At 39.0% G+C, this 72,089-nt stretch overlaps 1 protein-coding gene and 1 pseudogene across 1 annotated transcript; both read right to left on the bottom strand.

The window, feature by feature from the left end:
• Positions 1-27,026: 27,026 nt before the first annotated feature.
• On the bottom strand, positions 27,027-50,099 carry LOC115902800 (annotated as a pseudogene).
• Positions 50,100-60,391: 10,292 nt separating this feature from the next.
• On the bottom strand, positions 60,392-61,833 carry LOC115902801 (laforin-like). The gene has a single exon (XM_030946616.1). It carries the CDS (start codon positions 61,828-61,830, stop codon positions 61,348-61,350), a length of 483 nt encoding a protein of 160 aa, XP_030802476.1. The 5' UTR covers positions 61,831-61,833; the 3' UTR covers positions 60,392-61,347.
• Between the last annotated feature and the right edge of the window lie 10,256 nt (positions 61,834-72,089).

Raw genomic sequence — 72,089 nt, 5'->3', positions numbered from 1 at the left:
ATTCCGGACATGAAGTGTTTTTGTGGTGCAACAGGACTTTTAAATAAGTAATGCAATGTTTAAAAACATACTTAGCTACACTGTCAAAAATATTTATTACACATTTGTCATTATTTTTAACAGATGTTAAGGTGACTTTGTATTAATATCTGGGGAGTTTAGAATTATGAGGATAGCACATTTAAATGATAAATATTTGTGTCAGCTTATCTAGTACCTACATTTGCAATCTAAGCTTTCTTCCTGAGGGAATGAGAGGAATACAAATATTTTTAATATGAACTTCCTCTATAATTTTTCTTTTACTTCTAGACCTTCCTGTTGCTATCATCACCCTCCACATATAAATAGATGCAGCAGTTAATATATCCAGAAATAAGCAATTAACCTTAGGTGTTTTTTCTTAATTAGAGTTGTAAATATAATATGTTTTAAAGGTTGATGCTAGTCATCCATGTGACCTTAGAAAAGCAGATAACACTCTAATTCTTCATTTCTGTGAAGTCTCCCAGGAAAATGAATTTCATGACTGAGTGCCAAGACCAAAGCTTATCTGAAAGCATCTGAGTTACAAAGATGCCAAGTTCATCCACATCTTCCCTAAATCAGTTTCCACCAAATATCTCCCCTTTCTTGAAAGTATAGCCAAATGTTTAATTCCTGGAGTGAAAAATATTTCTATAGATTCAAGCAGTATCAAGAGACATGACCATCTTGCAGCGCTACTGCTTGTCAGAGGCTGGTGTTGACTTTGGATGGATAGATAATCTTGGTCTGCAAAGGAAAGCACAAGATATCTTGCTTGGCATACAGAAGAAACATGTTGAACTTGGAGAGACACCAAGGCTTCCATGGGGGTGTCAAACACATCCCAAGGAAGTTAAGGGAGGTAAGTCACCTGGAAATACTCAGGGATGCAGTATCATTATAAACTACTAAACACTATAAAGCTCAGCAACACCCCTGCTTTATGTTGTCTTCAGGCCTTGATAAAAAAGCTTTTCTTCTGCTCACATCCCTCTTTTTACTTCCTTGTGCCAATCACTTTCTCCAAAGAGGTAGATTCTCTTTTCTGAATTTCATGTTGAGCTGTTTACCTACCTACATTTGTTTTTAGAAAAGGAGAATCACTATGTTTGAATGGAGTGCAAATTCCCAGACTGTGTGTATATGCTGTATGTAATCCCACTGACTACATAGAGTGCTCTTTACATAGGCAGTAAAACATGAAAACAGTAGGATTTTTTGGAGTTGTAAGCATGGGAAGAATGTGTTAGAATACCTGAGAAGAATTCTCAAAATGCAGTCAAACCACATTTTTATAGGGCTACCTGATGGGAAAGCAACATCACCAAAGCATTTTCAGCTGGTGTTGATATCCAAGTGACTGGCACTAAACATTTCAGAAGGACAGGTTTTCCTTTTCTGTACTGGAGAACATCACAATAGACAGATATCCAATACTGAAGTTTGCCTTGGTCACTGTGGTCATTAACCAAAGTTGTTTATGAAAAATATGTGTTCAGGGGACAGGTACTTCCTATTAAATTTGAACTCAGTCATGCAAGACTGAGGGGGAGCAAAATCCCTTTTGGTGATCAAGGACATTGCGGCCTACAGTTCTGCCCCCACCTTGGTAGTGCCTTTTCACACTTCCTATGAGAAGTCGAGGCTCTAACATCGGAATTTAACGGGTTTGGTAAATTATTTAAAAACTTATATTAACTAAGGGATATGTTAAAGGGTAAGGCTATTAACTAAGGGATATGGAAAATTTTGCTTTAATATTTTTAATGTAACTATCAAAAGGTTGAAGTAGCTTTTGAGTTTATGTTGGACTAAAAAGTAACCATTGACTCCCCCTTTAAACACCGTATAAATGCAGAGTTCACTTAGTGCGCTGTCCCAGCTCCTGCAGTAAAAGGGCAACTGAGGCAAGAACCTTCCCCTTGCACCTCTTCCAAACCTCTCTTGCAAAGTTTGTATCCAGGCCTTCATTTGGGATATAGCTGGTCAAGCAAGACACAAAAGTTTTGCTGCTCTTGATATGTCACATCCACAGAGCAGCACAGCCCAGTTTGGAAGGCTCCTCTTTGTAACTCAGCGCTGTTCATTATTCCCTTATTGTCTGCCCATACACAAACTGCAAGTAAATAATGAGACAAAAATATGTATTCTGGGACAAAAAAAGTATTTATTTTCGCAGAACTTATGGATTTAATCCTACAGCAAGCTCTGAGGCTGCATGATCATTGTTCCCTTGAAACAGCAACACATAGTTCTTCACTTTCTGTCTGATTTATTGCCCACAAATATGAGCCTGTGTGCAGGTCTTGTCATCTGATACACTTGTTTTAGTAGTCCATATAATATGAATTGACTACCAGAAAATGCATATTTGTTTCACAGCCAGGATGAAATACAAAATATATTTCCAACTCCACCATTTTTCCCCCTGTTTATTGATATATAAAGCCAAATGCTATTACTCTTACTGAAGTCAGTGGCATTTGCTGGGCTAAGGAATGCTTTCATTTACATGAGGTTACCATTGTGCACTTTTGTGACCAGACTAAATGTAGGAGAGAGATTTGAGCAGCAGACAGAGCAAAGCAAGAGGTGAAAGACAAGAGGAGAAAGTAGTGCTGCTGGGTGGCACAGCAGCAGGAGGGGCAGAAAGCATAAGAGAGCTAGAGACCCTTGGAAACTACCCTTCAGGTGTCTCCTTAGGCCCCCCATCACTCAGCTTTAATGATCACCAGCTATTCTGGTCACTTCAGCTACATTTTGCTTCAGTATCCCAGCTGTAAATCAAACATGACAACAGCAGTCCATTTTACCTGGTTGTCATGACATCAAATGAAAGATGCATTCAAATAATAAGATGAGCAACCCAAGAAGTCCATGAGGAAAACAACACTTCGGCCTTTAGCCCAGCACTTAAGTGGGGTGAAGGAAAAACCAGAAAAATACTTACACCTTTCCTTTGGAAAATGGAGTCAGAGACAGGAATGCAGGAGAATGTTGTGTATGCCTCAGGGAAACTGATCTTCACAGTATCCATCACACCATGGCTGTCAGAAAACACTTAAAAATGTCAGGTGAGGACTGCTCAGAGCTTGGGAACTAGGCTAGTCTAAAAGTAAGCTGGTCAGAGAACTGAACCCCACTCAACCACACCAAGAGAGATCACAGTTCAGAGTTACAATTTACTGAAGAGATTACAACAAATACAACAACACAGAAAAAACTGATTTTAATCCCCAGCGTCAGACTACAACCTGGCACCTGTTGGCCAGAGTCATGGTACAGCCCTGGGGAAATTCTGATCCTCCTCTGGATCTGTCAAATGCTGCTGTCCCCAGTGCCCAAGGCAAAGATTTATCCATGCTAAGGTTCAGGTGAGAATGCTCACTACCTCACCCTGGGCAGGAAGTTGCACAAAGGACTATGTAAGCTGTGAATCATGAAATATTTTGGGAGTCCTTGATGTTCTAAGTCATTGCAGCTGCCTGTTCTGCTGGTGCCACCAAGTCCACCACAGTCCATCAGCAGAGATGACCACTCAGGCTGGGTGTACCTTTGCTGGTGCTTTCCCAGTGGGGAGTTATCACAGCTGAGTTATTTGTGAGGAAAAAGAAACGTTAGCCTGCCTTGGAGGGCTTGCCTCTTTCTGTTTATCTCATTTAACATCCAGCTTGTAGCCTGAGGTGTCGGGCGTGCACTGGGCAGCTCCTGCAAAGGACCCATCATTTCCAGTTCCTCAGAAATGGTGTACAGAGGAGTTGAATGCACAGTTTGGTTACACCCACAGAGTGCTAGACCAGCACCCTACCCCTGTAACCAGGACAGGAACAAACTGTCTCCCTTTGCACAGACTGGCTCCCAGGTTGTCAGCATAGTCCCCTGAGTCAACAGTGCCAAGTGCACATTTCAAATATGCAGAAATCAGAGAGATGATGAGGGCAAGATGGCTTTACCATGGGATACTGATGGTGCTGACACTTGATGGTGCTTGGATTAGACATGAGTTCTCCATGGTGGTGAGCCAGCAGCTAGGGAGAGACAAACTGACTGCCATCATAGTTCTTGAGTGTATTAATGCTAAAGAGATCTTTGTTTCAAAAACTTCAGCATGCACAAAAGCAAGAGGAGATAAAAACAACACCAAATCACTTGCTGCTCATTTCCTCTGAAGTTAAAAGCCAGAAGCTAAAATTTTTAAATCCTTTGCATCAACATGTCATTAGCAAATGTCTCCGAGCCATTGATATGAATAATAATTTTAATTTCAAATACCAAACTATTCTATGGTTTGATTTTAATTTCTGTATGATATAAAAGCCTGACAGAGAGAGAGCACCAGGTAACATGGGTGAGCCAAGGTGCTGCTACAGCCCTGAAAACCTGAGGCTGAGATTAAGAAAAAAAAAGAATAAGCACATATGAAAGTGAGAACACATAGGAAAACAAGAAATGTAGCTTTCAGTTTTAAAGAACACAAGCTTTGTTTCTGGCCCCAGCATTTTTACTTTCGTTCCTGGGACACCCAGAGGTAACTCTGACACAGGCAAATTCCTCTTAATTCTAGGAGTTGCCTTGTACAAGATTAAAATTTATAAGAGGTCTAAAACTTTAAAAACTATTTGTGCAAAATTTGTTCTCTCTTGGGATCTCACTGGGGAAAAGAACTGCCTCAGCAATCAGGAAGGATCTGTTCCAAGATATGTTTAAAGATATTGCTGCGTTGATTTTTTTGTGTTGTGTTTGTTTGTTTATGCCAGATATCATTGACAAAATAGCAAATAACAGTAGGAATCTCCTCCTTGATTTTTGTCTTCTCAGGTTTCCCTGTTTTAGGAGACCGGAGGAACCTTTTATCTCCAGGAACCCTGTGCCCTGGCACTTATGCTTCTAGTGAGTGTAGTTTGGTAACCTAGTGATGCCGGGCAAGTAATTGTGCTGGTTTGAACAAATGGATAGAGAAAAACTTAAAGTAGCTGCAAGGTACTTTTACTAAGAGAATTATTGCACAGAGTAAGGAATTACATCACCCACTAGCAACAAGTAAAAGTTGGATTTAAATATATAGAAAATATGAGTTTGAATATATATACATATTTATATTTAACAACGAAAGTGCTATAAATGTAGCAGGGAAATTACACTACTATTTTTCCAATAAGAGAATAAAGCTCAGAGTCTACAAGTTTATTTTGTGTAGAGTTTCCATACTGTTAAATATACTGTGAAAATAGAAGAACAATCACATTTCACAGGAGGGGACCAAGCCAGCAGGTTGGTTGTGTGTTTACACCACTTAAGTCTCTGTAGTTGGGGCATGCAAATGCTATAAAAATTTGCCAAAGTTTTAAATGCCTTTCTGAATGAAAACGAAAAAAGCTACAGAAAATCAAGCTCAAACTGCAAATGTTTCCCTTAAACTTGTTGATAAAAGCCATTTTCTGGCAAAGCTGAAGAAAAATGTTTCTGCCTGGTTTAAGCAATCCATGGAGAATTCAACAAGCAAAACTGAACTTGTATTTACTTGGGGTCCTAAATTAGCACAGAAGCAGCAAGAGAAAATATTTGAATTTCAAATTGTATTTGAAGCACCTAAAATGTTGTCTTAATACCTGGATGATGGGCATAAGTGTCACTCTGACGTCACTCTGGTGAGCTGGGAGAGATGAAGGACCACGTCCTTCTCTGTCATTGCATTGGCAAAAGGCAGGGTGATCATTTGTAGGACAAGTACTGCGAGCCAGGGAGCTTGGACAATTAGTTGTCCTTCTCATGGATCCTGGCATAATCCCTCAATGCACCCACAAAGCAATCTGACTGCAAGGATGCCCAAACTATTAACATTCAGGTAGTCTTTAAAATCTCAGGTTCACCATCAATCCCTCCTGCATTTTATTTCTATTGAATTTAAGGGATTTTTTTCTGTCTTAGCCTTTTCCTTTTGTGTTTTTCTTTTTCCTATTTCAAACTTAACAAAGACAGGCCAATTACTCATGATACCTGATTAATCCAAGCATTCACTTGGAAAGATCCTGCTGCAGCCTGATAGAAAAGGTGTGATGAATTAAGAGCCTATCTTTTGAAAAACTTCACAGAATGTGAAACTAGAGAGAAATTTTTTTCCAAAGAAATCTTCCTTTTTTAATTTGTCTGTTTAATTTTCACCAGTATTTGTATAGGTCTCTGGCAACAGAGGAGGGTGGAAGGTGGTTGATGTCCCTGTGACAGGATGCCCAGATCAACAAAAACCTTTGGATCTGATCCTGCATTGATCAGATTGGCCTCCTCTTGAGGTAAGGGGACAGGATTTTATTTTGTGTCCTATTTTCTTTTTTTTCACTTTCTTAATTTTCTGGTGCAAAGAATATAATCTAATCTTTTCACATTCCTGAGAAGTTTCCTTCTTTCTAGGTGTTCCCATCTGCTCTAGCGTTATGTACTCACCTAGGTGAACTTGCAATGCCATTTTTAATTGTGGTTCCAGTTCAGTGAAACACTCAAGAGTTGAAATGCTTTCCAACACAGCAATACCTTAATGTGCTAATGGCCAACCACTTGTGTTAGAACTTCCTTCACTGAACACTAGTAGCCAAACCAACCAACCCAGAAAAGCAATTTTTGCTAAGGCAATAAATTGCTTTTCACCTTGCTATTAAAATACAGCTAAAAAGCAGTGGTGAAGAATGGCAATAAAATTACATTTTCCATAGTATTTCAGGAGATTTATGCTGATAAGTTTTAACTCTGAAATTTCAAGTTGCCTGAAATTTTTCATTAAAAGTTAGAAGACTGACAGTACCGTCTTTTCACTTGGAATGGCCAAAATCAGAAAATGTTTTTGAAAGGTGCTATTTAATTTATTTTCTTCTCTTCTAAAATTCCAGGTATTCTCATTTCTATGGAAAGGACTTCAATTAAAAGTCTATCTTCTTTCCTAATAATAAAAATAAAACTATCAAGAGCACAGAAAAATGCAGCCCTGAACCCTCTTGCTCAGTGGTGAGATGTCTTTTATTTGCCTAACTTTCTCAGCATGAATGGCTGAAGTCATTTAAAGATGATGATCAATGAAATACTGCTATCCACTTGGTGTTGGAAGGAATTAGGATGTAGAAATTAGAATTTACCATTGGATAGAATTTACCAGAAATTTAGAACAAGAACAAAAACAAAGCCAGACAAATGCCAAGTTTTGTATCTCAAACTCACAAGCCCAGACAGAAAGAAAAGCTTTCACAAGGAAATAACCATGCAAAGTCCCATTGTCTTGGTTTTACTCTGTGAGACTGAGAAAATCAATTGCCCTCTGTTTCCAGCATACTTCCTCTCTTTCTACATTGCCCCTTCTTCAGTCAGTATCTCCTAACAGCTGCCACCCAAATAACATCCTCCATCTTCTTTGGCAACTTCCTTCAGGAAATAGAAGTGGCTCACGATAAAATACTAAGTCAATTAGTGCTTAAAGGATTTTGAACCACAAAGGACACAAAACAACTCTCATCTCACTTGTGTGAGTGATGCTTAAGAAATCAGTAGCACTCCACCAGAACAAAATAGGTACCACTGAAGAAGACACTTAGTGATCTCCCCTTTATCCTGCTCTGGCTGTTCATCAGTTAGTGATACAACCCCTGGCCCTCACTCCTCTGCACTCTTTTCAAGACGGACACAAATCTAAAGACACTTTTGAGAGGCATTATTAGCTGTGCTTCAAAAGAAATGCAGGAAATTAATGTTTTGGGAAGTTCTTGTTTGATTTATTAAATAGTTTGATTTTTTCCTTATGCTGAATTTTTTGAAGGGTGCAAAAGCATATGCTTTGGTTTGCTCCCTTTTTCAAGCAGAGAAACTGAATTCATTCACAGTCCACTCACTTGAAGCAAAAAGCCTGGTTCTTTTCACAGCTCTTTGTCTTGTTTTACAGCCAATTGTTTGCTTCTGCCAACTTTTAATTGCACAGAAAACTTGACGTCTGTGAGTGTGAAAGGAGGTTTTCCATCATTATGTCTGATGGCTGTTCTGCTCCGTTGGTGATTATTCATTTACCTCCCATGTTTGCAGTTCTTGGCGGCCTCTGCTACAAAACTTGCAGCAGTTTGGTGTTATTTCCTATTTGTCATTCACAGAATCATTTGTTTTCTGTTCTAGGAAAACATCAACATCTTAATGCAATTTATTCTTCTGATTAACGAGAGAAGTAAACCCATACGTTTTTCTAGTTTACACCCATTTCATTCAATAAGCTACAGTTGTAAGTATTCAAGAATATTTGAATTGAAATCACACCATGAAATTGTAATCCTCATGTGGAAAAGAAAGCATTTTAGCTGATTAGTCTCACTTTTTCCTATCATCTGCTACAGGAAACAGAGCTATTAGGGAAACGAATTTTGCAATAATCAAGTAAGCTTGGCAAAGCAGTATTTTGTTTCCATGTGCTCACTGTGACCCACAAGGAGGCAGCTGGTTTTTATCTGCTATAAGCAGTAGGTCTGTCATTGGGGAATATAAATCCTGATGTCCTCTTTGTGAATCCCAAGACTATGCCCCAAACAGAGACTAAAATTCCCATTTCCTAACTAGTCCATTTAAAAAGTCCATTTAGACAAATAGTTATTTTCTGTAAAGGCTTTGGAATGAAATTGTTTCTTAGTTAAGGGTGAAATAGGTCAGAACCAGTCCTGGTATTCACTGAGGCAAAGCCATGAACATCAGTGGACAGATATGTATTTACAGAATATACATTTGATCCAATCAGTACTGGTGAAAGGTATGAGACTGGGATCCCAACTCTCTATGAACTTGGATGATGGTTTGAAGCTGTAAGAGGCACCCATCACCCCACCCTTGGTTTTAGCAGACAGCTTTTCACTTAAAAGGAAGATAATTTCTTTAAGCCTTAAAGACAATGCTTTTTGCTTGAATTTTTAGCAGGAAGAACTTAACTGCCTCTTACTGAATAAGTAATGATTCAATACATCTTAATCAGAGTACATGTCCCTCAGAGACTGAAGTTCTTGGGAAATTTCACCTGCAGCCCACTTATAACACCAGTTTGACAAAGCTCAGAACTTGTTTGGTATTATAAAAAAATGCAGATGCATTTCATCATCATCTCCCTTGTGCTTTCTCTGAAGGACATAAAGTTACCAGCCCAGACCTTTCTGTTAAAAATAGGTATCAGATGTATAATTTCTCACAGCAGTTGTTATTTACCACCTCCCTTCTTGCATGGTCTGATATGGTAGGGAATGGGTTTATAATGTCTTTCTACACAACTTACATAGACCTTGGTGTCTTTGACCCCATTTTTCCATGACAATAGAAATACATATTCAAGTGCAAACTCTACTGAAAAGTTTTTAGAATTAGTGGTAGAAAGATAACTAAGTTTTCAATTTTTTGTTTGTTTTGCTGTGAGTGGCAGAAGATGTCAGGGTACCATGGATATGGTCACCATCAACTTCTGAGTCCAAAGGGCTGCAAGAGAATCTCAGAGCTCAGCAGCCCAAAACTTCCTCAGAAAAATAACCAGTTCTGTATAGTGAACAAAAAGCCTTGAGCTTCAGCTGGGGAGAGTAATAGATTTGCTTCTGGGTGAAAAAGTTCATCCTGCAAAATGTCCCCCAGGACTAATTCTGTGGGTATCAATAAGAGGCTTAAAAATACAAATTTTACCATGCAAGTGAATAATCTGTCACTGGCCTTCCATCAGCTTTACTGCTGTTAGTGGGCCTCATATGGGTCTCGCTGATATGCAGGGTAAGGTTCCAGTAAATCTGAGTATAGATTCCTAAAAGACTAAATAATTTTATGCAATCATTAACCACCTCTTGCTGCTTGGCATGCTGAAATAATAAGGGTAATTGAATATCACTCTTCTGGGTGTATGCTAATTGCCTGCAGGGCTCTGGAAGGATGTTTCATCCCTGTGCACCACACAGCATTATTGGATAGGTAATTGGCATTATGGGAGCTTTCCACCTTACTCAAGAGTATCAGTGCAGAAGGCAAAATGTCAAGTTAGATGAGCAAAAGATTTAACACAGTCTGGCAAGCCCTCTGCTCCTATGGTGCCATGGTGAGCAGCTGATTGCAGGGTATGCACCTGCCATTGTGTAATGAGGTCCTGAGCATCTCAGGTCACTATTTTTAACCTGAAACACCAGCAAAAGCCCCAAACTTCTCAACATGCTAATTTCTATGGCAAACTCCATTAAAAGTAATGTTCAGTTGTGAATTAAAATGCATTTATGCTTAAATAAGAATCAGGAGTGACTATTCCTGGTTTTATAAACACACCATCCCCTGAATCCCTTTAATCTTCTCTGTGTGCTGCTGAATGTCAGGTAATGGAGGCACAGTGTGAGTTCAATTAGTTTAAAATCTTATCATTGTAATTGGGCAGGATGAGCTGTAATATCTTGCCAAATAGGACTCAACACTTTGAGGTTATTTACTAATTTTTTATATTCTTCCAAATGCAATTAATTCCATAGCTGTTAGAAGTTAATATTAATTAATTAACAGGGTTCCTACATAATTGTATGTGAGAGACATGCCCAAATGAGTCCTTTGAGATTGCTGGAAGGTGGGGAGGGGGATTGCTACCATGAATACCAAATCTCCTTGGCAGACTGACTCACCTATAAATGATGCTCAGGGACGATCAGGAAAATGGCCCATGCTAAAGATAACTCTAGAGCATGCACTGCCTCAGCTTAGAGATGCAGCAGATCGTTAAATCAGAAAAACCTTGGTGAAATCAGGGCTCTTGAAAAGCTGTGTACCTCACTGCTTTCATCTGCCTTAAACAGCATTTCACTGACTTCAACAAATTTCTGTCTTCCAACTCTTTTTCACTAGCTTAATATCCTTCCCTACAATTTCAGCTAACTGGGGCTGAAAACTTTCCATGTAACAAGGTATTATTACCTCTGGGACTGTTCCCCAAGGACCCCTGCCCATGCTTGCCAGCATGCTGCTGCTCTGCTTTCTTCCTTTCACCACCAAAATGGCCTCCTCCCAACAAAAGTAGGGACATTGAAGCAATGCTTCTGGGCTGCTGTGCTGGTTGCTCTGTTTTCTTGCAGACAACAATGTGGAAGCCACATAAAATTATATCCCTGACCATCCAGTTGCTGAATTAAAGCTCTGTTGCTATTCTGCCATTAGAGGTGCCACTGTTTATAGCAACTGTAAACCCTGAATGCCTGTGCTTATCTCAGGTGCTGAACTGCCTTTTTTAGCTAGAAGAGACTGTTGTGATCCTGACCAATTTTCTGACTTTGTATTCATTGTGCATGAGCAGGGTACTGCTGTTATGATCAAACTTTCTTGGAGCAGGAATTCATTCGATGCTCCTGACATGGGCTGTCTAGGGAGCCTGTGCTTCGGCAGGATGAGTATGTGAATGGGGCTCCATCAATAGCCACTGATTTTTTTGCAAGGACATTGAGCACCTCTGAGAGTCAGAAAGCATGTACTACCTAAATAAATTCAGAATAAACTAGAAATTTGTGGGTTTTGATCAAAATACTAGCTATAGGATATGACAGGCAAATCAGATACCTTCCACATGATAACTGTAATACAAACAGGTTTGAACCAGGTAAGCAAAGAGATGAAGTGAAATTTCTTGTCAGAAAATTATTTCAGTTGAATATTCATTTTTTAGCTACAATTTTATGTGAAGGTCCCCTGCTGTTTCTGCTGGATTCTGCTTTGCTTCTGTCCTTCACTCCGGGACAGGATTGTTATAGACAATTAAACACATATCCAATCTGTGCTCCAGAGGCTGTGGCAGCTGTACCTCAACAGAGGGCGAAGGCAGAGCAGATGGATAGAAGGTGAGTGCTGTCAGTCCATTGGGATTGAAGATGCCACAAAAATGCAAACAGGACCTATAGTTTATAAAATAAAATAAATGTCTTGACAGCCTGATGAAAGACTAACTCAGAAACCCTCATTCCCCCAAAAGTTAAGATCAGCTAAGATTGATATGGCTGCACTGTCAAGTGCTTCATCTTTTTATCCTTTTTTATCTTTTTTTTTTTTTTTTTTAATGAGGAACCAGACCAATCTAATCCGAATGAAGAAAGTCACCTTCCCTGGTGCTCCATTTAATTTTCCTCAAGCAATAGAAATGAAAATGAAAATTCCATTTCAAAAACATGAAAAGAGGAATATTCTCATGAAGGTAGAAAAATACTTCAACAGCCCCACAAGAGAAACTTTAAAACTGTCACTCACATCCGTAAAAAATGAAGCCCTACAAAACAGAATGTTCAAACTCATGTGTGGGTGCTGCAGTTTTCAGTTTTTCCTCCTTCAAAGACCAATAGATACTGCAGTGGCTTAAAAATTCAATAAATGCATAGCAAGGGAACACTTGAGAAAGGAAGGAGAGGGAAGACAGAGCTGAATTCAAGTTAATTTGGAAGACACTTTCAGAAAAGAATATGAACACTGTCCTGGAACTCGCAGTTCCTCACAGCAGTCAGCAACAAAAGGAGGTGCTGATGCATGGATCTGTGGCATTCACATTCTCCACAAAAATTCCTTCACCCAGGCTTTTTCTCCTGGGAAGCTGAAAGGCAGCAAGAGAGGCCTCAGAGAAAAGGAAAACCATTATCTCATTTGCTTCTCCTGTGTTGTGCTCATGTGGAATGTGTTTGGAGATTGTTTCATTGGATTCTGGTGTGAGTTGTTTTCACTCCTTGGCCAGTCGGGGCCAAGCTGTGTCGGGACTCTGGAAAGAGTCATGAGTTTTCATTATTATCTTTTTAGCATTGTGTAAGTATCTTTTATGTATTCTATAGGATAGTATAGTACTCTTTAATACAATATAGTATAATAAAGTAATAAATTAGCCTTCTGAGAACATGGAGTCAGATGCATCATTCCTGCCTTTAACAGGGCACCCTGCATTTACAATATGGATCAACATTTAAACCCATAACACTTTAAACAAAGTGCTGTTTTTAGCTTTATTCTGTACTTATTGTTTTTCACACAGTATCTGTTTCACATGCACTTGTCCCAATTTCTTATAAACCGGATGATGCATATCTGAAGCAGTGCCGAGTCCCATGAGATCAATGAAACTTTTCACCTTAACCAGAAAGCAGGATATCAGTTTGTTTTCATGTGTTAATCTTTGTGATCACAAGCAAAGCAATCATCTGTGGCAGGGTATGAATTTCCCGATCCCAGTGGAAGTAACTCTTCACCTCACCCATTCTAGCCCAGTCAAAAGCAATGAATTTGGTATCTGCTCCCCTGTCGTTTACTGATCTGCCCTTTGTGTTTATACTACAGCAAAGATTTCCAGTCAGCCAGCTTGACATTTTTCTATGAAATGACTATGAAATGATACAGCTAAAGGGTAGTATGCCAAGGAATGACCAATTCAAGCATGGCAAATATTGACTGAAACAGAATATTTCAGAGTATAAGGGGTCACTTGGATTTTTCCATAAGCACTTCAAACACACTCAGCATTTACATTCTCAGAATTTCCACCTGCTTTACAGCCATGCCTCCACAGCCAGCAGCAAGAGAAGCTCATCACACTGTCTGCTCTGTAGCTAGAGAATTGAAAAAATGGAACCTGCCCAAAATAATTTTTAAAAAAATTGTTTCTACAGGTACATGTTTTTACCCAATTACAGAGAAGTAAAAGAAACAATGGAAATAAATCCTGTGTTGCTGAGGTCAGTGACCTGAAATCACCCAGGAGAGAGGATGAGCAAGGATGGAGGGAGCTGGTTCTCACACCACGATGTGCCCTGAGGACACGGAGCACTGGCACAGTGAGATCAAGACAAAGGCACTTCTAGGGGGCTCTCTCAGGATCCTGCATTCTCCACAGCCAAGGGTTTTCCCTGCAAAGTGTTATTGGAGCTGCCTGAGGTCTCTTGTCAGGATGTCCCCATTAGAGGGTTAATCACAGAAATTATGGGATATATGAGGTAAACTGTAGGGGAGGTTTGTCCTTCCTTCATTTCACAGAAACTTACAGGTATTATCATGTGAAATACTAGGATAAGAGAATGTGCTTTTCCCTTGGAGTATATTGTGGGGAAGAAGAAGAAAATACAGTTTAAGAAAATTTCCTGTTACAATATGGCTACATGCAGGGTAAATATCTGCTTTTTACCAAGTGCAAAAATATTACGATACAGGATAGAAGGCCAGGCCAATGGCAAAGGCAAATTAATCACTAGAGAAGGTAGTATTAAAGGATCTTCTGTGGATTCTAATATTTCGATACATATTTCATGTATATCTTTCAGTCCGCAAGACATAGAACAAAATAAAACCCCAAGAAACAGCAATCTCTATTTGAGCCCATGTGTAGACAGGAGATTTTGATGAGTATGTGAGGGACTTTTTATTAGGATTCTACAAACATCATGGGCTGTAAATCTAAACCCTTTTTCTTCCTTCTACTTTTTTGAGGATTATGAGAATATCTTGACAGAGCTGCTAAATCACACACATTTGGGTGTTCTCTCATAGTTTCTGAAATGAATAGGGCAGGAGATCTTTTTCCTTTTTAACGCCATTATTAAAAATCAGCTTGGGTGGGAAGAACTGACAGGTCACACTCACACCACCACTGCTTCCAGGAGTGGCACAGAGGAGGAGGAAGAGTGCAGCTTTGTCCACTTGTCTGCAGGCAGAGCTGGGGCTTCTGTCCTTAGGAGAGCACGAGGACATTCCCACTTTTTTGGTTTGACATTTGGGGTCCTCTTTCTAGGCGACATCTTTGAGGTTAGGGTGAGGGGCAAAAAGGGTCTTAGTGGACACTGGATTCTGCTTCTCACGTCTAGACATCACTTTGATCTCTCAATTCCATGTTGGCTCGTTGTTTTTAGGGGTTTTTGCTAGGTTTGGTGAGGGGCTTCTTCATTTGCATGCCAACCCCGATATCCCCTCCTCTTCACCATCCCGGGTGACATCCTCCAGAAAGCAGCAGGGTGTTACTCGACAAACAGGGGAATTCCCAAACATCAACAACAGGTAGTTAATGAAAAACTATTAACAGGTGATTACGACAAGAAACAGTTAGAACTCCACCCTGGCAGCAACTGGCCCAACCTGTGAACTCTGCAACATTTTAAAAAAATGGGCAACTTTTCTACTCATAACAGTTTCTTCTCCTGTTGTATTTTGTCTCACTTTCCAGGTCTCTCATTTCCTTTCCAACCTGGTTTCTCCAGCTACCCTGTTTTTATACAACTAAACAGCAGTTTATCTTTGTGTTCTGCCCTGCCTGCCTGCCCAGATAGGTGGTGGGGCTGGCAGGCAGGAGGCCTGGGCTCTCCTCTGCTCTCTGAAACATGCTGCCAGGTGGCTGAGCAGGATTTCAGCACAATGCCCCAAACACATTTTGTGATGACTCTCAAAACCCCGCCCATATAGAAGCTATTGTGTGGCTTTTTTCAAGCATAAGTCTGTCTCTGGTTTTGTGCCCAGCTGCAGGAGCTGGCATTGCTACAAGCTCTGCTGAAGGCTAGTCCCCACATGCCATGCTGCCATGCTGAGCCAGGGGCTCCCTACTGTGGATTTGCTCTGTTTTCCTCCCTTCCATTCCCCCTGAGGTGGCCCTGGCCAGGAGTCTGGACTGCCAGAGTCCACAGCACCACTGCAATGGGCACCCACCAGCCTGGGCCCAAAGTACCTAAAACTTGTCCGTAGCTCAGAGGTAGAGGCCAGTCTCTGCTGCAAGGCTGCCCTCAAACCCCATCCTCTGCACACAGGCACGTCCCTGCAGGAGGGCACGACCTGTCTGTGCACAGCAGAGCTCTCCCAGATTGCACTGAGCTCCCACAGCAACCAAAAAGCCATCCCTCACTTTGACACCCACTTTCAGGTCATGATTTTGTATATCCCATTTTTCAGGAATATATTTCCTGAGGGAATTCAGCCTAGTTCAGAATTCCTCCACTGCGGCACAATCTGTTTGAGAGGGGCAGGTGAAGGCTGTTGAAATGGCTGCAGAGACACATGTCCTTTCCCTTTCTTTTTCCCCTACACAGCTACCCTTGTTAGAAAACCACCAGTAAACTGGTGTTTTCTATGACTGCTCTCTCTTATCAGATTGTTTTTCCCTTTAAATTATTTTTAAATGATTTTGCCATTTGGGGAAAAGAAGAAAAAGACAACAGGAAAATCAAATTCTTTACATTATAAATCTATAGTATTTCTGCATTCCAAGTACAGCTTTTGCTGGTATAAGTGTGTCTTATATGGGCTAATGATGGGAAGAAAGCAAACATATCTCCTTTGGTAAGGCAGCACACAAACTGTCTGTCCCCTAATTTTTTTTACTAGAAAATGTTGGAAGTTGTTGAATGAAACAGTGATTGCACATACACACTTTTTTTTTGTCATTTAAAATGGATGACAGCCAAAGTAGGAGCTGACATTCAAAACCCCCTTAGATTCTGGGGTGATGATGGTGGTGCCAGCATAGAGCATTTCCAGATCTTGTATACATCATCTGCCAGGGCTGGGATTTACAACATTGCAGATTCCTTAGTGAGTTGAGGCTTCAGAGCACAAATATCATTTACATTTGATCTCTTGATGCCGATGTGAACATATGCTGCCGCTTCTCTCATTTCTTCTGAAACACCTGAGATTATGGGGATATTTTTGGCATAATAGCTTTCTTCTAAGAATGCTTGCTTTCAAAGTGAGCATGAAATCTGCAAGTTCCTTTACCAGCATGTTCTAGGCCGTGCTGTAGCATGGTGGGATCAAGTCACCCAATTCCCCCCAGCATCATGCCAGAATGCAGGACAGAATTCAAGTTTCATTGAGGCAGAGGGGGAAGGGACAACAGAGATGCTGATGGTGGGATCTGGAGACCAGGATGTTCATGGTTGACAAGGAGCCCAGTAGTGTCCTTCCAAGATGGTTTTGGCTTGTTAAGGCTCTTCAACATAAATTTCCTTCACATGCTATACAACTCAGCATCTAGGGCCACATCCTGGGAGCCACAACTGTGAAACATTTTGGGCAGAAAAGAGGACTAGGCCTACCTTCCCATTTTCTAGGCCAGTATTTTAAGCCCTGAATAATTGCAATGAGCACTACAGCTATCATCCCTGTCCTACCACCCTAAAAAACAAGCAGGAGTCAGTAAATTCATTACAAATAAGAGGTGTCTCCTCAGGGATGATGCTATTATGCCCCATATCCCAGGAAGGTTGAGGTGTTTATCAGAAGTTCCCCCAAGCTAGGGACATGCATCAGATTTGCCCCTGACCTCTGATTTTCTATTCAGTATCTCCAGGTGACTCCTCTGTCAGCATGCAGGCGGTATATAGGGGCTGGGACATCAAACAATATAGCTTCATCTGGTCCATAAAAGCCCTAAAACTTATGTGGTTTGATGAAGTTTTTAGTTGGTAATTAAAGAAAAATATTGAGAAACTTCTTGGCGTCTGCTCTGTAGCTGGGCTATTACAACTGCAGGTCACACGCTCAGAAATAAATCTTTGGGGAAAGGGATAGGGAAAAGGACTTTATGAGGCATTAGTAATAAACATGAGGACCCTTTTTCCTCTAAGTTGTCCTCCATTACTTCTAGGTCTTTTGTCTGTGCATATATGCATCAGAATTTTTGCAAATAAAATAAATCACGAGAATTACATTAGCACAAGCACCAGCCGAGCCATACAAGCAATGCTAATGTGATGATTGCTTCTATTTGGTTGTTTCAGTACCTAGAAACAGAATTTGGTGCTCACAGGAGTTTTGCATCTTCGGGCTCTGTGAGATGGCCAAATGAGTGTAAGGACTCGTTTCCTTCTTTGTGCTGGTGGCCTCTGACCACAGCAAAGAACAAGTGGATATCAAAGGTAAGGCATAGTTAAGAAAATGAAAGTTATGTGGGAATGGCATGCACACTTCATTTAATAACTTATATAAACCAGAGGGGGTTTATATAAGTTATTATATAACTGGGGCAGGGGCAAAAACCTTGTCTCAAGGAAAGCAGAGGTTTAGAAGGGACATTTTAAACCTCTACACATAAATGAAGGTTTGGAGCAGGGAATTCTGCTTTAAAGCAGAACAGAATTAGTGTAGCTCAGCTCCACAGCAATGCTGTCAGAGCTCCCAAACTCAGCAAAGCATTTGCAGGTGAGATTATGTTTAGGTTTGGGCTAAGGTTTTGTTAATTCCCAGTGGAGTTCATCAAGCGCTTAATATTCTGTTATGTGCGTGTGCCTTACGGAGCACGTGTTCTCAGATGGAAAAGGTGGGAAACAGATTAATTATGCTCTGACTCTTCCCATATGAAAACTTTGGGATAGGAAATGCCCTGCAAAACAAACAAAATAATGTGGTTATTCCTCCAGCATGTAGCAGACTCGTGGAGTTTCTTGCCAGAGGCCGCTGTGAATACTTGAAGCTTATGCACACTGAAGACAGCAGCAGGCCTTGAATAGAGATATATTCTAGATTACCGAACAGAGAAATTACATCAAGTCTGGAAATATCCTGAGCTACAAATGCTCAGAGCCTGGGGGCAGCAAAGTGCCTTAGATGCTTGCCCTGGTGTCACCCTGCCCTTGGCTTCTGCTTCCATCCACCATCTGAGTGGGGTGTTGGGCTGGGGCAGCCCCCAGTGTGACCTCATGTCACTGCTCTGTGCAGCTGTGCCCTGTGGGAAAACAACTTCATTAGCCCCACTTTAGAAGGACTGATGGAAAAATCCTGCTCAGGTGTAGGATCCAGATTCTTCAGTAGGGAGATTTCTATCTAATTGCTATGATTTCTGTACATCTCTTGTTGGTGATTCAAAGCCATGAAGAATCTCCACATAGTTTTGTGTTTCTCTCCACTGAATTAAAGCACTATGAAGAAACCCAGGTGAAAAGAAGCAGCTGTGGCACCAAAGTATGTACAGTATTGCTCTGTTTTTTGGCAAGTCTGGAATGAACAGTTACCAAGATAGAGCACAGAAGCCCATGGAGAAAAAAAATTCCACAAGTCAAAGAATTTTCCTCAAAACTTCTGTAGTATGAGTCATTTCAAATGGGAGGAGTAGCAGGGGCAGAAATTAAGCAGAAAAGTACAGGAGTAAATGGATACAGACTAGAGAAAAATTATGCTCAGACAAAATACAACAGCAATATTGCTGAAACATACAGACTCTCACCAAAACACTGCAGAGCTTAGTTGGATTCCCAGCCACTCAGGTACACCTCCATCCTTACAATTTACAGTATTGAAAACCCTGATCTTGGGTAGGTTTGCTCTTCATTTTATTTGTATTCCAGGGAGGCACGTGGCACATGAATACAGATACTCAGAAAGGTCTGGTGGTGTGCACAACAGATATTGTCAGATATTGTTTGCATAAAGAAGTTCCAGCACTTATTACCACCCAATGTCTTGAAAAATGAAGTGATTTCACTTTGCCACCTTACACATCTTATTTGAATCACTGAGTCATGTAACGAGTGTCCTTATCCTCAAAATCATGGCATTCTCTGGAGGCATTTTAGTTGCAGCAATGAACCAATTTTTCATTTGCTTCATCAAACACCATGGTGGAAACTGCAACCAAGCACTTGGGCACCAAGTGTAAAGTATTCAACTTGAAATTACTGTACTGGTACTTAAATTTCCACAAGTTGTGTGTATTTTGTTGGATCAATTTGTATCTAAAGGATGCGTGAGCTGAGCAGAGCCTTTCAGAGCACAGGAGGAGAATCAGCCCATCACCTGCCCAAGTCCACTGCTGAAAAAAGGGAGGAAAGGTACATTCATTTCTATATGTATATTTTCTCTTTGATTTTAACATTTTTTTCTAAATCGTTTTCTCTCCTGCCTTGCCAAATAAAAAACAGGTTCAGCAGGATAACAGCAGATTCTGGTAACTACTGCATTTCTCATCAATGTTTGTTCTACAGATGTGGGGGTTTTAACAAAAATTTTAACACAATGAACCTTGGATTTTCATAGCAACACAAAAACATAATGGTTTCAAACATATTTTTATATTATTACTTTTATATTATGGAGTGCTACCCAATAATATATTTTAATCAGGAATACAAGACAGTTATAAGTATATAATATAGACTTTTGACTAAAAAAAGATAACTGTTCTATGTTTAGTAATATCCCAATAAACCAGACTTAGAAGCACAGAAATTATCCTATTGATATAATTTCCATCCATTTCTAATACAATTCTTTGGGGGGATTTTTTTTCTTTTTAAATCAGAATGCCACCAAAGGATACCTTGAAATTACAGTATTCAGGAAAGGAGAATAAAACCATGTTTATAGCTAAAATTAAGTTACTGATTTTAGCCCCATAAGCAGAAATACACAAATGGAGAGCTCAGCATTTTCTAAAGTGTACTCAAGTCATGTTCTCAGCAATCAAGAGAGACCTAATCAAATTTTTTCCTCTCAAAAATAATGATCTTGGCAGATTTTGTTAAATAGCTTGCCAGGCTTTGCTGTTCCCAAGGGTGTTGTGTGCTTACAGTGATTGCTGGGTGTTGAGAGGTACTTGTGCCTCACTGCTGTGTGTCCTCAGCCCCTGTGCCTGTATCTGCTAGCAGCTGAAGGAGGTATTTCCAAGTGCTCTGAAACCCAAGTGAAGATGGGAGGCTGTGGCTCTGCTGCCCCTAGGGCACAGGCACTGCTCACACCTCAGCCTGGCATCTCTGCCCTGGAGCTCAGCTGCTTCCCAGCCACTCTCGGTTCACACTGCTCTCCCTGTCTCCCCTCCCTGCCCTTCCAGCCTCGCTTGCTCCCCTGCTTCTTCTCAGGTGACATGAGAGCTCAGGAAGGAAGGCCACCTGGCCACCTCCTCTGCCTTATCCCAGCAGGCTGCTCATTTTTTCAGTTCACACATTTTCCTTCTGTTTCTCCATTTTTCTCTAGTACAGAGGAAGATAACTAGTGACTAGTATATCTAGTTATTGCCTTACAAGACATTTTGCAGTCCTTTGCATGAAAATTGCTGCAAAACAATGCATTTATTTTACCATATCGGAAGAGTGGAAGACTTTGGAAATTAAGAGCAGCAATTTCTGCTTTAGTTGCCCATGGCTGAATAGGTAAATTAAGCTTAATTTAAAAAACTAAAACCAAACAAACTAAAACCAAACAAACAATTGAGATTTTCAGTGGTGCTGAGAATACAACATCATGATTGCTTACATTATTTTTGAAGAGGGCACTTGGATGGAAAATGCCAGAAGACAACAAAAAAAACTACATCAAGTCTGGCTAAAGATGACAGCGTCTGTTCATTCATCCTTGTTCCTTGTTGGTAAGACATCCCAGGTGGGAAGAAGGCAGATCAGAGTCCTGGTTCTTGTTGCTAGAACTTGAGCTGCCTGTGAGTGCCATCAAGCTGCAATACTCACACATGTGGCAGGAAAGTATGTGGGGGTCATGGACAAGTAACTCTCAGTGAAATTTAAGGTGGTCATTTAGGTATTAACATGGAGTTCCAAAGTACCTGAAATACTGTCTGATCAAGTGCTCACAGCACCCCCGCAGCCACTGTGACTGGAGGCACTGGGAACAGCAGTTCTGCCATTTGGCTACATGTTAAGAAACAGAATAACTAATGTAGAGAGGTTAAATAATCCATTTCACCTGTAGAGTCTGGCTGGTGCCAGGGCCACTGCTGCTGCTGAGGATTTCCCTCTTTGTCTCCCTGGCTATAAGCACAGGTGTTGCAGGGTGGGAGACATCTGAGAGGCTTGCCTGTTGCAGCAAGACACTCATGAAGAGAAAGACTCCATCAAGATGTAGTTTTGTTTAGACTTTCACCTGGAGCTATAATTTAAGCATGCTTTAAGTGGTGCCCTTCCCATTAGCTCTTCTAAAGCACAGCCACATGGATCCTATTTCAGAACCACACATCCCTACACAGAAGATTTATGTGACTGCCAAACCACAGGGCACCAGCAACCATTTTTGTGCTCGTGAAGCTTCACCAGCTTGAGTGCACTGCATGAGTTAATTGCCCAGGAGAAGGTATCCAAGTGGTCTGTGTTCTTGAAAGCTTACCCTTCCACATTTCTTTTTTTTATACAGCTAAATATTGTAAACTGCATTTTAAGCCTGAACACAGTCTTTCATTCTTAACCTCTGTGTTTATGCATTTTATTGAATTTTTGAAGATTGGATTAATTTTCAGCATCTGATTTGTTGCAGTGACTTTGGGCTGGCTGCCCAACTTAACCATGGCTGCTACTCTTGGATGATGGCCTGACCATTAATTATTTCCCTGCTGAAACTGCATTACCACAAAATAAATTTTGTTATAATGACATTAAGTAAAGGCCACAGAAACCTGTCCAGCATTAGAAATTTCTTCTTTGAAGCTTTTTTATGCTTTTTCTTCACATTATCTAGATCAAGAATGAGATATCATTTAATATTTTACTAGCTTATGAATAAAAAGGCCTTTTATTTTTATTGCTGTAAATACAACAGCATCAGCATTGAAGTAATTATCAAATCACAGACATTATCCTGCAATCTTTATAAATTCAATCTCCCAAATAAGACAATACATTTAAGCACAAAAAGATTGAATCACGTCAGGTTAAGTTAGTTACCATCTTTAGTTTACAGGATATAACAGTTGTTATTTCATAAGACAAGTCTCAGTATGTAAAAAGGGTTTGATAAAATACTCATTACTCATTCTTAGAAACATGGAAATTTTTTAGCCACAAAATTAAAAAGTAAACTATTTAGGACTCTAATGAAAGACCTTGAGGTGAAAGGAAGAGCAAGTATGTCTAATTAAGAATGAGCACCCCATAGGTTCACTGTTAGCACAACTGAAGTGCCAACAATATGTATTTTGGTTAATTGTATCAAAATCCTGCAATTATCCTAATATATGGTAATGTCATTGCCCTTGAAAATACTGCTTTCCTGTAATAATTTAAGAAGCAGATCAATTATGAAATCATGTGGTTTGGTCTTGCAGTTGGTGATGTCACTCTGTTGCTGAAAGACATAAAAATTGTTAATTCCTTTCCACTTCTACCATTCCCAGTCTGCTCCATCAGAGCAGCCCATTACCCTTTACATTAGACTCATACGGAAAATAAACCACAATTTTTTTTCCTGCAGAATACTTTCTAAGAAATATCTGCAGAGGTGATTTACCACTGAGAATATAAGTAGAGTTGGAGACATTCAGCTATCTTTTGCTGCATTAATCCAATTCCATTTTAGCTAACAGCAGCCTGATGTTTATTATCCTTCCAGAAGGTAATTCTTGCTTGCCAAATATATGCTTTTCCAGTAGTTCTTATGCTTCTAAGTACTTTCTCATTGTTTTCTGCTGCACAGTATGTTTTTTTAAGAATAATTTTTTTTGTAACTTCATCACTGGTTTGAAACATCTCACTGCAATTTAATTATGAAGAATAAAAGCAGTAACAGGCTAATACACTTAGAGCAAATGTCTTTGGCTACTTTAGATTTTTTTCCCTCAATTACAGACCAGTAAATTCAGTGGGTTTTATAGAGTAGAGCTCAAAAAGGCCATCACGATAGGTAATGAAATAAGTCTGACTTCTTTCATTCTTGTTTTAAATAGCAATTTTTATTACTTGCTCCAGCACATTCTACAGCCTTTTTCCTTTCCTTTGCCCACATGGGTTTGACTGGCAGTCTCAAATTTTAGTTTAATTCCAGAACAGAGAGACTGTTTTGCACATGATTTTATGTAGCATATACAACTCAGCTGCCAGGTTTGAGAGACTTTTCAGCCATGGAGAACATCCTGGTATCAAACCTGCAGCCAGAGCTTTGTTGCGCTTGCTTCTGTACTGAGAGGGAAAATCATAAACTTACAACATAAGCAAAGGGATCAAAGCTCAAAGTGCAGAATAGCAAGTAAGGAGTGAGAGAGATTGGAAGGTTTTCAATAGTCACACCAGACACACCAGTTCCCTTTCATCAGCTTGCATCACCAATCTAAAAATGTCCTGCAGAAGATTGTCACTAGTACGTTTGTGATGTCCAAAGGAAAAATCACAAAACTATACCCCTCAAAACCCAACCCATCCCTCAAGGAGTTGTGCTTGTTACAAAATCACTTGTAAGAGAATTGCTTAGCTCTTTCATGCGCATAGCCCTGGGAAAGAGTATATACTACTGTTTGGCCTTATAATGATATTGAGACACTCTAACTACCTGGAGTTATAAATGTTCCCATCTCAAGCAGCAAATTCTTTAATTTTATGGAGGTAAAAACGTGGCTCTAGCGGGGCAGAGAATACTGATGCTCACAGCATCACAGCTGTTTTCCCCAGCTGATGCTCTTCTGTGATGAGTTATCAAAACATTTTTACCTGGTTCCCATTATTGTGCACTTCTTGGGCCCCCTCCAAAGTAACAACTACTGTCTATCTAATTCTTTTTATAGGAGGTCTTTTTCTCTAAATTTTGTAGCGCTTTAGGACTAAAGTTGCAAGGAAATAGACAAGTACATAAACAAGAGTCTGTCTTGATCCTTTCATCCAAATTACATCAAGAGGCTAGCCTGTGGAAAGAGCTAATGATCCAATCAGCATAAGAACACATTTCAAATTTGAAATCTAATACATTATCTCTAGATGTAGATTTATTATGTAATTATACATTTGAAGAAATTGAATATTTTTATAGGTTTGATTTTTCTGTTGCTGTAGTCTCTTGCAATGATTCCTTTACCATTTAAGTTCCTAGTTGCATTCCACAGGAAAGGTTTTGAAAGAATGTTGCTTGACAGAGAGGTCTTCATTGACAAAGGCAGGAAGGTAGCGATGAGGGAAAAAAAGGATGGCACAAATAGGTACAAAGGGACTGCAAGCCCCTGGGATCTCTGGGATCTCTTTGCATTCTTTGTTAGTGTGATGTTGGCAAGTTGATTTCATGCAGTTCATGAGCTAATGCAATCTCTATGATGTGTGCTCGCAAGCAGTTCAGCAAAAAAGGAAACTGAAGTGGCAATAAGCAATGAATCAACAACCCCTTGCTGAATTGACAGTAAACAATGAATTAACAGCCTGCTAGGGCATCCTTGAATCTGTGACTCCTGTGTCTTATGGATTCCTGCCCTACAAATGAAACATCAGTCTGCTTCCATTGCCAATATAATCAGAATTAGGAAGTAGCCAATACAAAGTGGCTGTACTTAGTCATATACTTACTTGTTTGTGCCAGTTATGCACTGGTCAGTCCCAAGAGCCTTAAAACTATATATATCCATATATATATATATATATGCATTACCTGTGGAGCAATAATTAAATCTGCAAGTATTTGCCCCAGCATTTATTACAAGTTGCATCTGGAGGAAAGGGCTTCTGTCAGGGATGCTTGGAAACACATTTTAAGCTTGTGGTTTCAAATAAATCTCAGCAGAAGTGTAGAACTTAAGCAAGTTGTACTGTCTGCTTCTCACGCCATTCTTCTTCTCTCAGTGCTTGATTTTAAGGAGAATATGGTAGCAAAAGCTCACCAATTTTACTTTAAACTCAGTCAAAATGAGCAACTCCTGGGCAGGCAGCTGTAGCTCTGCACATTTGCATGTGAGCCCAACAGGCAGACAGGAGTATTCACACACACTCCCTCTTCTCTCTGCTCTGGGCTAGAAGGAGAAACACCTGTTTTAGTCTTTGAAGGTACCAGAGGTGCCATATGATCCACACACCTTTGCTGTTCTGTTTTTTGAGATTTCCTGTCAAACTGACATAGCACAAGACAAGACATAGGCTGTTACCAAAGTGTCTTGTTCCACTTCTATATAGAAATATCGGTTATGACCCTTTTGCTATTTTTGAAATTGGGAGACAAAGACACATGACAAAATGGACTGCTGGAATAGTCGTTTTGTCTTTATTTTCTCATCAATTTTCTAAACAGGCAGTGTTATTTCAAAAAATCAGAAATGAAGTCATGGTCAAAACCACACATATAATAACTTAAATAAACATTTTTCTTTTCAAGATGATTGAAGTATAGGATAAATAAAATATATTACTTTGGACACTCTCCATAAACAGCTTATATCCAATAGTTTCTCCATTAAGCATTCAGAAAATCAATATTTATTTCTTAAACTACTCTGTCACTGACTGCATCTTTAGACGAACAAGTTGGCTGGAAAAATGAGATTTCACTTAAGAATAAGCCTATAGAAATTATGTTCCTTAATGTTTATGCATCTTTAATCCTCTCTTCTCTCTTGAACTCAATCTACATCAAATTGGTTTCATCTGAGCAGGACTGGAAGCTGTTGGTGCTTAGTTTAGCTAAGGGACCAAGCAGCAATGGAAAACATTAGGGATCATCCACAAAGCTAACACTCAGGCTAAGCTCCTGAGAAACCATCCTCTGCAGAGTTGGTCTTTGCTCCTACAGAGGAATGTATTGATTTCATTCAGCCCAGAGACAGCCCAGTATTAGCTTCAATCAGTTAAATCTAACACACACTCACTGCTTGCACCAGCAGTATTTGCTGTATTGAAGATATTAATCTGGGTCAACAGCCCAGAGGCTGAGGTGCCAGTTGTGCACACTGCTTGTCACACAATTATTATAGGTCCTGTCTTACCCAGTGGTTACTGCTCAGACTGACTTGGCACCTCAGGGAGCCCCTGTTCAGCACTGCATGGACCAGAGGGGCAAAATGCAGCTTCATCTCAGAGAACTCACAGCCTAGGGTAATGTAACAAACAGTGGTCCTGCCCCACAACAAAGCAAGACTGCCACAGCTGGAGCCCTGTCCTCTCTCCATGCCACAGCCCAGCATAATCCCAATGTCATAAGAGAATTCAGCTGGAGCTTAACATTAAGCATTAATGTTAATACTTAACATTAACTAGATGGACAAAGAGCAAATCTTAGTTCACTGCATTAGACATTAGCTTCTTGTTTTTAAACACTGAGTTGAAGAACCAGTTTCCTTCTGGTCTTTCTCATCAATACCACTTGTCTACAGAATTACTACAAAACACTGCAACAATCTAATATCTGCTTAAAATAACTGAGCAGCTTTGATGATGATCTGCTCCATCCTAATCTGAATCTTAATTCAGTCAATATTCGTATTTTTTTCTTCTCACTTTTTATTGTCAACTCTGTTTCACCTCACATCTTGTTTAGTCTCTATCCTAAAACCTCAGTTCCTATAGGCAAGTAGTTAAAAGAAAATATTTTTTTCCCTTTGCAGTTTCTAGGTCTCATAATTGCACCAAAAGGCTTGAAAACATGAACCATGTCAGCTTAAAGAAAGCAAATAAAAACCTCTAAGGCACTTTTAAAACAAAATTCTCATCACTTTTACAAGAAGCTTGTAATCTGAAGAGGGGAGGTGGGTTCCTGAGTCACAGAAATTTGTAAGTCCTTGAGGTTCAAATGTAAGGATTCCTCTTCACCTTCCTTTTCTTCTTCTGCTCTTCTACTCTTGTATCTGATATGAGGAACGAAGATGCCCAAATTTCTGGTAGAAATCTTCTTCAGCACGGTTCAGAGCTTCCTCATCTATGTAGACAGCAGGTCTCCGGGCAGCCAAGAAGTACTGCACCTTCCTCAGGCTCCATCCCACCACGTACCGCAGCCAGCCACTGACAGCAGCTGTAGACCTGCCCACGCCAGCATTGCAATGGACATAGACAGTGTGTCCGTTCTGCAGCAGCCCGTGCAGCAGGCACACAGCTTGTGGCAACATCTGGATTCTTCCTAAGGTTAAAAACAAGGCACGTTCATTTGCACTGGACAAAGTCAGTTCGTGGCTGAGATTCTGCCTCCACAGCCTGATGAATTGTGAAATATAATGGCAGACCTGACATATTCCACTTTTTTCTTTCTTTTCTCAAATAACTTTCTAGGCTAACTTGTTGATTTTTTCCTTGCAATATAGAATCACATCACAAAAAACTGTAAAATGCCCCAAGTCTTCTCTAAATATACATTCTGATAACATCAGATGTGTGTGGCACATTCATTTTCAAGGGAACTGAGACAAGGCAGCACATTATAGAGAACAGCACAACTTACATAGCGTTAAAGTTAGTGAGCCAAACGTATTTTTTTTAATACCAGAGGTTTGTGAAGGTACCTATAGACTGCTGATTTCCAAAATGTTGTAATGAAGGCCATCAATTCAGTAAGTGAGAGAGGGAGAGAAGAAGAACATTTTACTGTACAACTTAAAACTGTTATGAGTTCACTGTGCACTAAGCATACAGTCAAACAACACATAATAGCCATTCTCCCTCTCAAAGGGATGAGCATCCCATATTTTCTGACATTTTTCTTCTGGCTATCCTGGGAAACAGAGCTGCAAGCAGCAGAGCCCAACTTTTCTTCAAGGCACATGCGAGCACTGACATTAAGCCCTTTCAGATCCCTGTTTTAAGGTCTCCTGTCTTCCCTGATGTCCTGTTGCTGATATGACAGTTAGCTATTTGAGCAGTGATATTTTCTGTGTTGAAAGCACTCACTTCTGCTGGCAGGCTGCTCACTTGAAAACACACTCACTTTCTAACCTTCTGGTTGGAAACGAGACTTTGAACTGAGCATTCCAACCAAGGACTTAAAAGTACTAGTAATTGATGTTACAGCTCAGGTGCTATGAGTATTTTGAATTAAGTGCAAACTATTATATAAATGTTGCTATGGAGTTTCATCAGACTGGGATACTACAGTTAAAGAAGAAGTGTTTGTTGGGAAGGGAACAGCAGACACACAGCACTGTCTCGCCATTTTTAATCAGCAAAGGTGGCAAGCTGCCCTGCTCTGCAAACTTGCAGTCTTCCACCTACACAGCATATTTTCATTATATAGGCTGAACCCAAGCTGAAAGTAAAAACAGTCAAGCAGTTACTGATGTCAGATGGCTTTAAACACAAATACACCTAATACTGCCAGACACAAAGTGCTTCAGATGGCCTCTCTGCCAACAAGAAAATATGAATAATTTGTTAAAGACAGCGCACAAAGAAACTATACCTTGTGTTCCAGCTATATTTTCATGCAACATGTGCACAGAACTCCTCCCCCCCACCCCAGCTGTCATGAAAGTGACAGATTATTAACTCCAACTGTTCCTGGCTATTAATTTACTGCAAGAGTGACATGAGCATTACCTTCAGTGCTCATGTCTGCAGTTGGCAGCCAGACATAGGCAAGACCTTCTTCCTTATACAGTTTCATGAGGATTTCAGGGCTCATGGGTTCTGGGTAGCGGTTGCAGCCCCAGGAATTTTGAACAATGTCAGATTCAGTCTGGAAGTTCATCACAGCTGTAACACCCAGCTCATGCTTCAGCTTGATGGTCACGTGCTCCAGCTGCCGGGGGCAACTTCCCAGCCAGATGTTTGGAAGAATCCTAGCATTGAGAAAAGAGTGGGGTTGATTACAGTATCTTAAGGAAACTGCCAAGTTCAACAGTGTTCCTGTTCCAAACCTGCTTGACATCATCACACAAACACTGCTAAGCACAGACTTTTCACGTCAGGCAGCAAGAAACTTCTTGTTTCATTACAACTTATTTTGTTACAGTTGAGTTGGTGATGTCTGGCACTGGGGATCAAGCTCCTAGACTACACCAAAGAGCCAGATGTGCTGAGAAAAAATTTCAGAGCGCAATTATAGCACAGGTCTGCAACGCATCATTAATCACTAAGCTTGAAGTAGACGCTTACTAACATCAGGAATTCAAATGAAAAAACTCTGAAGATTCATGCAATTTGCACATACATAGAGAAAAAAAAACCTCAACAACAACAGAAACCCCAAACAAACAAAAAAAATCCCACCAAACTAACAACAACAACAAAACAGCCTAAAGAATTCACATTATCCAAATCTACATTACTTTAGTAATAAGTCAAACTGAAAGAAGTCATCCAACTCATAAGATACCACTATAATGAGGGAAGCAGGGAAAAAAGCATTTTGAACAGCCCTTCTGTGATGAAACTTGAAAATTAATAAGTCATTTTCTTCTAATTTTTCTCTGATCTCTTGGAGGCTAATGAGAATCAAATACAGAATTACAACACGTGTATAGCTTCCCTCAAGGGCTGAAGGACCAGAAATTTTTCAAGAAAACAAGGTTTATGTAGGATGGGAAAGTACCAGAAATATGGTTGTTTATCTAAATCAAACTTCAAGAATTCTATGGTTTTCCCATTGCTAATTATCATAAAACTATTGTATACGTCAACAGATGTTGACATTATAAACTGAATATTTAGAAACTTGTTTTCAAATCAGGGGTTTTAATATGCACATGCAATTAAACTGATGGCATCTGCAATGGATTATTCAGATGCTCAAATTATTAGTGATCTACTTTAATTTCTTTATGCTTCCATTGACTTCAATGTTGAACATGTAATCTACAAACTAAACAAAATATCCCTGCATTTAACATAAAACTTTGCAACCTTATTAACTGCAACAAATCTGTAGCACTACAAACTTTGCAAACACTATTAAATGCAAATCTACAAGCAAGATCCTCAAAAAGAAAATGTCTGCCATGTATGCCTTATGTTCTTTCCCAATTTTAACCTCAGCAACAAATAAGGAAATTTTTAATGATTTTCAGGAGCCTATAAATCACTCTTAAATCATCAGGTAGCTATTTCCATTTTACTGTTCACAGTAATAGGTACTGGCATTTAATTAAAACCTGTAATTGACTGTAATTATGAAATCCTGCTATATTAGTACTGCAATATTATCAAAAATAAAAATTCAGATCCAAGAAGAACTAATTATCATTGTTTCCTGTTTGTAATGATTGTTATTGTTATAACAATAATTGTTATTATTGTTTTCATGGTGAGTTGCATACTAGCAACACAAACACAGGCTTTGGCCTTAACAGCCACTGTTTCAATGGGACAAAACACTTGATCCCAATATGTGGTAACTGAGACCAATTTAAACAAATATATTACATAGCAAATAACCATTTCAACCATGTTCCAACAGCGAGATCACTTGAAAAGATTTGACTTAGTTTTTGTTTCACATACATGTTCAAGAATTGCTCAAAATCCAACATACCAGTTCAAGCATTCCCACTGATCAGAGGAGAAGCTCCACTGCAACAACTCCTTCACTGCCTCCCTTCCCACGTGCCAGCCCCACAGCAACCCCCATCCCAACCTGAGCGAGCGACCGCTGTCAGGATTCTGCCACAGGAACCTGCCACCATGATTAGGGCATTTCAAGGTGCCGAGTGTGAGCTACAGTGCCCTAACAGATGCTGACAAATGGCTGGAGATGAGCAATGGCCACAAAACTCCATTCCCGGGACAGAGAAATGGCAATATCACTAATAACTTGTGACAATATGAGGATATTATTTCAAGAACAAGAACATTAGTACGTTCCTTCAAAGGCTTTCCTGGAGACTCATACATATGCAATTCACTTGATACTTTGTAAAATATCTAATGCACTAAATTACCTCGATGGGAGGAAAAAATGTGTGTTTCCTAGGATTTGATTAAATTAAAAGTGACTAAAGCATTCCTGAGATAAATAAAATTCTGAGTAGTACTCTTGCTTACTGGTAAACCAATGCTATATAATTTTTTCCCCAATGATTTTGTAATGGATGAATATCACAGCTGTGCTATCTGCAAAATCCCTGGGATATAGACCATTTGTTTATTTTGTTCTTGCAGCCTAACAGGTCTTGTACATGACAAGACCTCCTCTATTGCACAATACTAATTGCTTTTATTGAACAATCGGAAGAATTTACCAAATTTTTATCATTATCTTTCCCCACAATTAACTGAACTAGTGGAGACATTAGAGAATGACCTAAGAGATGTATTTAGGACAGGTAATTCCTGTGAATTAATTTTATGATCAGGTCCTAAAGTTCAGCCTTTGAGAGGATCAGGATGTAGCCTTGACTTTGGTCTACAAGCCCCTTACTTACCCACCTACAAAAAACTGTAATTCTTGGTCTTATTGGCCAAGACAGGCTTAACCACCCTTTTACCATGCAGAAAACAATATTGCAGAGCTGTCCTATCAGCCAATTTATGTAAAAGCTCTAGGATAATCCTACCGCACAGTACCTATATTCCTATTTGGCTTTATCTAGTTCAAACTTTACCTTTTTCTGACATCAGAAGGAAGGAATAAAAGGAGTTGGTGCATGTGTGAGTACAGAAACTAATGGAGAGTTTTGCAGCTATATTTTATATATAGATTTTTTTGATAGCCCTACTGAGGGTTTCATTATGCTGAGGATCAGGAAAACATACATACTGAACCAAGCAAGAATGTGGTAATTTCATTTTTACTTCTCTTTCCTTAAAGATATAACTTTTAGTTATATCATAAAGTTAATCTTTAATGCCCTTCTTTAAGTTGCCACTGAATTTCAGTAGGTAGCTAGATTTTAGCCACAAGACTATTTGGCATGGGAAAGAGAGCTCTTTTATGTTCCACTCCAAAATGTCAAGTTATAGTGCTCTGAGCTCTCTGACAGCCACTGCTTTCCAGCTCACATGTGGGTTTATTCCAGCAGCAGATTACGTGATCCCCAAGCACACCGAAAAATATTAGGAAATTATTAGTGATCAATATAGATCTTTAATCTTTTCAGCTGAACCCCTTTGATGTTGCCAAAATATCAAAACAGGATGATGTTTTAGCAAAATTCTACTTGAAACTTTGATTTCATGTAAAAATGGCGCTTTGTCATTGTACATCTTTACTCTCTGCATCAAGGATAATAAACCATGACTCCAGAAGAGATGGTCAATTCAGTCAGAGACAGTTTATCAATGAAGAAATCACCTAGAGTGATTTAAACATCAACACTATTTAGTGATCTTCTGAGATTAAGACTTGAAGATTGTCTACAAGCCCTTTTTTACAGGTAATTTCTGTCAGCTACTTTCAGCCTGCCCTACACTTCAGTTCCCCACCAGCAGTATGGATACAATATTTACCTACCTTAAGGGGACTTTTAGGAGTCCAATGGCTGAATTAATGTGAGAAGTTTGAGGTTGTGGTAACAAGGACTAAATATTAGGCAAACATTATTCAGTTTATTTTTACAGAGCCCAAACTGAAGGCTAACATATTTAAAACTTGCTTTTTGCCTTATAAACTGAGAAAACCAACAATTATTTATCATTATCCCTGAGTAAATATGGAACACCCTGCAAACACTTGTACACTTCTTTTCCAGCGCAGTTAAATTATTTTTAATGATGTAGACCTATATTGGGTTTGTTGGCTTCCCCCCAGCACCCTGCACGGTCTGGATTAAAATGACAATTCAGAGTGAATTATATATAACATTGCTATATAGTATACAACAATTCAGAGTGAATACATCTAAAACACCAAATGCATTCTGTTTAATCAGTGTGTATGCAAATGTTCTTCCCCATCCCCAAGGAGAAAATGACTCTGAGGCAGTGAAAAATTAGCATTGTGAATTTTTTTTAATGGTGCAGACTAATTTTCAGGCTGGTTCACAAAGCATGGCACACCATATCTCTCAACCTTAGTACAGTACCAAACCAGCCCAGCAACTGTAAGTGTAGGGATGTGATTTCCAGGGAAGGTGACCTGACCTAGGGGAAGACAGCAGACTACTGCATCAGGCAGTCAGGTCTTCCTCCATGACGCCAATGTCTACTCTGCTTCTTCAGCAACTCCAGTTTTACTTTTGCTAATAATGCTTTGAGACAAACAGATCCTAAATCAAAATTTCCTTAGAATGCTGATTTGCAAGCTGGGAGGACTCAGGTACTGCTTTAAGATCTGAGCAATCATCAGTGTGCTAGGAGAAGGCATCTTAGAATCTCCCCTAAAATTAACCAACCCTCTAAGAGTTACAGTTCTTATAGAGAAGGATAGGATTTGGCACTTTAGGAACACATTTCATAAGAATATCTATCAGGTGCTGACAGGTGTCCTTTTATCCTGATAGCTGCCAGCTTTAATCAAAAGAGAGGACTTTGCAAAACTAAGAAAAAATAGCAGGGTATTTGTCATTGGTTATTGGCAACAATGATCTATCAACGATTCCATTTGTTTATACCAGTGATATTTTTGACCAAGGTCCAGTCTATTATTTTAAATGAAAAGTGATGGATTGAATCATCCCTCAGTGCCAGGTGAAGGGGTAGCCTGTGTTAAAGCTTGCACTCCACTTTTCTACACGAGATTTCCTTAGATCCCATTAAGCATCTGATGACAGTGAGATAAGTACTAAAATATACATATAACAAAACAGAGCCATTTAGCTGAAACAACAAACAAAATAATGATCAAATTGACTCTGCCCTCCCTCAAGACTCTTATTTCCTAGTAAGGTATAGTGTGCAACCTCAGGTACATGGAACTTGCAGTCAAACTTCTGCATTCCCAGAAGAGCAAAAATATCAGTGGTATAAACAAATGGAATCGTTGATAGATCATTGTTGCCAATAACCAATGACAAATACCCTGCTATTTTTTCTTAGTTTTGCAAAGTCCTCTCTTTTGATTAAAGCTGGCAGCTATCAGGATAAAAGGACACCTGTCAGCACCTGATAGATATTCTTATGAAATGTGTTCCTAAAGTGCCAAATCCTATCCTTCTCTATAAGAACTGTAACTCTTAGAGGGTTGGTTAATTTTAGGGGAGATTCTAAGATGCCTTCTCCTAGCACACTGATGATTGCTCAGATCTTAAAGCAGTACCTGAGTCATCCCAGCTTGCAAATCAGCATTCTAAGGAAATTTCGATTTAGGATCTGTTTGTCTCAAAGCATTATTAGCAATTTTGTGTTGCTTCTAGGCATACAGAGTGGGTTTTTTTGCACCACTGTACTGCTATTACCCGGGTACCACTGCAAGCAAGCAGACCAAAGGGAATGTAGGCCTGAAATAACTCCTTTACAGACAATTTTTGCAGCACTTGAACTGCTAGAGACTGTTTCCAATTACACTGCATTCCTATTTCCTCCCCTGATGGCATTGGAGTAGGAACTCATTCAGAATTTTTATAAGGTGGATTTTTAATCAAAAATTATGATCTGTCTGAACCAAAGGCTTCATAGAAATTTTCAACTTCCAGCCAAATTTAAACTAGTTCAGAGACCAGATGTCTGTTCCCTGTCTCACATGACACAAAAAGAGATTTCCAGAAGTGTTGCTCTGGGCATATTCAAAGTGAGAATATAGGAAATCCTCAGCTATAGCTGAGATGCTCTTTCATCTTTTCTGTATTCTCTGCCCTGTGACAAGGCACATCACTTTAAATGGCAATACCGCTGGATTATGATGACCCAGAACTATCATCCTGTATGTGCTCCTTCTTTTGCCTGTGGCATCCTTCTAACAACATACAGCAGCTTATTCATAGGTCTCTGTGTGCCTTCCCTGAAGTACCAAATTAGACATCTCTCTTCCAAGACTTCCTTGTTCTTTTCTCTGAACCTGTGACAGTGAGCACTTCCTAGAAATCAGATGAGGTTCCTGTACTGTTGTCAGAGCGATCTGGAAACACTACTTAGATTGCTGTCTAATGCCCTGAAATGCATTCACAGACAGAGAAGAATTTTCAAATGACCAAATTCTGTTCTTCATTGGAAGATCTGAGTATGTTCAAATATTCTTTGATATGCAGAAAACACACTGATTACTACCCTCACCTCTGAAAAAATGTACTTTGTCCAATATGAATAGTGCAGTCACAGGTCATAGACACAACTTCTTGTCTCCACAATGGACACAAAGAACAGATTATTTCCTTCCATTCTGTAAAACCCTTATAGTTCTCTCTAAATTACTAACACACTCTCACATAGCTTTGCATTCTTCGCACATACACACACACACTTGTCATATATCCAAAGCATCTAATCACTCTTGTTTGCCTTTGGACTCTCTCTCTTTTTGAATGCTATGCCCAGTACTGAAAAAAGTACATTTCTGAGAAGAGCCAAAGATTACTTACTTCTTGTGCTTCAAAGGCTTTATCCCTCTTTAAAGTTCCCTGGCAGTTCTTCTACAGCATGTCATTGCTGACCTATATTCAACATGGGATTCCTTTTTCAAGTTAAGATCTTTCCAAACAGATGAACTTACTCAACAAGGAGAGAACAAAGTTTGCCCAAACTATTATTAGTTTCAATTGCCAGTGGTGTCAAATTAAACTAAATGAATATTCAGGAAAAGGGCACATGAAATTCACAGTTGATGAATGCGTCTCTGCAATATGTCTTGGAATAAATAATCTCATATGCACATCACTGTATTTTAAGCTAACTATAAACAAATGGAAAGGGAAATAGTACCTACTTGTAGTGACACTTGGTGAAAGCATTGCTTTATAAAGAGATCAAAGTGGAAATATGAGCCTGTACCAAGAAGTGAACTGAAAGTAATAAAAAATGTATAGTAATGGTCCAAAAATCACTGGTCCTACTCTATGTACTCAAACTTTGAACTTTTTACTAAATATTTCGTTGTATCAAGAAAGATACAGAAAACTGAAAATATTAAAAATCAATTCAGTAGATTCCAGCAATTTCTTGTGCAAATACTTTCAAATGAGGGCAGACTAAGGATTTAACATTCTTAGGAGGGAATTTAACTTTTAAATAATTTTTTAATCTTGTATCTTCCTCCAAAATATGGACAGCACGGACAGATACCAAAACAGAGGAGTCCCTTGTTTGTCTTGCATAGGAATTCTGGTTTTACTATAGTCTGTTTAAACAAAGGACAGAAAGATCTCTCAGCAAAATGCCTCCTTGTCAATGAAATAATAATGTAGGACTGGGGGGTTATGACACTGACATTTCATTGCATGTTGCATAGGGTACAAGGGTAAATGGTGTGATCTTAATCCCTTCTCCTGTTGATTTACTGATAAAGTCTCCTTGCAGAAGACAAACTGACGGACCTTTCTTGATGAGAGGCCTGACTTAAGCAGGATTGACTGGGAACAGTCAGATGCACTTCATTTCCCAGCACAGAGTCAAGCAGTAGTAGCCAGAGCAGGAGAGCAAGGTTTGATGATGCTATGGTCTGACTCCAAGATAGAATAAACAGGCTTAATAAGATCACTCTTATCAAGAAAGATGGAATAAATGGCCATAACCTTAGCAGAAGCCACCAGAGAAAAGCACTGATTCATGATAAAACTATATCCTACTGAAATGACACAGCTGCAGACCTTGTAGAAACTACTTATATTCTTGAACAAAAAATTGCTCTTACCTAAATGTCAAATGTAGAAGGAGCACAAGTCATTGCTTATAAATTTGTTCTGCTTTACCACTGAAAGAGTACAGTTTATTGTGAAGTTAAGATTTCTACCTCAGGGCTTTAAATTAGGAGAATTAAAGAGGCTACAATGTAGTTCCAAGGTGGTTTTTTTACTTCTCCTTCTTATTTGGAACTCTGATGAAAAGCAATTAAGGTCTGGCAAATTTTCTACTTAGATGTAATTTGAACTACTTATCTAGCCTCTCACAGAGGAGCGGACTTGGAATGTAGAAAGAAACACCTGCTTTTATCACTTTAGAACAACACTTTGTCAGCTTAGCAATATGCAAAATTTCTCAAGCCCTTGAATTCTGAGTCTTATGCTTAACAGTATCTCACTTATCCCATGTTCACAAATCTGTGGCATAAAACTACCTCATTTACTGAAATGCCAAGCAAATAAGCCATTAAGGTTTGACCTCAAGCTGACAATGTGCTAAAAGTAAAGCAGGTAAGAATAACATCAAACCTGTAACTGGAATACAGTCTTACCCAGACATTCAGCTACAAAGTGGTTCCAGTGTTGCATTGCCCTCAGGTTCTGCTGTCTCAGGAAAGGATTTCCATAGCATCAGCCTGATGGTACAAAAGGGTTTGATTGTGCCCACTTTACCCACCAAACTGCTCTCACAGCAGGCATCATGGTGCCTTGAGGTTTTGAGGCACTGAGCAACTGTGTCCATCCTAAGCACAGCCCAGCTCTTCTCATTCACAACCTTCTGGTGCATTCTGTGTGTGCTTCAGGATTGTCCTGGCTTTGAAGTCACCAGGGATACAGGATAAAAGGATCCACGTCAGAAGAATTAAAGTCACATAAGACTTTAGTCTACAGATCCACAAAATTTTCTCTTTATGGCCCATTTTCCCCTTCCACAGCAATCCCAAACATTCCCTTACAAGGAACATAAGAACTTCACTAGAAGAAACTCACAAAAAACATCTCATAATAAGAGACACAGAGATTGAGAACATTTCTAACATTCTATACCCTGCCAAAGCAGGGAACTTATTTGATGAAAACACATAGACAACTGGGAAGTACAACATATCCCAAACTGCAAAAATGACAATAGTACTTGGATAAGCAGTAGCATTATGCTTGAAAGTCACAAAATAATCCTTCTGTTGCATTCAGTACTCGTAGACCATCATCAGGAAAAATGGGATGAAGGAAGAGAAACATCTGGAGAGCCCAGCAGAGAGTGTCAGAACAATCAGAGTTCTAGAAGACAAGTTTTCAGAGAAAAGGCTGAAAGATCCAAGGATTAATATCAGAATGAACATAGTGAGATATTCCAAAGTTAACCACTCTGATTCTGGGAAAAAAGGAGTTTCCAAGCATATATTAAAGGCTATAGAGGGGCAGGATACTAATTTGTTCTCCAAGTCTTCTGTGGAGAGAACAAGAAGAAATTAACTTGAATTGCACTAAGAAGACTTAAATTGAGATTAGTAAAGCTTTTTAATGGTTGGAATAGTGAGGTAATTGAATGGGAGAGTAACAGGCCTATAGAGTCTCATCACTAAGATGAGATCATATTTTAGATCAGGCTGGATAAACCTGAAATGATTTAAATGTAATTGAGATTAAGTTGGGACAAGGAAATGGACTGGATACTTTCTGAGGTCTCTTTGAGCCTATGATCTATGATACTATAATCATAAACTTTAATTTCCATTTCTGGAAGCACTACCTGTATTCATTTATCAAGTTCCATCTTGAAATAATTTAGGCTCCTTGTCCTTCCTGCCCTATTTGAAAGGTCATGCCAGAATTCAGACATCATTCCTTTGATGACAGAAACCTTGTTCTAATTTACACTCCGAATTCATTCAGAAGCAATTAATATCCATTTGATCTTAAAGAAGGTTCAATTTCAATAATTCTTCTTCCCCCTTTGTAGTAATTCCTGAATGTCTTTTACAAATAGTAATAGATCCTCTTTCTTAGTCTTCATTAAACTATGCTGTCTGTCCCAGGAGTAGTCAAACTATGGTAGCAGAGTTCCTTTCAAACCAATTTATTTAGCTTCAACTCCAGTGGCATAAAAGTTGCACATCCTGTGGGAACCACTCTCATTCATTGCATATTTGTTCTCCAGACACAATAATAGATTAAATTTATCTAATTTTGTCTCTAAACTAAGCTCACATACTCCAGTAAGTTCAGTGGAATTGGTGTCACCAACTTTGCAGCACATTCAAACCTATACAGTGAAAAGACCCACAGCATAAACTCTTTTCCCTTCTTCACTTCATTCCATTGGAAAGCTTAAAGCAAATTATTTATCTCTTATACTTTTTTTATAATCTATTTTGTCTCTAGTCTAGATATGATCTAAAGTAATGTGGTCACACAAGACTTTACCTACACAGCCAGAACTGAAATGTGGAAGATTAAATGTTATTCTCCCTGTATCTAAAGTGAAATATTTTATGTCACATTTTTCTATGTATTTCTACTGTGAGGATAAGAAAGTAAGGATTCACAAGCACATCAATGCCTTGTAGGATAGGGTGTCCAGATCTAGCCTTACAGGACTTTGCCAGAATTTATTTTCAAACATACACACAAGGTTTCAATGGTTGCCTAAGGAGCACACTGTATGCAGCACAAAGCAAAATTTGCATCTGTAAGGAATGACTCTTCTTGCACTTTCATTTTATAAACATTCTCTGAAAGCAGACAGTGTGCCAATTACAAAAATACAGCCTGAGAATCAGGTTCCAAGGCTTGTACTGAACAACCTGGAAAGGAAAGGACTCCTCCCCTGGCTTGTGAGCATTAAATTAAAGAATCTTGTCTGATGCAGCCATGGTTGCCAATGGTTACTTCCTACATATGTCTCCGTTAGATTGCCAACATTCCCGTTTGTTTTGAATTAGAACGAATATCCGGAAACACAAGAACAACAGGCTGCTAAACTCAGCCAGACTGCAATAAACCATGAATCTCTTGGCATTAGGAATGAGAATTTCTAACATTAATGCCTAGCAATGGGAATGATGCCACTGCTGGCACCTGTAAGTTAAATCATCTCAACAAAATTGACTCAAACTGCTACAAATGATCTTTAGGTTAATGCCCAAGAAGATTTGGGAATCTTTAATAAAAAGATATTTTGTGTTCTTTCAGAGTTTACCTATTAGCAGCTGCTTAGGAATCTAGACTGGGAAAACAATAAAAGATAGATCCAGTTTTCAAAATGTAGCATTTCAGATCCAAATAAATTCCAGTTCTTCAGAAATAAGTACATATTAATGAAAATTGCATAATTGCAAAGCACAGATTATTGCTAGGTGGCCTTGTGATCCACATGGAACCATATGCACATGTACAAAATATTGGAATCTCTCAGAACTCCAACAGTCAGAGAGAGATGTACATTCATCCCTGGCGGTACCATCTGCAAACAGCCTTGATGGGCTCTGTATCTGTGGTCATTCCAGAATTTATCCAGAATTTCTAAACACACATCTGTTCATTTATTTGAATTTTAAAGAGGGACAAATATGTACTTGAACAGCACAGGCTGGGTGAACCATCTTAGAAATATGGAGAAAAATGGAATTAACCACACCACATCAGTTACATAAACATCTAAAATAAGGTGTTCTCACAGGAAAGTCAAATCAAAGGAATAATGTGTATAGTGCTACCATAAAAATTTGTCAGAAAACTTCATTTTAGATAATGTACCTGGTGTCTAGATTCTAAACGTAAGATTAATAACCCTGATGGATGAGTAGCCAACATCAAATATTGAGGCTGGGATGGTACTAGAAGAACTAGGAGAACCTATGTGTATCTTTTAAACACAAAACTACAAAGCATATGGAATGTCTTGAAGAAGTCTTGGATGACAAAATGGGAAAAAAACATGAGTTAAATTTATGAACAATCAATGCTGCAGTTTTTATTGGAGCACAAAGACTGACATGAATTACCAGGGGTTCTCTATTTTTTAAATGTGTCTCTTTTCCTTTCAGACTTCTTTCTTTTCCTAGCAGTATCATTGAACCTGCTTAGAAATTGAAATTTCCAAGCATTTGAACAAATACTCCAAAGTGATCTACTGTTACTAAAGTTTGTTTAAATGTGTCTACATTATCAGCTGAAGCTTGACTTTGTACATTTGTTAAACATACTGGATAACCTTATTACCAAGACTAAAGATATATTTGAGAAGCTTTTTCCCCTTCTATCTCACCAGATTGAAGCAACTCAAGGAAGCTGAGAAATTCAGTCTTCTGCAGTGAAAGCAGTATTTAACATTCTTTAGGGCTGGTCTGCGCACAGCCAACCCTCCAAGCTGGCAGCTGGACCACAGAAAGAAGGAACATTAGAGAACTTATTTTGTTAGGGAAGCTGCATATCTCCTTATCAGATCATCACCTTGGGAAAATGAAGGCACTGGACAGAACTGTTCTGAAGTGCTTTTAAAAGGCAGTCCTGGAGAAGTCAGTCAAACCCAAAAATAATAATTAAAAAAGAAAAGGCTCTAGAAGCCCACCAACATCCATCCCCTTGTAGTAGTGCCCAGCATCCAGCCCTGAACTGAATGATAGAGAGCCGCATTGCTGACCCACAGCTGATGGATGGGAGGGAAGAGGGAAGGAAATGGGAGAAAGTAAGCAGCCACCTATTCAAATATTATTTTTTTTATATTCCACATTTTCTTGTGTCTGTATTAAAACTGAAATGCATATTTTGCCTTTATACTCTTCTTGATGCTTAAAATCATATATTCTATTACTAGGTTTTTCACATCAAAGAAAAAAGACAGTTCATTTAAACTTATAAACCATGCTGTCCACTGAACCAATAAAGAAATACACATTTCTTAAAGCTTGGCAATGTCTATGACATTTGACTCAATTTTTATCACAGTTCATGGGAGGACACACATTAAACTTCTGAACAACAGCAGGGATTATGTACCTGACTCCCTGAAATTATATTTCCCAAAGTACAAGCATTAAAGGAGGGAGCAAGAGATTTTCAGTTCAGCCTCTTAATATGTTCCCTGGGAAGACAAATGCAGTTCATTTCTTTGTTGTTTTTTCTTTTCCTTACAGAGAGAAAATTATATATGGGAAAAAACAGCAACCATTTGATAATCTCTATTTACTCTTGAGAAATAAAACACTTATGTTTCTGAGACACACTTCAAAGGAACTAGAGCTATATTCCAATTTCCTTTCTAATAAAAAATATTTTATCGTTTAAGTAGGACTCTCCATATTTTCACATGGAGGTTCATTTTTTAAATTATCTTGTAAATATCTGGAGCATTTAAGCATGAAAACTTGCATTTATATCTCTCAACATTTACAAAAATTATTCAAGATGGAGGTAGAATTCATAACTTGATAGCTACGGCTTGCTACTGTTTCAAATGAAGTATCTTTAATGTTTTTCCCATTTCATTTAAAATAACTACGCAGTTGTTTATTTCAGATTTTTTTGACTTTCAGATCACCTCTTTCAGAAATATAGTATACACTGAGCAGGTAAGTAAACACCAAGCTGGTAGTAATAAAACATCTGATAGTATCACTTTTCACATTTGGGGAGTAAAAACTCTCTTGTTCTGAGACTTTTATTCTGTAAGAGTCAGCTCAGGGTGGCTGGGCCAATCTGCCCTAGGAGCTGTGCCTGCAAAAAAATCACAGGAAGAGGAGGCAGAGTGGGTTTACTCTGCAAACACACATCCCTGGTTCAACAGGTTCACCAGGTGTAACTTATGGAGTTGTGTTAGTGAAGTTTTTCCAATAACAACCAGAAATCTGAATTGACTCCCTCCTGGTAAGCAAAACACCAATTAGGATGTGTACACAATCTCTGCTTTTCAGAAAGAGTTCTGCTATCTCTGGATAAACTGCATTAAGAAATGCCAGCAATTATCCAGCACCTAATAAATGGATGTAAAAGCTAGGAGGAAATAAATATCTGCAAGACAACTGGAACATCATCTTCAGTGAGAGAGTGACGCTGCCCCTTCCTTGTCATCCCAGCTGTGAGCTAAATTGCCCAGGATTTCACAATCTCAGTCAATTTCATTCACAGCCAGCAACACCAGCAAATTGCTTTCCAATGGAGACAGAACTTTACTCCCTTGCTGACAGCCTGAATTTCAAAGAGTAAAGAGGCAGGAAAAAGGGCTGAAAACCTCCAGAATAAATACGAACAAGTGGCAGGGAGACACAGTAAAACACACAGAGAAATTAGAAGCAACAATAGTTTCTGCTCCCTAACAGTGATACCCCACATAAAATTCATACTTACTGGACTATCAACATTTTTCTCTTATATCCCACAGAGAAAAACAGAACTACGTTTACTCCTCCAGGTTTTTCCATGGAGGGTTCCCAATCTTCCTTCTGTTTTTTTCTCCCAGAATGACACAGAATTGTAAATTTTTCTTAAGAGGTAAGGAAATAATTTTGTGCAGAGGCACAGCTATGAAAAGATCCATTTTAAATAGCAACAGTGCTTTTAAGTAAATATTACCTATTAACAGCCAATTGATTAAAGGCCTCATATTCTCATCAACATCCAGACTCTCCTTGCTGCCATTTTACAAGCGAAATACTCATTCCAGAACAATCATCCTTCTAAATAAAAAATTCTCAAACATTCATTGCCAAAACCACATAAGAATGGCAGAAAGGTAAAGAAAACTACAGGAAAAAACCTCCATAAAAACTCACAAGACCAACCAGACTAAGACCATGCTAAGATTTTCTTTAGCTTATTCACATAGGTAGCATACTGTTCATCAGACATTACTTCAACTTCATCCCAAAGCCTAGCCAAAAATTTGTGTCCCTCAGCCACTGAAGGAGGCAACAAACCTGGCAGCCTACTGGCTAATAGCCATTCATCAGGTTTGATAGACCAGTCGCTGTAGGTGGAAGTAATACTAGGACTTCAAATGCTGGTGACAGTCATGTAAAAATCTTTAATCTAGAAGCTCTGTGACTTTTTTGTCTTCTGGAAAAATTACCTTTTCTAAAGGTAGATTTCCCTTGCTACCATGGCACTCACAAGAAATGCAATCAGAAATGAGTGACATCCAGGAGTTTCCATGTCAAGTTCCTTTTGGGTGCTCAGGCAGTAGGTGACAGCAAGAGAACCAGAGCTGTGCTGGCAACAGCCATTTGGTAATGCTCAAAAAATCAAAATAATTGAAAAGAGAGATCCTGCCATCTGTTCATCCACAGTATTTGACTTCATGGCATGTGACTGCACTGCTGGCATGTCCTAGCTTTATTTTTTTTTCACAGTTCACAAGACTGAGATTTGTAGCTAACTCAACAATAGCCTGGACTGGGCTATCCCACCTAAGTGCCATCCTGCCTAAGCAAGATCACAAAACTTAGAAAAATAGAATAACTTTTCCTGTTTTAGCCATTATTATGTAGGGCACAGTATGGGGAGTTCACAAAAGGAGAAGCTTGTTGTTTGGATGGACAACAAATGTGAAAGAAAAATGTATTTGTTACCCAATACAAAGATCACACAAATTACATACATGAAAACAAATAAGGACTAAAAACTTAAAACTAAATCAAACTGTAGCCTCATAATTTGCCTTCTCACTTCTGGTCCTGTTGCCTCACACTTCCTCCTCACTTTCAAGAACTTAAATAAAAAATTGCTTAAATGTCACTTCTTATGCTGATTTGAAACCCATTTTCTTCACAACAGAGGCTAGTAAAAGCATTTCCCAGCTGGAGATGTAGAAAAAAATGAAGACACACAAAGAACAAAAAATAGAATTAACCTTTGAACCATTTTATAAAAGGTGATTCCTGTTGGTAAGTAAACAATGGTTCCAATTCATATTAGTGTCAGACTATAGGTCAGTACAATAAAACAATTCAAAGGAGAAGTCAGAAATCCAAGTTTATGGGATAAACATATAAAAAAATGTGCCTTCGAATATTTTCATTACTTAATGTATAAAATGAGCAGATAACTTCACAGCTAGAACCCCAAGTACTGAAATCAAAGATGAACTCTTATTGATGTTAAGTCCTTTTGATCAGGACTATTTTAGTAGAATACAATCAATGAATTTTGTTCCAGAGCTCATTATTCCTTATTCTTTTCTCTAATATCACAAGTATTCTTTAGGCACAGGGGACAGTTAGCTCTCAGCCTTTAATGTTAATTATGGTAATCTCTGTAGACATCATCACCTCTTCTCTTAATTCATAATGTAGGCATAAAATATCACTGGAGCTTTCTATTATGGTAGTACATGTCACTGCACTCTAGGGGGGTTTTGTGACAGCTTACTCTTTAAAGCCTTTTTTACAATTCAGTAAAAAAATAGCTAAGAATTATATTTAAAACAGAAAGGCATTTTATTTTGTGAATGAGTTACAACCACTAAAAAGAGAAATTAAAGACTAAAAAAAATAAGTGTTCTCTCTTGTATCTTTTTCAAAGACAATTCTAATTTCATACTGAACCAAATATACTCAACCAAGTTCTTGTTTACCACCTAATTAAAGATGCATATCAATCAAGTAAATGCTCATTTTTCCCATAGAAAGAAATTCTGTGCTCCATCAGCAAAATACTGCTCTAGTGCCTCCAAAAGGTAAAAAAGAAGCATTTCCATTTTGTCCTGGATCATTCTTCATTCACTCACCTATCTACATTAACATTTACTATGAAGTAGGGACACACATCTTATGTGATTCTCCTGATCATTCCCACTCAACACCTAACTTAGGTTATAATCTACATTAGTGGAAGTGTTGTAGGAAACTGTCTCACCAACAAGCCACAAAGCATTTGTAAATATTGCAGCATAAATTGTGTTTCATTTGCAACCATTAAGAAACAAAAATATTTCCAAGCATGGGAGTAAATTTTCTTTTATAATTACCTTAATTTTGTCTAAGGGAATAAAAAACCACTGATGCTAGCAACACATTTGTCAAATTCCCAATCACTCCAACATAAAATATTAGTATTTAATAACATATATAAAAATATATATAAATAAAATGCAAAAAAGGTACTAAAGAAAATTGTACGTCAAAAAATTGTTGTCAGGACTCATAGCTACTCTCATGTAGTGACTCCCCTGACTATGCATTGCTAATTGTGTATTTTCTTCCAGAATGTTTAACAGCCATACAATACTACAGTTACAGATGTTGTTGTCTGAGGAATTCACTTACACATTACAGTTTATCTGCATTTTACAGGCAAAGCACGTAAAAATCATTTTTCTTTGTCAGATTTAAGAAATATGACTCACAGAAAGCACACACCTAAAATTAGTCTGGAAATAGGAAACTAACTAGATGGCTTTTCCTATCAGAGATATTCATTTCCATAGCACCTAATTCTGCCATCAAGCATCATTGTCTTCAACATATTATTTAAGGATTTTGTAATTTCAGGTGTCATTCCCTCTCTTGCTGTTATGTAATGCCTTTCTTCTGAGAAATGCAGATGTTTTTATATAAATAATAAGATATACTACATCTACAAATTAGGAACTTCTGCCTTTCACAGATGGAACTGAAACAGAGATAATATGGCCCAGATTCACAAGTTTTCTGAAGTCATCTTCTTTCTGAAAATACTACAATAATTCTAATTTACTTCGGAAAATTACTTCATCCTAAGTGAACTCTCCTACAATTTGAAGCCATCTTATTGCAGTAATATCTAGCAAAAAAGAGAAACTGATAGTTTTGTTTTGGTTTTTTTTCCTGAATCAGATTTTGGTTAAAGGTGTCATTACATCTCCAAACCAAGTGAATATTAATGCCATGAAGGTATCAGTCACGACTCCTAGCTGTGGGAAAGCTCCATTTCACATTTACACGATATTAGTTCAACTCCTGCTGTGCTTAAAAATCACATTATATATTCTCCTACCTGAACAACCAACACAAAATGAGTTCTCTAAATATAAGTTTAAATGTAAGTTCACTAAATTATGAGTGATACATCTACACCAAATAAGAAAAATCTGGTTCCTCAGAGCACTGTTGTCAGCCTTAGCATAGTGCAAAATTGGTTTTGGTTCCAGCCAGAGGCAGGCTCTTCTCATCCTGCTGCAGCCCAGTTAAAGCAGAAGCTCATGTTTTATGAAGGAGCAAGATGGCAACAAAGCTCAGAGCAACTGCTTCTAATTGTGATTCAACAGAGGATAAATAAAATCAGTCCCAGGGCTCATGTGGGAACCTCCTCTGACAGAGAAAAACCTTCCTTTGTCATTAATTCACACATGGCAGCCCTGTTAAGTGGAGCAACATAGAGGATGGGCTCACATCAGAAGTTTTCATTGATAAATCACTTCTTTCCAGCCTCCACCACTGAAAAGATCATACAAGTGGTGACAGGACAGAATTTGTGGTCATTTGAGCTCCCTGCTGCCTTTAGTACAGCAGGGAAAAAGGTAATCTTAGTTGATAAACCATGAGCTGATCATACTCTGATCAGAGTCAGAAAAGCCAGAAGGACTGATATTTTGCTTCTGCTTGAGTTTTGGTTTTGCTTTGGGGAGTATGGGGTGTATATGGGTATTTTTTAAAAAATTGTATTAGATTAATCTTTATAGTACTCCTCTGAATTGATAAATCCATTGCAAAATGAAGGCATTTTCATCAGCTCACTTCAGCTGCTCTGCCAACAACAACAAAAAATTCCAAAAAAGATTTTTATTTTTGGGCTGCTTTGTTATAACCAGCAGAATGGTGAATCTGCCCCCAACTGTTAGTAATTAAAAAACATTTAAGGCTGCATATCTTCAAAGTATTAGAAATAATTATGAGACAGGAGTGTTACAGAGTATGCTTACTTAATATAGCTCAAAGAAATGAGATAAGAGTTATTAAGATGTACATATAAGGTTGCCTTTCAATGAAGGTACGTGTGTGAGAGAAGGGAATGAAGGAGAAGACCTTCATCTGCAAAAGACTACACAGCCCAGAAAATTTTCTTCAGATATCCTCTAGCAGAATCTGCAGCTTTTTACCTAATCTTTGAAACACATAGTCATGCAGATAAGGCAGCATTAAATGGATCATTGCTGCCTCTGGAAAGGAAGATAAGTTAGCCTTTGGTACTTAGATATTCACTTTCTGACAGCTGTTCTTCTTTCTCAAAAAATCTCTGCCAAGCAAAGATTACTTGGGATTGACAAGTCTGTGCTTTGGAATAAACAAGATCTTTACTCTGATAGGATGTTGGAAACAGATGTTTAAGATCCACATAACACTACAGTCTATCAGGCATATTATATTACTTGAGGGGGTCTCAGGAAAAAGATCCCACAAACACCTACATGCATCTGACAGTGTTTGTGAATCCCTGCTATTCCAAAAGATACCAAGGGGAAGAAATCTTTCCCTCTCACACTGCAAGTCTAATGAGGAATAGAAAATTCTCCTTCCTACCATGTGAGAAGGTGGAGATATGAGCACAAAGAGGAGACATGATGGTGAGGTTGGTGCAGCTGATAAAGTGGTCTGGAGAAATCCACACAAAACAACGCTAGGGCCTAATGAAAGTACAAGGTGGTTTGATTCCTTAAAGAAATACATATCCCTTTGGCATAACTAACTGTTCTGCAATGCATGTGGCATATCAGGACTGCCAGAATGCACACAACAATTATCAAACTTCCTGCTGTATCAATTGACTGGAGATGGGGAAAAAAGCTACACAGGGCCCCAAATTCCTCAGTGTCACTTTGCTAACCTCTAGTGCTCAGCCTGTTGCTCCAAATACAGCCTGCGCTTCATCTGCAGCCCTAAAGGCTGGGCGCCCTCCTTGACCTTTACTGTCTCCTTATTTAAGCCAGGATGCTTCACCAGTGGGACAGTGGACTCAAGTGAACACTATGGAAAACAAACATTTTAAGGCCTGTGTAAGTTTTAATATTTTGTTAAATACATGCCCAGAAGCGGAAGTCATCAAAAGTGGCTGTCATTAATTGCAGTGGCTGCCACACAAGAGTGACAACATGTCACCAGTAAATTTTGGTGCTGGATTATCTTATTTTTGTTTCCCAGGACAAGTTCTTCAGTAAAATTATCCCAAACCAAACACATAAGATACATGCAATTTTACACATATATAGACAAGCATTTGAAAATTATTATCCAAATATTGGCACAAAACTTTTTCAGATGTGATGCAATGTAACAGACCTGTACAGGATACAGGTATCCTTGAACTTAGGATCTGCCAAACTGACATTTAATTGCAAAGAGGTGCTGAATCTTTGTTGAAGTTTACTGTTACATACATACAAACACTCCTTACTTCAAATGCATTTTTCAGATTTGCCAGTTCAGATTTTCTGTTTGTAACATTTGACGCCAGCTAAGCTCTGCACATTTCTTTTACCTGGAGTAATGGATAGCTTGATGTCCTGCAATATTGAAATAGAAATCAGTTGTGTGTTTCATCTCATCAGTATGTCCAGAGACTTCAATCCAGTGTGCAATTGGGAGGCAGTAAACTCCATCTACTATGTTGCTCTGGTTGTAAACACAACTTCGATCATGATGGGGCCCACTACCTAGAACAGAAGAAAGGACAGTTGCAAGCTGTGTGTCTGGATAATCTTAAAAAAAAAAAACAACTGCAGGGAGATTTGAACTGAACATTCAAGGCCTGGAGTGGTGCTTCCCACTTCTTCAAACTGCATTATTAACAACTAAAATAATGGCAACAGAAGCAATGCCACAAAGCAAATGGTCAGCATTAAAATAAAATTTTGTAGATTATTTTTTAAAATGCATTTTGATTTAATGGTTATTTTAAAACCTCCACAATATTAAAAACTTCTAAATCACTTATAATGTAAGAATAATTAATTTCATTTAAGTTCCTCATTAGATGTCTCACAGTATGTGACCTCAGTGTTTAATATTCTTGCTCAGTGACCTCTCCCCAGGGTATCAATCTTGCTATGTCTCAGAGATGCCATGGCAGCCTGACCTTGGTTCAGGCTGACTTCTAAGAAAGTTGCCAAGATATGGGAAAGACCTCAAAGAAAGTTCAGAGGACAGCCGTGCATGCTTAGAAAGGAAAAACCACCAAAAAAGTAGGACTGGTGACACAGGATTTGCTACCAGCTTAAGGATTCAAGAGGAAAAACATCAATGTGGAAAGGCATCAAAGCCCAAAGAAGGTGGCAGACAGCAACGTAGAAACAAGGCAGACTTGTTCAAAGGGGAAAAGATTTCCTCTTCCACCTCATTCACAGCTGCCTGGCCACCAATGACTCCTGTTGCAGAGCAGATATATTTGGCTATCTAGCCAAGGAGTTCATTAAACCCTCTCTGTCTTTTATGTTTGCAGACCAATAAACACTCATTTTGTTGTCTTCAAATGCATGTCTCACTTTGAAAGTCTGTTCATACACAGTAGAAGCTGCCCAAAGTGACCCACAGAGTCGCAATTGCAACAATGAATGACCACAACTACCTTAAATGGCCTAGTTTAAAGCAAGATTCTTTTTCTTATGATTTTCCACCAATATTTGTTACCTCTTCTTCTCCTACAGCAATAGTGTGAGCTTCAGTCAGAAAACCTGTTTTTAATACCATGCTAGAGTAAGCAACTTGAATTGAAATGGGTCGCATGATCAATCAAAAGGTATCTAGACTCCAAAAATACAGTACATGTACATTATCCCCCCAGCACCATTTTTACATACTTATTGTAATACTAATTGCCATGTAGGAATAATTATCGTGCAGATCAGAAGTGACCTAGTCTATGGCTTGCTTAAGCCTGTTACACTTATACATTATTAATGATGTTAAAATATTTCTGAGAAAAATTATGCCCAAAGGAATATCTTCAATTTCCCATTGCATGTAAATGCATGACCAGTTTTCAATCACTACAGTTAGGGAAATTTGCTAGAGCAAGAGCATTTTGGGAGATGTATTAATGCAATTATTAGAGAGTAAGAATAACATTTAAGAGGAAAGCTCAAACCATCTCCTTATTTCCAGATGACATGCAGGCCATTTTATCAAACCTGTGAAATATTATTATTTACCAAAATGGAAAATAAAATATGAGACGAAAAACTATTTTCTCTTTCACATTGCTGAGCAATTATGTATCACATAGTTTTTGATTATTTTGATTATAAATAAGGTAAACAAGATCTGTAGCGTTTCAGAAGCTACAAATCTCACCACTATATTTTATCTCACATTTCTAGTTGTTTACATATTCTTACCACTTTTAAACGATACAAGAAGACAACAGCATACATCAACAAATACAACAGAATCTATGGATACTTATGGCATTTAATTAATGACTTCATGCACTCAGCAAAATACAGCCACAAAGAGCCCAACTTGCCTTCCCCATTCTACTCTCCAACAACTGTTTGTAGCCATGCACATCATGGTGGCCACGTCCTGCCATCTCGAGGGTGTGTCTGATCCTGACCCCCACATGCCCACGGGCCCATGTCCTGCCCCAGCCTCAGCCTGTCCCCAGGGAGATGCCTGATGCTCAGGGCTGGGGCTGCCCTTGTGCCCCTGGCTGCCTGTTCCTGACTGCCAGTGCCATGGGGTGTCCCTGCAGTCCCCAGGGAGCTGCCAGCCCTCACTGTGCCCTGGCAGTTTTGAACCATGGATCTCTGGATTTTTTGCTACTCCCAGCCCTGTGTTTCCCTGTACACAGGTACCCACCTTGTCCTTCCTGATGTCCCATTTCCAATTGCTGCTGGTGGAGGTGCATGCACTTCTGCCACCTGCCAGTTTTACAGTTCATCATCCTTCTCCTTCTCCAGCCTTAATTCTTGTCCCTTTTTTGCCTTCCTTTCTTCTCTATGTCCTTTCTCCTCTCTGCTTTTTTAAGTGCTGCAGCCTCCTTGACTTGCAACCTTACCACCTTCATGATCATTAATTCCCCTAAATAACCTAAAACCACATATGCAAACGGGGCCAAGAGTAAGTTGCCATGAGATGTTTATTTTATTTGTTCACTCAAACAGGTTTGGTCAAATCTCATTCTGAAACACTTTCTTCTGTAATACATATTTATCACTGTTATTTTTGTGCACCACTGAGCCTCAGCCTTCCCACTGTGGCCTCCAGTCAGACCTGAATCTCAAAAGATATGGTTCTGATTTGCCTTTAATAATCAGGTAAACAGTAGCAGCTTGCATTCATATCATATTTCATGAGAATTGCCTAGTTCTTTACTATTCCTTATGTTAGATACTGAACTATGAATTAAACAACTTTCTTACTTAAATAGGACATCTGTGCAACAGAATGTACTTCCAACATATTTTCAACATATACATATATATTCACACGTGATATAGCTTCATACAGGAAGGAAAGAGTGCTGCCATCTTCAATAATACTAATTTAGGGAACAGTACGATCAAAGTGGACTGTGTTCAGAAACCTGAATTCTCTTTACTTCTTAAGGGAATTATGGAAATTACCAAAAAAGATCAGGTTTCACTACCCAGGTAATATCCACATGATTACACAAGTGCTTCTCACCAGAGTTTGCTTCACAATATGCATTTAACAAGGAAGTTTCAAAATAAGAAAAAATTATTTTCTCAGTCCACATCATGTTTCTGCTAGCACAATCTGTCTAAGGAAATCCACCCTATTCTGGATGCCATAAGACAACAATGCAATTTTTAAACTACTTCAACTTTTCTGTTTCTAGAGACAATAGTAAAGCCTAGAACATCAAATGTTCCATTCATCTTTGAAAAAAAGGAAAAGAAACACAAATGTCCTTTGAGAAAGGGCTCACACAACAGCAAACACATGGTTTTACAGCTAAACCCATTTCTACATCAGTATTTTTCTTCATCTTGTTTTTATTCCTATTCCAAGTGGAAAAACACAGGTTTAATTATTTATCATTTGGAAGCAATGATAAATACACAACCATCTGAAAATATGCAAAATTAGCCATAAAAAGAGGTAAGTTAAATATTTGAATGGTACTGATCTTCCCATTAATTGATCATGTTGGCTTTCCTAATTAAAGAAGAAAAGCATTTTGGAAGACTTTATTAGAATATACAGGTCCTAGTCTAACTTCTAGGATAGCATTTATTTCCTTTAATAAGGTCCATTTTTTTAATTTAAAACCCATCTTTGTGAGTCTTCACAGCAAAAATGCTCATCTGAAAGATTAAAATAAGTTTCTAGGCATTAAATTATAAAGTTTTTCATTGCTTTTGCACTGGTTGATCTGTACTGCAGATGGTTTTGTGCAGAATCCACTGACGTTAAGGAATTGCCAGAGAGCAAAGCAACCAAGCAGCTCAAGCCTCACAGAGGACTCTTTCAAAATCTGCATGACTGCAATTTATGGCTCCTTGTTTCATGCATATGAAGGATAATCAAAGGAGCATAAGAAGTGGCTGTACAAATAACTGAACAAAAGAATAAAACCAAAGATCTCCATATAACTGATAAATGGCTCTGGTAAAAGGAGGAGACCAGAATGGAGCAAAGGAAAACTTTGGTTTTCATTCTCCTTGAGCAGGGAAGTTGGGCTAGATGACCCACAGTGGTCCCTTGCAATCTGATTAATTCTGTGATTCTGTGAAAACCAGAAGCAGATATAGGAAGTGATACAAGATGTGCAAAGATCTAGGACTGAAAAAAGGTAAGCAGAGACTAGAAGAGGATGTTCTGAAATTCAATCTAATGAGGCACAACCATGAAACACAAAAGCCAGCAGTTACTATTTTATTACAGCTGTACTGCAGGCATGAAAGAAGTATAATTCAACAGTCTGCCAACAGCACAGACTCATCTTGACACGGAAGAGGACTGCACACAGATTGCACAGAAGAGTGGAAAAATTACCAGCTTGATCTTAAAAGATAAACAAAATATGGGTCAATGAAATTTCTTATCACCATTAAAGAGTGGTGAACAAAAAACACATCAATAAATGAAAAAGATGAGATTGCCTCTCCCACTGTCTGTGCAGAGCTCTTTGCAGCAAAGGCTCTGCTCAGCCACTGCTCTCCCAGTTGCCAGCTTGTTGCACACCTTGCTCCAAGTTTAAATTTTCTCTATTCTGTGTTATGTAAGGGAAGGTACACAGTAACTACAGGGCACAACAGCAGCCATAAAGGTGCTGGGTGTCTCGTCCCTGCCTTAGCCTGACCCTAAAACACAGCAACTTAGAACCTCCAAACCCCAGTAAGGTGGGGGTGTTTCTCCGTTCACTATCACCTCTTTAAAAACCACAGGGCTACTTAGATAACCCTGGAGAAACACATTAACTAACCAACCAACCCAAACCACAAGCAGCCAGGCAATTTTCAGATCACCTACTCACAAATCAGTCAGAGGACAGACTAACTCCTATAAGCTTTGTCATAAGTTTTGCATGAACTAGCACACTTTAAGTGTCAATTCAAAATTTTGAATATGTCTAAATATTTTAAGTAATTCCATTTGTATCAAATGAAGTCCTTTAACAAGGTAAATGAGTATCTTAAATTCATGCTTAGAAATTCCCCTGGAAGAGTTTAATATTATAAGCACTCTGGAGGCAGATAAGCAGGGAGGTGCCAAGGAATAAAAGACTTCTATAAAAAATAGTAGAACAGAAAGTAAAGAAAACATACCAAAAAAAATCTCTAAATTAAAGTATTTAAAAGAATAAGTTTTTTGCTAGCTTCCTTACCTTTTATACCAAAGTTACAATGAAGAAAATTCTCAAGTCCTGTTTTGGATACAATTTTCAGTTATCTGAATGTGCTACTGCATAGTCTTGTTACCACATATCACTCAAACTGAACTTCCTTCAGTACACTCACAGTATTCAAATTTACTTACCCTACACACCAGATTCTGTCACAAGTGTCTCCCTGTTGCCTGTGAACAAAATTCAGTCTCTGATGTTTTGAAGTAGGATCTGTCTCAATCTCGCCAAGACTGAATTGCTATTGATTGTTAAAAAACCAGAGCTGGGGGCGGGTTCCCCTCATTGAAACTGAGCGAGGTCAAGTTTTTGAGAGTTGAAGTCTGCCACAGGCTCTGGAGTCCCACCTTCCTCAAGTCTCAGCAAAGCCCTCAGCAGCAGCCCTTTGTTTAAACAGCTCTGACAAATATCTCCAATTCTGTATGCCATGTAGGAAGCCTTACCCATATGCCTAAGAAAAGCATACTTTTTAATGCTATTTTTTTCTGCAGTCAGCAAACCATCTTCCCCTTAGATTCTGTAAGTGGCAGATGAATTTATTGTATTACTTAAATACCTAGTATTAATGTAAAACAAAATTGTTAATTTGCCACACCTAGTTAACTCCTTCATAAGTGGTCTGATTTTCAGAAATGTTTCCTTGCATTTGCAAAGCAAGAAGAGATACCCAAAAAGAAGAAACCTGTGTGCATCATACACCACATGTTTATATTCTACCAGACTTAAAGCAGACTTTTCAACTTCCCTTTTGGTAGAGCTGCTACATAGAACCATGGAAACAAGTTTTAATTCTATTAAAATCCAGGCTGAATTTAAGACTTTTTAGTCTATTCATATATCCTAAGAAAATTATTTGATGGAATTAAATTTTGAAATTACGCCTGAATTAAAACTAAATGGTTTCAAGAAAGCCATTCTCAACACTTAATGCTGTTCATCAGCAAGGCTTCTCTTTTTCTTTTTTTTTCATCAGATATAAGAAAATCAGAATTTTCAAAGGCAACTTTCAAAAACACGTTTTATTTCTCTCTGTAGCTCGCCTCAGGCCCAGGTGTTTTTCAGTGGGAACTTTTATTTTACTAAGAGATTTTAACCAAATGCCTGACTTAATGATGAAGTCAGAGAAAAGTAACTAAAAGCAAATCTTCCTCATGTATAAGACAGTTTCTTTTCTGACAGATGGTAGAAATAGCACTACAGGAAATACAGATGAGAGAATAATGGCTGATAGCAACAAAATGTATAATCTAATACCGTTTTCCCATTTGCTTTGACAGTGTTTACTGTACTGTACTGTCTACTACTGATTGCTACTTTCTATTATACCAGAAGAATAGGCAGGAAACGAGCTGCATCAAAATAGCAACCACAACACTTTAACTAAAGTATCATCCCAGTTACTTATCACTTCTCAGTGTTTCTTGCTATTCAAAATGGGTTGTTGAGCCCTACTGCATGCTACCACCACTTGGAAGTGAGGGACAGGAAAAATGGTAAATACAGGACTTGCATAAACAATGCATTTATTGTAAACTTGCCATTATTACCACAAAGGCTTTAATTAGACTCTCACAGAAATCAGAACTGGCCCCTGATTATCTCTGTGGGTAAGAAAAGATACATGCCTGCCAAACCCAGAGAATATGTATTTGCAAGTATATGTATTTATTTTTATTCTTGTAATTTTGTAGTTTCACATAGGTCACTCTGCGTTGTTTTACTGATGTCTGGTTGTCTGCTCAGTATAAGCTGGTTAATGCTGATAAGCAGACAGAAAGCAATGAGAATCTTGATGCCATTTAATTGCACCAAAATGCATGCTATGTATAAGTCTTGAGGGGGTTGAAGAACAAAACACAAGGAGCTACTGCACTTCGTAACCAAAGTTTTCCTCCATTCCTTAAGGAAGTATTGGGTTGAAGAATACAAAGTTATCCACTCATTTTGTCACATCTGAAAGGTGCTAAGGTATCTAGCACTGTCCAGAAAGCAACAGCTTTGCAGGAACAAAATGCCTATGATGCACAATTATTCAACTATCACATAGCTTGCGCTTTATGTTCATTTCTAGTCACCACCTACTTCATAACTGGGATTAGGAAAATAAGTAAAATTTGGGATTATCTTCAAAAGCAGAACAGATTACACTAAATACTAACGAAACATGCAAGTAGCTGCAAGACGCTAGGCAGCCGCTGGCTATACACAGGGAAAATGGCACCACCCAGTGGGAAGAGCACCACATGAAACATCTGCACTAAAAGAGCCATGAAGAAATGTAATTCTTCAGGATACATTGGGGTTTTTTGTTTGGCTTCGTTTTGTTTGTTTTTAATAATGGAACTGCCACCTACTTTGGGGATCTGTAGATTAGCTTTGGAGGAAAAAAAAAAAAGGAAAAAAACCCATGGATCTCAGTGGCAGAAATTAATACTGTATCCAAAAGTACTTCTTAGAATGGCCTCAAAGGAATTTTTATTTTGTGTATTCTGCTAAGGCTTAGCCCCAAGTATTTTTCATTCTATTACAATCTCTCCATTGCAAATGGCAACTAGAACTTACCTTCTCATACAGCCTTTCAAGAACCTCCTCCTTTAAATTATGAAATTATACCTGTTTTGTTCAAAGAGCTGAGGCCAAAAGTCAGATTGCTTTAAGTTTCAACACACTTTAAAAATGAAATTTTAATGAGCGTAATTATCACCAATGTTTTCAATCAATCGGGTGTTCAACCTTTGAAAACTGTGATCAGAATTTACTTCTGGTATTTTCACTGATTGTATTACAATGATGTGAAAACCTTTATTACTCCATAAATTTACTGATCTTTTGGTTTATTACAAACAGGCTCACAGGAGCATAAACTGGAAATGTTGTAAGGCCAACATAACACAGGCTGAACAACGTAATTGTTTCCAAATTGCACTGTATTATATCATTTGTTTTGTTTTACAAACAAGATACCTCCTTTTCTCTCCTCCTCCCTCCCCAAAACTAGAGACAGGATTTTTTTGGAAGTATTAAGGCTCTGCTCACCTGAACAAATTACTAGAATATAGACTGACCCTGCTTTGGAGCTTTCACTGGTGATACTGTATCTGGCAAGCTTCAAGCAAGCTCCATCTACACCAAAATCACAGAATAACAAAATGGTTTTGGTTGGAAGTGGCCCTAAAGAGCATGCAGTTCCAAGCTTCCCACCTCTTCCCCAGGCAGAGACAAGTTTCAGTAGACCAGGTTGCTCAGGGCCCCATCCAACCTGGCCTTCAACCCTTCAAGGAAGGGGCATCCACAATTTCTCTGGGCAACAAAAGATCAATACTACAACGCAAGCTTGTGTAGGTACTACAAGCTTATGTAGGTTTTTTATATAATTTATTTTTCACCTTCCCAAAAATACAAAGTGTCAGCAGATTGTATTCCATCATCTCCAAAGACAGTTTGGGGCATACCTCTAGTAAATTTCCTGTCCTTTTATACAGCATACTTCTTGATTAGTACCTACAGTTTATTTAGATGAAAGTAAGAGGATAAAGGTACAGATGAGTGTTTCATCATAAACTCACAAAAACAAACTCAAGTGTAAGTTTCATCTTGTATTTATTTAGTTTTGACAGTATGCACAAATACGTTTAGTTTCCAAGCTGAGAGATGTGAAGTCCAGTTTTGAAGAATCAACATCAAAAACAAAGTACACAGACAGACATAGGTGCAGCTGGGGGTAAAAAAGGTACATAATTTAGTTTTTTTTCTAAACCTATTCCCAGATTCTAAAGCACAGCACAAACAACCTGTTTTCACAGATACCTCAGCATATCACAAACCCTCCTGGATAGCAGGCTTCAGCTTTCACAGTAGGTAAGCAAGTACCCACCCTGAAGAAACCCCACACTGCTCATGTGACCTGAGCCAGAAACACCAATGGCTTTAAGTGACAGGTCCTGCATGCAGACCAGCAACATCTCCCTGGGACAGCAGAGGCAAGTATCTGATCCTTCAGGAGCACAGGGGAGTCTCATCTCCCACTTCATCCTCCTAGGGAGGGGAACTTGTTCCTTCAAGGCACAAGGCACAAGGCCCAGTGAATCCTGCACAGGCCAAGCCTTGCCTGAAAGCTTCCTACCAAAAGCCACAGAGCGCTGGTCTGTGACTTTGACTCCTCTAGCCCACAGAAATAACTATCCCTGCTTTTATCTTTCATTCTTCCCTGCTGTATTGGAATGGCTGCAACTGGTACTCAAAATACATAACACAGTAGGTATCACACTATCATAAAAACAATATGCACTGCCAGTGGAATTCTCACACACATACATGTCTTAAGAAAAAAGCTGAAGTAATTTTCTTAAATACAGCACATGATTTCAACATCCCATATAAGTAAACATCTGACATCCATAACCAGACTGACATCCATGGACTACTGTTTCTCTGGTTACAGATGGATGCCTCAACTCATAAACTTAGAGCAAGTATCATTCTGCACTTTCCTCTATGCCTCATAAACATGTCTTGAAAACTGCAGATGTTCTACAAGTGCTAAGTGCTTTCCAAAGCACATTTTAATTCTAAACATGCAGGATACTAAAGAGGCAACACATAGCATTTGTTTAGCAGAAAAAACCCCTGTTCTTTTCTTTAAGAAGGGAGTTGTCTTTTCAAGTTGTGATTTTTATAAGAATAAACAGATGACAGCCAAACTGTCATTGGTCAACAGTTATAAAAAACCAAAAAACAAAAAAAACCATTAAAACAAATTAGATTAAAAAGAACTGCAAAATTGCTTAGTTATTGGGTAAGAAAACATCCTTGGGTTCTCTTCATGTAATACATGAAGAACAATAAATTTCAAGGTTTAAGCAAACTTGTGCTTTCCTGTAAATATCAATTGAGGAAAAAATTGTTGATATGAATGGCTAATTTAAACAGTCTTCTGCATTTAGATGCTTGCTTTCTATCATTCCTGCTAAGCACTGAGGCTCAAACTCCTGAGCATGCACAATGACAAGAACAAAATGCCAGCCAGGTTAATCCTAAAATTGCAAATCTGCCAAAACACAGTATGTTTACTACTCTGACTACATTTCCTAAACATGCTCCCTGGAACAGACAATAATTTGAGCTACCACTACTTCCAAACCAGAGAATAACCATCAACTTTACAACTGCTGATTCTCTGTAGTTATTCTCCATTACTTTTATAAAATTCTAATTTTATTTCTAATTTTACTATTATTTCTATAATTGCAGGGTGGGGACTGCTTTATATACCAGTATCATTGTCATATTATGTACAACTCGGCACCTTCAAAGAGACCCAATTCTGCTTCCTTGGACAGATGTAAAGATTTTTATTCCATAAATTCACTTTTCCTGCAATTCTGGAAAAGAAAAACATGGTTAAAACAGGCAGGATATACTATTTGTTTTAGCTGCTAAACAAAACAATTACTATTGTATGATGTACATAGTCCTTCATGATGTAAACTTCTGTGAATGTAGCATTAACACAAAGTCTTTTATTAGCACAAAGAAGAACAAACAAATGCAACAGTTATGACAACATGCATGTTTTAGTCTACATGACAGAAAGGCAGTTCAGAACTGTGGTATGTATCCTTAAAACGGGTGAAGAGCAACTGCTCTACAACGTGTTATTTTGGTACATGGATTATTACGCTATGAGTTAAAAAATACTGTCACAAATTACCAAGTGGTCTGTCTCACTAGGTCAGATAATTCCTCAGGAGGTATATTTAGTTTTATTTGACTCAGCAGACGATTGTCTGAGTGTTCTCTTGTATTTAAGATACTTCAATGTACTAGAACAGCACGTGGAAACTGACTAGAGTTATTCAACTTTTGAAAACACACAGCAGGAGGAAAACACGCTGGAAGTACTACTGAAACAGCAAGAACACTGGAAAAGCTGTAATTGAACTTCTCCCTGTGTTTTTCCTTAAGAAATCACAATAGCAAAATTTACCAGCCTGAAAATGCCATCATGACATTTCACCCTAGCGAAATAAAATAACAACCCACACCATAGTGCACAGTACGAGATGCTAAATTCTTTACTTCTGGGGAAAGAAAAGAACCAAAACAAAACACCACGACAATGGATGCCTGAAGTAAGGAGGGGAAAATGAAACGGTTTCAAATAACTTTTACCAACCTAGAATGGCAGCCTCCTTCTGCATTCACCCGCCTCCATCACATGGTTAAAAACCATTTTTGTTTGCGAGAACGCACGTCACGCCACGGCAGCCTGGGCGGCTCTACCTGCGAGCAGAGCTCCGGCCACCGCCGTGCCGGGGCACCGGCAGCTCGGGCTCAGGCACGGCCCGGCCGGCCGGGACAGCCCCCGGCGGCGGCAGGGGCGGGCAGCAGCCAGAGCCAGCGCCAGCCCTCGGGAGAGCCTCGCACCGCCCCTCCGGGCAGGGCCGACACGTCCTTGCGGCCGGGCATGCGAGGGACGGCGTGGGGTCCCCTCCGTTACCTTCCCAGAGGAAGTGGCCGCCCTCCCGCCGCAGGAACTTGTACCAGAAGGGGCAGGCGGCGTCCTCGTCCGGCAGCGCCACCTCCGCCAGCCACAGCGCGGGCTCCTGGGCGGGCAGCGGGGCGCTCGGCCGCGCCCGCCTCATGGGCACGGCGCGCCGCGGGTCCCACTCGCCCAGCTCCGGCCGCGACCCGGCCACCAGCAGCTCCGCGCCGCCCTCCGTCACCCGGGCGGGCAGCACCACGCCGAAGCGGAACAGCATTTTACTGCCGCACAAAGAACGGGCTTTAACGACGAGCTCTGCTATTGCTGCAGCACTGCCGGCAGCAGAGCCGCCGCTGGGAGGCCGCCCGGGCCCGCCCTTCCGCCGGGGCTGGGGGCCGGGCACCGGCCCTGCCCCGGACACCGGCCCGGGGCCGGACACTGCCCTGGACACCGCCCCTGCCCTGGGCACTGCCCCTGTCCCGGACACCGGGCCTGTACCGGACACTGCCCCAGCCCCTAACACCGCCCCTGCCCCGGGCACCGGCCCTGCCCCGGACACTGTCCCGGACACCGCCCCTGCCCCTTGCGGAGCCCGGGCGGCGGCTCCGTCGGTCGGGGCTGTTCTCGGCGCGGTTGTTCCCAGCGCTCGGCTGCCGCCCGCACGTAGCCGAGGGAGATTCCCCTCCGAAAGCAGCGGCTGGGAGTTCAAACAACACCGACCCTCGATCGCCTCCTAAAGCGGGGAGGGAAAATCCTCTCCGCAGCTAAACGCTGGCTCTCCTGGTTGCCAAAGGCTACCAGTCACGTATGGTGACTTTAACAAGGATTATTGCTGCGTTAAAGGAAGCCGCTGCAATTACTCCCAAGAGCCCAGGCTTAATTTAGCGCAGCAAAAACATCATTGAAAATTGCCATACTTGCAGCTACAAACAAGGACTGGCTGCAAATAACGCTTTAGTGTTCATGATGTTTATGTCTTCCCCGCTGACAGCCAGCCAGTCGTAGTGAGAAAAGAAATGTGAAATGCTGAGGGAGGTTAGAAAGCTTTTAAAAGAAATCTGGAGTTCGCAGAACGCGTTCTGTTTACAGCCAGAAGGGGAAAATTTGGCAACTCCTACGCGTAGCAATACTCAGGACTTAAAAAGACTGAGGAAGAGGATGCAATCCAGCCATTTAATGGGCGGTCCCTGCTTGAGTACACCCATTTCAGAAGCTTTTAAGGACAGAAACAGAGGAGTGGTAACTTTATTTAGGTCAAGTTCTGGGAACAGGATGAAGGCCTTTCAATGAGTCAAAAGAAATCCTGCCTCAATCCTGCCTGTTTGTTTCCTTTATTCAGGGGTGATGACACTGAAGTGTATGTGCTGCCAAATTTATTTTTAAGAGTGCTTTAGCCAATTTTCACTGATACTCACTGAACTTGTGTAAGTGATATTCCACCACTTTTCCAGACACAACCAAAGCGAATGAAATTCTCAATGTCCTCCATTTCTGCTGGCTTCACTGTAGCACTACTGCTTTTGTGGAACAGTGCAGTACTTTTTAATTTTTTTTTTCTCAAACTTACAGTCAAGTTACCCATACCCTGTCTCATAATTGTCTTTCAAATATCTATCTTTTTACCATACACCTTCATTTTAACATTATGGACGAGACAGAATGTAACAACTTTGGAGTTTTATCCTAAAGCTCAAGCATGACAAGAGTCCTAAAACCACCCCAGCATATTGTGTCTGCATAAAACCATATGCTTCTGCTCATTCCAGTCACAGTCTCAGCTTAAAAACTGCAGGATCCAATAGGACATCTGACTGACAGTTGAGTTCCTGGCTGTTGTCTAAGCCTGAGTGTAAAGAGAGACCAGCAACATCCATCTTTGGACAAATCTGAGCTGCTCTATGCCTGTAAAAAATCGTTCCGTAGACGCTGATGTGTCAAGTAGTATCTTTAAAAATAACTCAGTCCATTTCTTCTCCAGGATCTGCCTTAATCCAGTTTGTGCCACTCAATATTGTGTGTTAGATTAAGGTTAAAGATGACAGAAAGTGGCTTGATTTCCTGTGGTTTCCTCAAAAGCCCTAGTGCAGATTAGGGTTAGGTTGAGAGAGCAGCAGGAAGGGCTGAAAAACTGGATCTACTGATGGATCCTGCAAGACAGATAAAAACAGAAATGTAGATTGGCTTGGGACATCCCATGGCTGGGTATAGTGGGAACAGAAGAGCAGTTTCTATTGGTGAAATTGCAGGCTGAATGGGGGCTGTCGACAGGATAAAATTTATTAGCATTAGATCTGAGACTGAGGAGCTAAAGGTACTGTAAGATTTGTTTTTAAGGTCAAGAAACAAAGGCAAATGTATGGGGTTTTTTTCCCTGTTAGATTTGCATGGTCTATGATTTGTCATCTTCTAAACTGGAATTTCAGCTGGAGTAAAGGCAGGGAAGGTGGGGAGGAGTTCCATTTACTGTTAGTGTTTGGGATTGAAGGAGTTGATGAAGTACTTCCACAGCTGAACCATTGCCATAATCCTAAATTTAGTTTTAAGTGTCACCCTAAGCCTCTTAAGGAATTAACAATAGTTTCCTTTGCCAAAATGACCTGTTATTCTAGTTCTGCCTGGCCAGTGCTCTTCCCCTACAGTCCCCAACACTATTCTGAAACCTAAAAGCGTTCCCTATAATCCAGTCATCTTTTACAACCACAAATTAAACACGACTATTTCCTTTTTTTTCCCCCCACTATAATAAGTCCTCATTCCAACTTGGCAAGCCTTACAGTTCCCATTAAAAAGCTTTGGCACAAAGGGGCAAAACCCTAATAGTCAAGTTGTTTTTAACTGTCACAAAAACTACTGTCAATCCTTGATTCCTGTGGGAACAAACTCCCATCTTAGTGGTCTGTCTGCATTGTAATAATAAATGCTGTGCATCTGTGCTCCTCACAGCTGTTTAGGATCTCTCAGTAAACTTACAGCTGTTACTTGCTGAGTGGAAGCCTCGATTGACCTCAAATCGAACAGTGAACTAGCAACACAGTAAGGCTTAGTGCCAAGTTTATTTTAAAGCCTCCAGTTTATTGTTTCTGCTACCATCCCAGGCATTTGCTAAAGCTGTTTCTAACTGGCAAAAAGGGAAGAATTGTATGAAAAAAAAGGCCAGCTTATTTTTACACAGCATTAGTGTGCAAGAAGGGACTCGAGAGATCACAGTTTCTGCAAGAATCAGTTGCTTCGTGGATTTCACCTAAATTGTACCAATACATAGTAGCCTTCTGTAATTTCTAGCTAATTAGCTGGTTTATTATTCAAAATTTGTGCAGGTGGTGGGAATCTCACAGGAGGACTCACTGAGGCTGTGTACCAACTTAACATCAACCAACCATTTGTTATGCCTTCAGGTTTCTGCCTAATGGCTGCATCTGAAAGGATTCTAGGGAAAAGTCTGAATGTCCAGAAATTGGAGCTGTGACTTTATTTGCAGACATGTAAAACACATTTAAAGGCATTTTCACTTGCTGTGCACTAAACTTTTGCAGAATCACAGTTCTAACATTCTGCAGAAGTCTAATTTCTTACAGTGTCTCTTTCAGGGATAAAATTGTTGTGGTGTTTTTGTGAACCCGAGAGTTTTAAACCATTTGTTGCAGCCCAAGAAAACTTGGGCAAAGTATTGCTGGCTGAAATTTTAGTAGACAGTAGTTGAGAAGTTTGACAGTATAGAGCAGTTCAAAATTCAGCTTTCCAAGTGCAAAGTCAGATTTTTCTTCACAATTTTCTTATGTGAAAAGTGTCTACCAGCTATAGATAGAGTGCAGAGTTATCTGATCAATGTGAACACTACTAAAATGACAGTTGAACTTATTAGTTCCATGTTGGGGTAGCCTGTGTCTGCAGTATACATGTTCTTTAGTGATTCCAAACTTTTACCCCATAGCCCAGTTTGCAGCTTGGAACAGTTTTATCTGTTATTGCTGTACAGTGATCTCAGATGATAATATTTCCAAGTAGGGAAATCTGTAGTGAGGAGAGTTTGAATAACAAAAACAAAACACAAATACAGAAAGATCTGGTTGGAGAAGGGAGGGAGTGTCCCTGATTGCAAGTTGTGGGTGATGTTTAGATTAGCAGTGCTCCTTCCTAGACTTGCCTTTCTTCCCTTTTTAGGTAATTTTCTTTCTTGTAAAGATACAGAGAAAGTGTTATTGCAATTCCCAAATGTTTCTGCTAATTATAGAAAAGAGAAAGGCAGCACATGGTGCACAGTCTTGCTTGTAAAAAGACAAACATTTATATTATGTGATAAGCTGATTTAGATGTATTAGTGATTTGGGTAAAATGTTCATTCCTGTAAAATTTAGACAGCCTGTATTTCTTCAAAGAGATTGAGCTAAATATAAAAGAAACCCTATTCTAGTGCAAATAATTTAAGACCATGGTTTAAGTGAAAATTGATTATGTTGATTAATCTAAACTAATCAATCTATGGACCCAGACCTTGTAATGGAATTCTAACTGTCCCTCTCATATTAATTCTGATAGAACTATGAACTAATGCTCTCACCAATACTTCTAATTTGGCAATACAGCAGCTAAGTAATACCTTTATAGACTGAAGACTGAAAGAAGACTATGAATTAAAAGAATTTGTTAACAGATAAGCACTGCTAGCCATAATTTTTCGTGTTGAGCTGTGTCAGAGCAGTGATAACTGCATGGACTATTTTAGCTGCTTATTGCTAGAAGCAACCTTTTATGCAGAAGTTCTGTCAGGACTGACCATTTCAGGAACTGTGTTGGAAAATTATTCTGCAACAATAGATGGGACACGACAGGAGATGGTTTCCACTTTTGCATGGGGGTTTGTGTAGCATGTTTTAAAAAAAAGTTTGTTGTTCTTAGAAGCAACTTGGCAGTATAAATATGCAATAACATTACAGTAAACACTACAGAAATACATACAGGAATAACTGATCTGGTAGGTTTCTTTTTTCAACATCCAGTTAAGCCGTCTGCATCCTCCCCAGCCTCCTGTGCCTTGGGAGCTGGAAAAAGTCCCAACATATTTCAGCAGAGGGCCCTTTCAGGATGTCCAATCAGCCTCACCAATGTCCAGAAATTAACAAATATTGCAGACTAGTCCACCACATGGCTTCTTTCCTGCCCAGGATGAGCCACACAGTTTTTGGAGGGATGCTTCATGTCATCTGTGGTGCATTTGCACTGGGATGCTGTGACCCAACCCAATCCAGAGTTCTGGCAGCCCTAGCAGGAAAATGGCTCTTCTGCCAGGCCCAGAGGGATGAGAGAGGCCAAGGGCTTACTTGGAGATCAAAGTACATGGAGCTTCTTGAGTGAAAAACAGTATGTAGCAGTAATCATTACAGTATTAACTCATCGTAAGCTTCGTTTTGTAAGCCTTTTACCACCAATGTTATATCAAGTTTCTAATTAAAATGTCTACTTAAGGGTAAAAAGAAGTGTTTAGGCTGTTTAGAAACATGACAGTGTTAAAACTAATATGTGACTGTATGGAATAGCAAAACTATTTCATTAGTTAGGAGAATGCAATCTGACCCAAAACTTATGTGCTATAACAGGACATTAATTTTTAAGTAGAACAATGTGCCTGCCTTTTTTCTGGGGAGACTTAAATAATCCTTCCACTTTCAAAAGCCAATGCTCACAGATCCTAATAGCTCTGCTCCAGTCTAATGCACCCTCTGTACCTGTGCAGGGTTTCAGTGTTTGTGGGATCCCCAGCAAATTACTGATTGATAGAAAGTTCCTGTATATTATACTCCTGGGGTCATTTTAAGAAAAATTTAATTGCTTACTTTTCATTATGCAGACCTTTTAATTGCAATTGTTTTATGTATGACCAGCAACATTTCAGGAAGTCACACCCAGCATTAGATGTGGAGAAAAAGGTGAAAAAAGCAACCATGGGAAAGGAACTTTAACTATTCTTTAACCCAAGTCTCTTTGACAAGAGAACTTCCTTCTCAATATGTGCTTAAGCAATAGGTGTCTAGCTCCAAAGCTGACTGGAATTTAATAAACAGCCTAAAAAATGGAAGTCTTGCTGACAAGTCCAACTAGATTTTAGGTAAGTCAGAAATAGAACCATTTTACTGTATAATGATTAAACAGCTCTGGAACAAAAGCTGATTGGAACAGTAAAGGGAAACCTTTGATGTTTTTTAAAAAGTTAAGCAAACACAAACTGAAGGATATTAAGGACATTATCCTTCAAGCCATGGCCCTATATCAGAAAAGGGAACAGAAACAATTATTCATTTAAATATACAATTCTTGGTGGTTATTATATGCTCTTCATAGTACAAAAAATCAAACTTACGGGTGACTGACCTTACCAATAAATTTATTTTTCCAATAATACTAAAAAAGTAAAAACAACTTAAAAGCCTTTTTCTTAGACTGAAACTGGATCAAAAACCAAATCCAGATGTTATCTTTAGATCAACACATGATTTTTAAGGTCTAGGAAAAATGGCAGCAGAAATAAAAAAAGAAAATCAGAAAGCACCCTGTTCCCTATCCAACAGTCCTGCCACATACAAAAATTAAGAAGTTATATCATCAGCTAAATCTAATAAAACAGAGATTTAATGCTCAAGTGTATATAACTGCATACAGAGTATCTCACACTCTTATCTTTTATCCATATATGAATCTGTTGCTGTATCATTGCATGAATACAACACGTTGCTGCTGCTTATCTTTCTGGTTTCATGTATTTACTGAATTTTCCACTGCACATCTCTTTATTTTAAAGAATCTTAATTTTGGCTGTTTTGGCAAGCTTCCCTAAATTCACTTACCTGGCACACAAATAATCCTTGCTAAGAAACAAGCACTACTTTCATCCAGATATAAAGAAACTCTGGGAAATAGGAATTGCAGTCTAGAATGAGAGTGTAAACAGCCTGCAACTTAGCAACCTTCCACAGGCCATGGCAACAGCTTGCAGCCAAGAACCAGGAGATGTGTATGACATACTTTGCAGACTAGATCATAGACAGGGGACTCCTGCTACTTAATTTGGCATGTGTATGTTGCTGTGTACCATAGTAACCCGTTTCCACTTGAGCTCAAGTTCTCACACAGATGCCTCCCCATTAGCACAGCCATCTCTCAAGGTAATGCCACAGAAACCTCAGCTGAGCTGTACCTGGCCCCTAAGTCAGCAGCTGATCACTTGGTTTTTCTTCACCTGTTTGAAAGAATAATGAAGATCAGCCCAAAACCAGATCCGTCATGCGGAAGTACAGCAGACACTTCAAATATTCTCTGTGTAGAGTTACACTGGAATTACACATACATTGTCTTGAACAGCTATAAGAATACTTGAATTTTCAAATGACATTATCTTTCTCAGTGCTTACTTTTTATGCTTACTGCATGAAACTATAATGCAAGCTGTCTGAAGCTTCTTACACCTGTGCCCTCTAAAGTGGCTTTAATTTTACTGAAAAATAGCACTGAGCTGTAATTTTTAGAGATTCCTTCTTGGTTTACTTTTATACATTCACTAATCTGCACTTTTCCATAAGCATAAATTCTCAAGCTAAGATCATTAAGGCTTAGTGCTATATAAAATATTGTTGCCAAATGCCTTTCCTATTCTGAGAGAAATCTAAACAGAAAAGGTAACAGATTCATATATTAATACCAGGCATTAATTTGGCCAAAATTGCATATTTCTCAAGTATTACACTCATTACCTCAAATTCCAGGTAAGTGGAATCTTAAATTATCAGAATTAGTTTTTGCTTGATAGCAAATTCCTTGTCTGTGAATAAATCCTGATCTGATCTCTCACTTTTTAGGTTCCTGTCCATAAAACAATGAAATGGGAGTTTTTAAAAATCTATTTATCTAGGAATTGTTGGAGCTAGTTCCATGCAAATTTCAAGCACTTTTGAGTTCCTGTCAGCCAATTAACAATTCTTTGTAGCATGTAGTAGAATATCATGTTCCAAGTTCTCAAGAACATAAACTTATTTAAAGAACGGGTTTTTTACACTGCACACATTTATGAGTAATTTAAATTTATTACCAAATACAGTTATCACAATGGCTAAAATATTTCAAAGGAGGAAAAGGCAAAGCTAATAGAGCTGTTAGACTGGCGTGATGGCCAGTCTGCATTGACAGGGGTAGCACAGTGAAGCACTTGATATGCCACTATTAGATTTCCTTTGGAAGCATCCACATTTTAAGTGATTTAAACTGAAAGCAACTATTAAGCTCTGCATTTTCACTTTGACTGCAAGTATGAATATGCAAATAAAATAACTTTACCTTTATGATCAATGATATTGTTAGTGTTCACTACCCTGAGCTGTATTAAATGACACATCAAACAAATTATCCTTCAGCATTTTGCAAAGACTGTGGTGTGCTAACTCAATCTGTTGCTTCCATAATCAGAAATTTTGACAGTATCACTTCTGGCATTGTGAATTTGATCAGCGTTATTGCACGGTTCCTCCTCACCAGAACATGAGTGTATTACCTGAGGAGGTGCTGACTGTGGGTTCCAAGAATAACAGAGCACTTGTCTTACCTTTGCTTTCTGAACTACCTCACTTTCAGCTGTACACACACTGCTTTCAAATGACATAAATTCTATCAATATAAAATCATAAGCTAAACTAATTGACAGGGTTTCCTTAAATGCTATTCCTAAAGAATGATTATGCGCACAAAAGAAACATTTAATATTTGCATGTTGATCTTCATCCTCCTTTAGTCACTGCAGATACTTGTTTGTCTCCATCAGCCATCCTCCTGTGGGTTGGAAGTTTAGTCTGGCAAGTTATCAGCATCAATTAAAAAAAAAAAAAAAATCAAGCCTGTTGCCATGTGTGACCAGTGGAAGAATCCTTGCTACAGCATGCTCAAAGCCAAGTTCTGCAGGAGAGGTGGCAATCACAGACTATCCACATCTATACAAAACAACCATCTGCAGCACAGCAGTATCACTATTTGATTCCAGAAGGATCCTATGCTGAACAAGCATGAGACTTAGACATTTTTAGATCTAACACTGCAAGAGCTGAGCCCATCATTATCTGCCTCCAAAAGTAACTGAGCCAAGGTGGTATATTGTGTTGTAATAACTCAATTATATCTACCTTCTAATGCTTTTCCTTTTTATATTTTTAAGGAGAGAGACAAATCAGTATTCGTATCATTTTGGCTCCATGTCTTTGTAGGGAAAGTTAAACCAATCTTACTCAAATGAGGTTCAGCCACGTTTTTTGCAAAGTGTTAAACACTACTAACAGGTAGGTTAGTGTTTAACACTTTGAAAAAAAACCTACTCACAAGGTAGGTTTTTCTCTCTTCGTATTTAAAAAGCATGAAATAAAAAGCACTGTCAGTGCCTTCATTTGCTAGTAGAAAGATTCAAAGTGACTCTAGCAAAACCATTCTTTTTTGGAAGTGGAAAGTTAAGACTTCATGAGAGGTAACAAATAAATCCATACCCTCCTTTGACTTTATTACCACATAAAGGATTATGTACCTCTGAAAACACATATTTCATTTTCTGTGCTTTCAGACCATCTATTTGAAGCTATGGGTATTTAACATGGTGGAAGTTTTAACTTAAAACTTTATGAAAATACAACTGCAGTTTATAAAGCTATGCAAAAAAATGGTCTTTTACATACATAATTTACACTAGTATGACTGTGGAGTAAGTGTCTCAATAGGAATAGACAGTGGGATATTATTATTTTTTGAACAATGCCAAGAAAACTACAGAAATTAAGGAAAAAGGAAATACTGAAAAGAAGCTCTTCCCTGTCTGAACTATGCAGACACCAAGAGAGACTGATCCTTTTCCCACTGCTTCCCTCAGCCGTGTTTTTTGCAAAGTTCTGTGGATTTCATTAAAGCTCACAAAAAATCAGCTCAAAATGTAAAGCCGATTATTAAACTTCAGCAATTTGGGTACTATATACATTTTTTGAAAACTGCAATTCTCTACCATTCAGAAATGCTTGCAAATATAACAGCCTTTTATTTTTTAGGGACAAGTCATTGACTAGAGATCTATAAAAGGGAAAGCTACTGAAATGTTTCATGGCAATGGACTAGAGTGATGGATGAATGGCACACTATTACCTGGAAGGGGTTATTTCAGATCTGGAGAGTCTTTGGTTTAGAACTGAGATGTATTTTAAGCAGCAACCCACATGACCCAGATTAGAACAGTTTGAAAATTGTATGGAAGTCAAATGAATCCACTCATTTCCCCACAAACACCTCTTTATGTAAATTTAGTAATAGTGTTGTCATATGACAGAATGTGAACATGTACAAATGTCTATGCCATGAATATGTGTAACACATAAGATAACAAACTTCAGATTGTTCTACTGAGACCAAAAGCACTCAAAATCTGTGAAAAGTCGTTATGTACATAATAAATCCATCTGGTAGTTACTGGTAGTCTTTCCTAAGCTTTGGTAAGGTTTATGTCTATACCACTAGAGAATGAGTGGT

This window comes from Camarhynchus parvulus, chromosome 3 (genome assembly GCF_901933205.1).
Source record: "Camarhynchus parvulus chromosome 3, STF_HiC, whole genome shotgun sequence".
In the NCBI taxonomy this organism is placed as follows: Eukaryota; Metazoa; Chordata; class Aves; order Passeriformes; family Thraupidae; genus Camarhynchus; species Camarhynchus parvulus.
The sequence above is the reverse complement of the archived record's forward strand: the minus strand, read 5'-3'. Positions and strand labels throughout refer to the sequence as shown.

Excerpts from the sequence above, each read along its gene's own strand:
- LOC115902801 (XM_030946616.1), bottom strand. The coding sequence starts at position 61,830 with ATGCTGTTCCGCTTCGGCGTGGTGCTGCCCGCCCGGGTGACGGAGGGC.